This window comes from Beauveria bassiana (assembly GCF_000280675.1).
Source record: "Beauveria bassiana ARSEF 2860 unplaced genomic scaffold BBA_S00008, whole genome shotgun sequence".
Lineage (NCBI taxonomy): Eukaryota > Fungi > Ascomycota > Sordariomycetes > Hypocreales > Cordycipitaceae > Beauveria > Beauveria bassiana.
The window spans coordinates 775,644-831,818 of NW_007930843.1; the positions used below are offsets into that span (position 1 = coordinate 775,644).

General features: G+C 51.9%; 14 protein-coding genes across 14 annotated transcripts in view; 7 read left to right on the forward strand and 7 right to left on the reverse strand.

The window, feature by feature from the left end:
* BBA_03881 (Ubiquitin subgroup) overlaps positions 1 to 552 on the reverse strand; it is a gene marked incomplete at both ends in the record, with an annotated part of 896 nt that extends 344 nt beyond the window's left edge. The window contains 2 exons of the mRNA XM_008598978.1: positions 42 to 473; positions 531 to 552. Of these exons, the coding sequence (XP_008597200.1) occupies positions 42 to 473; positions 531 to 552 (454 nt within the window). The remainder of the gene's footprint in view (positions 1 to 41; positions 474 to 530) is intronic.
* Positions 553 to 2,575: 2,023 nt separating this feature from the next.
* BBA_03882 (C6 finger domain-containing protein) lies at positions 2,576 to 5,243 on the reverse strand (the record flags this gene model as incomplete). Its single annotated transcript, XM_008598979.1, has 2 exons — positions 2,576 to 2,679; positions 2,735 to 5,243. 2 exons carry the CDS (start codon positions 5,241 to 5,243, stop codon positions 2,576 to 2,578), a joined length of 2,613 nt encoding a protein of 870 aa, XP_008597201.1.
* Positions 5,244 to 11,818: 6,575 nt separating this feature from the next.
* On the forward strand, positions 11,819 to 13,499 carry BBA_03883 (phytase, putative; the record flags this gene model as incomplete). The annotated part of the gene is made up of 2 exons (XM_008598980.1): positions 11,819 to 11,998; positions 12,063 to 13,499. The coding sequence occupies 2 exons, from the start codon at positions 11,819 to 11,821 to the stop codon at positions 13,497 to 13,499; spliced, it is 1,617 nt and encodes a 538-aa protein (XP_008597202.1).
* A 745-nt stretch (positions 13,500 to 14,244) lies between these two features.
* Positions 14,245 to 16,055, forward strand: BBA_03884 (prenyltransferase and squalene oxidase; the record flags this gene model as incomplete). The annotated part of the gene is made up of 5 exons (XM_008598981.1): positions 14,245 to 14,927; positions 15,041 to 15,168; positions 15,234 to 15,351; positions 15,438 to 15,734; positions 15,803 to 16,055. 5 exons carry the CDS (start codon positions 14,245 to 14,247, stop codon positions 16,053 to 16,055), a joined length of 1,479 nt encoding a protein of 492 aa, XP_008597203.1.
* A 6,311-nt stretch (positions 16,056 to 22,366) lies between these two features.
* On the forward strand, positions 22,367 to 22,974 carry BBA_03885 (uncharacterized protein; the record flags this gene model as incomplete). Its single annotated transcript, XM_008598982.1, has 2 exons — positions 22,367 to 22,397; positions 22,616 to 22,974. The coding sequence occupies 2 exons, from the start codon at positions 22,367 to 22,369 to the stop codon at positions 22,972 to 22,974; spliced, it is 390 nt and encodes a 129-aa protein (XP_008597204.1).
* A 3,724-nt stretch (positions 22,975 to 26,698) lies between these two features.
* BBA_03886 (uncharacterized protein) lies at positions 26,699 to 27,646 on the forward strand (the record flags this gene model as incomplete). The annotated part of the gene is made up of 1 exon (XM_008598983.1): positions 26,699 to 27,646. One exon carries the CDS (start codon positions 26,699 to 26,701, stop codon positions 27,644 to 27,646), a length of 948 nt encoding a protein of 315 aa, XP_008597205.1.
* Positions 27,647 to 28,146: 500 nt separating this feature from the next.
* On the reverse strand, positions 28,147 to 28,963 carry BBA_03887 (phosphoglycerate mutase; the record flags this gene model as incomplete). The annotated part of the gene is made up of 2 exons (XM_008598984.1): positions 28,147 to 28,355; positions 28,417 to 28,963. 2 exons carry the CDS (start codon positions 28,961 to 28,963, stop codon positions 28,147 to 28,149), a joined length of 756 nt encoding a protein of 251 aa, XP_008597206.1.
* Positions 28,964 to 29,978: 1,015 nt separating this feature from the next.
* BBA_03888 (VHS domain-containing protein) lies at positions 29,979 to 32,210 on the reverse strand (the record flags this gene model as incomplete). Its single annotated transcript, XM_008598985.1, has 5 exons — positions 29,979 to 30,742; positions 30,794 to 31,553; positions 31,610 to 31,894; positions 31,954 to 32,086; positions 32,137 to 32,210. The coding sequence occupies 5 exons, from the start codon at positions 32,208 to 32,210 to the stop codon at positions 29,979 to 29,981; spliced, it is 2,016 nt and encodes a 671-aa protein (XP_008597207.1).
* A 1,060-nt stretch (positions 32,211 to 33,270) lies between these two features.
* BBA_03889 (ubiquitin carboxyl-terminal hydrolase) lies at positions 33,271 to 36,383 on the forward strand (the record flags this gene model as incomplete). Its single annotated transcript, XM_008598986.1, has 2 exons — positions 33,271 to 35,430; positions 35,490 to 36,383. The coding sequence occupies 2 exons, from the start codon at positions 33,271 to 33,273 to the stop codon at positions 36,381 to 36,383; spliced, it is 3,054 nt and encodes a 1,017-aa protein (XP_008597208.1).
* A 751-nt stretch (positions 36,384 to 37,134) lies between these two features.
* Positions 37,135 to 37,781, forward strand: BBA_03890 (uncharacterized protein; the record flags this gene model as incomplete). Its single annotated transcript, XM_008598987.1, has 2 exons — positions 37,135 to 37,300; positions 37,351 to 37,781. The coding sequence occupies 2 exons, from the start codon at positions 37,135 to 37,137 to the stop codon at positions 37,779 to 37,781; spliced, it is 597 nt and encodes a 198-aa protein (XP_008597209.1).
* A 532-nt stretch (positions 37,782 to 38,313) lies between these two features.
* BBA_03891 (uncharacterized protein) lies at positions 38,314 to 38,957 on the reverse strand (the record flags this gene model as incomplete). The annotated part of the gene is made up of 2 exons (XM_008598988.1): positions 38,314 to 38,479; positions 38,527 to 38,957. 2 exons carry the CDS (start codon positions 38,955 to 38,957, stop codon positions 38,314 to 38,316), a joined length of 597 nt encoding a protein of 198 aa, XP_008597210.1.
* A 4,486-nt stretch (positions 38,958 to 43,443) lies between these two features.
* On the forward strand, positions 43,444 to 44,451 carry BBA_03892 (heat labile enterotoxin type IIa A; the record flags this gene model as incomplete). The annotated part of the gene is made up of 1 exon (XM_008598989.1): positions 43,444 to 44,451. One exon carries the CDS (start codon positions 43,444 to 43,446, stop codon positions 44,449 to 44,451), a length of 1,008 nt encoding a protein of 335 aa, XP_008597211.1.
* Positions 44,452 to 46,699: 2,248 nt separating this feature from the next.
* BBA_03893 (uncharacterized protein) lies at positions 46,700 to 47,932 on the reverse strand (the record flags this gene model as incomplete). Its single annotated transcript, XM_008598990.1, has 2 exons — positions 46,700 to 46,801; positions 46,892 to 47,932. 2 exons carry the CDS (start codon positions 47,930 to 47,932, stop codon positions 46,700 to 46,702), a joined length of 1,143 nt encoding a protein of 380 aa, XP_008597212.1.
* Positions 47,933 to 49,284: 1,352 nt separating this feature from the next.
* Positions 49,285 to 51,482, reverse strand: BBA_03894 (long-chain-fatty-acid-CoA ligase; the record flags this gene model as incomplete). Its single annotated transcript, XM_008598991.1, has 3 exons — positions 49,285 to 49,374; positions 49,434 to 50,557; positions 50,618 to 51,482. 3 exons carry the CDS (start codon positions 51,480 to 51,482, stop codon positions 49,285 to 49,287), a joined length of 2,079 nt encoding a protein of 692 aa, XP_008597213.1.
* Between the last annotated feature and the right edge of the window lie 4,693 nt (positions 51,483 to 56,175).

A 56,175-nucleotide genomic window follows, 5' to 3' on the forward strand; every position in this document is an offset into this window, starting at 1 on the left:
AATGGTCTTGCCGGTAAGTGTCTTGACAAAAATTTGCATACCACCGCGAAGGCGGAGGACGAGGTGGAGAGTGGATTCCTTCTGAATATTGTAATCCGAGAGAGTGCGGCCGTCCTCGAGCTGCTTGCCAGCGAAAATGAGGCGCTGCTGGTCAGGAGGAATACCCTCCTTGTCCTGAATCTTGGACTTGACATTGTCGATGGTGTCAGAAGACTCGACCTCGAGGGTGATGGTCTTGCCGGTCAAAGTCTTGACGAAGATCTGCATACCACCGCGAAGGCGAAGGACGAGGTGGAGGGTGGACTCCTTCTGGATGTTGTAGTCGGACAGGGTACGGCCATCCTCAAGCTGCTTGCCGGCGAAAATCAGACGCTGCTGGTCGGGAGGAATACCCTCCTTGTCCTGAATCTTGGACTTCACATTGTCGATGGTATCGGACGACTCGACCTCAAGAGTAATGGTCTTGCCGGTAACTGGAAAGTGGCGTTAGTCGGACATTGCAAAGCAAACAGTGGCGGCGCAGAACTTACGGGTCTTGACAAAGATTTGCATGGTGACGACGTAAAAATCGATATCAAGCGGTGTGTTTGGTTCGTGTAGATGTTGAAAAGCCGAAGGCGAAAGACGCGATGTAAGAAAAGATGGTGATGGCAAAAGGGAAAAGTTTGATGTGAGAGGAGGAGAACGGTTTTAAATACGAGGGAGGGAGGAGGGATGGCACCCGGAGAGTGGCGGGGCGGGGCGACACAGCCTAGGATGACGAGACCGTCGGCACATGATTCATCAGCAACAGCGCGGCGACCTATCTTAGCACTGCTAAGATACCCAGGTAGGCAGGCGGTCACAGAAGGCTCCAGAACAGTGAGGCTGGCACGCTAGGTACCTAGGTACCTGTTAATCGTCCATTGTCGAGGTGACGTTTCCGGTACAAGCGCTTGTTAATGCAGGAGGTGAGACGGTAAGTACTAGTGACATGCGCAAACCCCGTTTTCAGTGGGTCTTTCCAATGCCGTTCACTTGCCACCACGTTTCAACAGAGAGCGTCCCGATGCCGTTGCCGGCGCAAATGAATAACTGATTTATACGGATAATCAAGGCGCGACAGGGTAGAAAACTTTTCAGAGACAAAGACTGTACGTAAAAATCCCTCGAGCATTAATTTGTTTGCTTTCAAAAGGCAGCAGCAGTCAGCCTGTCAGCTGCAGGTGGTTGGTCGCGATTCACGACGCAAACACACCGCGGTCGTCGATAGCGCTAGTGGGCTTGACTCACGCCTGCGCCACACGAGCACCACCCTCTCTGTTGGACAATGGTGCCTGGAATTCCAGTTGCGACAAGGCACTAAAACTCTGATTCGACCCCTCTCTTTCTTGCCACGTTGCACGACTAAACACTAACGGCTACTTCTTCTCGCCAATCCTTATTACACAAAGACCCTTATTTTGTAATTTCAGGACGCACGCGTAGGAGGCTGGCTAACGGAAAGAGGCAGAAGCAGAAGGCCAGTTGCGGGGTTCCCGGACAATAGCGCCGCGATCCCCCCTCTTTCCGAGCCAAAGCGTCTGGGCCAGAAAAGTGGCAACGTCATTTGATTCGGTATCCGAGACGGCGCCTGCAACGCAAGCCCAAGCCCCCAGCGTCAGTCGCCGGCAGCAAGGGCACGCTTCCTACAAATGCACTTCAGCCGGGGGACAAAACATTCGCTTCCTCGTGCGCCTTTACTGGTTTCAGACTTCGGTTGTGTAGACATGGTTGGTCAAAATGGCTCGGCATCGTAGAACGGGGCGATGGGAGGGAGAATTGAGCGGGGACCGATGCCGTCTATAAAGTGGGCATGTCAATGGGTCAGACGGTGATGACAGAACATTTCCAGCATTTCGACCATGAGGCAATATTCACGGACAGTGACCAGCGTTTCCCCAGACACTCTCAAAGCCCATTCACGCGGGGAAAGCCAAAGCGCACTCGTGAAGAACATTGCAATTGAGCTATCCATTGGCCATCAAAGGCTCTGAACTTACTATGCCTCTATTGCACGAATGATTGCAATCTGCATCAGGGACAAATACTAGTTGTATTCGAGACGCCAAGTCCCATGTCATATATCATCTAACATGTAATGTATTCGTTTCCGTCTCTCGTTCTGTAAATGCCTCAACATGCAAAAAATGGTCCCATCATCACAGCCGTAGCTGTTTGCAAATATTCGTGTCTCCAAAAAGCAAAAAAGTAATATGATGCAAAAAATAATAAGTGATGTCGTCTTCTTCAAGTCATACATTCGTAGAAAAGGTAAAAAATCGTGTCGAGGCCGTTGCGTCAACAAATCTGTTCATAAGGTCGGAGAAGAACGTCTTGCAGCTATAGCCGTCGTGACTGTCCCAGAGAAGAGAAGTAGACTAAGAGTGGAGCAAATATCAATACTGTCGGTTCTCAAGTAGTAGCCGCGCGTTAAGAAAGTAGTCATCAATCGCTTGGTTTGGAGAAAAAGCAACGCCATCGCTAGAGAGTTGTCAAAACAGAAAAACAAAAGAAAATTCGTAGCCACCGTGGGCAGCGGCAGATGCGCTGCCGTTTAGTTGGCCTTGATGACAAGCTTAGACAGAAATTTGTTCGACAGCGAGTCAAAGTCAGTCGGGTCGAAGCTAGCCTCTTCTTTGCGAGCCCGCAGGTACGCCTCTGTAAAAGTATTAGTAAATTCAAAGTTCATCACTTGAGCGCAGAGGAAACATACCGTGCTTGACCACAGACTCTCGGACCTCAGTCATGGCCTCACAGACAGACACATTGTTGTGAAGTAGCTGGCCGTGCTGGGCAGTATCCCATTCAGTGAAGGCGGGAAGCTTTTGAGAGATGGCGTGGAAGAGACCCACAATCACACCGACGGGAGTAGTCTCCATGTCCGTGCAGAACTTGTTCACCGCCGCCGGGTCAGGCACGCGGTAGTGGCAGTCAAACTGCATCTCCTCCCACACAGCAAGCAGAATTGAAGCAAGCATGAAGATTGTGGGCCAATTCTTCATCTTCTCGCCGCTGTAGACGCCGGAGTAGAGTGAAGAGAGCTCCTCCAGAATGTCCTTTTGCAGCTCGCGCCACATCTCAGCCAAGGCATACTTGATCTGGAAGTTGACCATGACAGGAGCGACAGTGCGCCCGTAGTATCTGGACTCGGCATTCTCGATCTGGCTGTCCAACTGAACCTCGGAGCCTTGATTCTCGACCATGGTGATGTGCATGGTGAGGTTGTAGGCGAGAACCAGCTTGAGAGCCTTGCCAATGACAGGCATCTTCTCCTTGGCGTAGTAGCGGTGGGCAGTCTTGAGAATCTCGGTAATGAACGGGGTTCCATCAAAGTGATCATCGATAAAGTCCTCGAAAGGACCCTCGATGTGCTTGTCAAGGTACTCTGACAAAGCAGCACTGTTGACACCCTCAGCGCCGACATCCAGCCTCTCACAGCGGATCTCAAAGTCATAGGAGCCTTCGTTGACGCTGGGAGCCTCACGCCACTCGACGGAAAGACTGCTGTCCTCGGTGACATAGACCTCGCGCACCATAATGGGCAGAGCAAAACCATAGCCATGAGTAATCCACATGAGGCTCTCTTTGGGAGCGAAGCCCTTGACACTGTATATGGAGAGACCACTAGTCATGTGGCTCTCATGGTCGGCCTTCCAGTCCTTCATGAAGTAGCCAATATCCTTGATATCAATACGAGTGCAAGGCACTTGCCACAGACGAGCATGCGAAGGCTGGCATCCACCACAAGGCTCCCCCTTGTCGCAGGTCTTCTTGAGAAATTTGCATCGCAGACAGGCACGAAGCTTTCTGATTTCGCTAGCTTGCTTGCGCTGATCAGGACGGAGGGGACCCTTTCTGCGACCGACCTTTTTCTCTCCAGTGCCGTCCTTTTTGCCGGTCGATATTCTGCGGACAACAGGCTTGGGAGCTTTGGCAATAGGGCTCTTGCGTGGCCCAGAGTTTCTGCGGGACGAAGAGGCGGAGGCGGATGGTGGTGTGGTGGCACCAGCTCCGCTGCCGGGGCTGTGACGAGTAGATGGCTCAGTCTTGACGACCACGGAAGGTTCAGTCTTGATAGGCGCGGCAGCCGTGACAGCCTTGGGGGAGACACTGCCATGAGAGTGTGTGTGATGGCTCTCGCTAGAAAAGCAGTTGCGATGGTGATGGGCATCGCCATGGCCATCAGACTCGGGGGAAACAGGAGAATAAGGGAAGGGATGGATCTCTTCAAAGCTGCTGAAGTCTAGCGAGTTGGCGCCATCGGATGAATTTGAGTCTGCACGAATGTGGAGAGTTTGTGATGGGTTGAAGATGGCAGTAGCATTCTGTGTTTGAGAAAACGGCTCGACATTGTGGTGTGCGTGTCCCCAATCAACCATGGCCCAGCCATCGCCAGCGGACGAAGGCAGAGAAAGAACTTCCAGGTATGTGCCAGTAGGTGAATTACTGCCGACACTGTCCATCCTTGCCAGGTTTTCCATTTGCAAGTTGTGTTGAAATTCTGACCAGTTCTCCATTCCTGTGCTACCCCAGTTCATGGCGTGTGTGGCGGCATCCATGGGCGGCATAGACTGGAAAGCAGATTCGAGGAGGCTCGCTTGTTGGATGGCGGCCTGTGTGGTGGCGGGCAAGTAGTCCATGGGATTGGTAGCAAAAGCCGGAGGAAGGCCAGTAAAGTTCATGAGCGAGGGATCCTGAATGAATTGGGAGAGATCGATCTGGGGGCCAAGATCGTGGTGATCGTGAGGGGCAGCAGCAGCAATCTGCTGTTGTTGTTGCTGCTGCTGGAGAGCCCAGTCGGTCAGAGGATTGATGGCGTGGTGAAAAGGCGGGCTCTGGATAGGCGAGTGGTGGCTGTTGGGACTCGAGGCGTAAGAGTGCGGCGAGTGAATGTGAGATTCCTCGGGCGAGCTGGAGGCGGCCCCAGGAGGGCTGCTAGAAGAGGCCATGTCGATTGGAATGGGCCAGATGCGAGGATGCTGGATGAAGGCAGCGGCGGCAGCGGCGGTTGACGCGGGAAGAGAACTCGAGGCTGTATATCCGTATATTTGAGCTGTTTGGTGTGGTTGGGCTTGTACGTGGGCGTGGGCGTGCGCTTGAAGCTGAGCGCGGTGCTGTCGCTGATGGTGTTGCTGACGGTGTTGCTGATTGTGGTTGTGAGGGTGAAAGTTCAAGGCGAGTAAGGCATCTCCCCCGCCATTTGAATTGAAGTCGAGGGTCATTGTGAAGGAAAAGAAAAAAACAGGAAGCCGCAGGAGCATATACTTGGGAGCAGCGACAAGAAACCAAGACCTAAGCGGTGTTGAAAGGTTGAGAGAACAGCAGCAGATGACACCGCTCTTTCGCCGACGATGACTTGTTGGGTATGGTGTAAGATAGAGATTTCTAGTTGCAGGGCCGGGGGGAGGGAAGAATAGACCAGGGCCGGGGATGAGAAGAGCGGTGCTGGTGGGTTTTGGCGACGAGGGTTTTGGTGGTGGCGGCGGCGGTGGGTTTTGAGTGAGAGCGAGAGGTAAAACCGGCAGCGGGGGTGAGGAGGAGGATGAGGAGGGGGGGGGGTTGCAAGTTTATTTCGTTACAGGGCAAATTTGGTGGGCAAGTGGGCTCCGTGTAACCAGTCGTGCTACGATAAAACGATGTTTATTGATAAAAAGTACGGGTCTGCATTTACGCGAGCAGACTAGTTTGTAAAATCTTGTTCGAATTCTTGGATTCTTGATATTGGAATCTCTAGACAAGAGCATAGGGGACAAAAGACACGCACTCTCAACGGGGCAAAGCAACGCCGAGTGCAATGGTCGACGAAGAAGCGGTGAGCTTCAACCAGCCCCGGCCGCGGGCTTGCCCGGAACCAATAGGGGCCGTCGAGCTGTGCCAGGTGCAGCTGCAGGCGGGTGGGCCGCTGAGGGATGCGGCTTGGCAGCGATCTAGGAAGAAGAGCGACTGGGGGCGGCCAATGTAGGTATCTCTTGGCTTAATCAATGGGAGAAGGTTACTTGTTGCTTTCTGTATTCTCTCTCTCTTTCTCTCTCTCCCTCTCGGCGTCTCTCTTGTTGCTCTCGACTGCTGTCCTCTGCTCTGCAAAAACTGCCCGCTGCCCGCTGCCTGCCGAGTGGGGGTGCCGCTCACTTTCGTTGGCGGAGTGGACACTTGACACCCACCGCCCGCTCTTTTCTACCTAACCATTTTCTCCTCACCACGACAGCACATGAGCCGATTATTGTACCATCTACATCATCACTGTCCTCTCGTATGCACTCATGACAGGTACAGCTACCTGTCCTCTACCCCTTCGGTTCCATCCCACCAGATTCTCGCAGCCAAAGCCACTCGACATCTAGATGCTACAGATCACATCCACCACCTCTCAGAAACTCTCCATCGCACTCCATACCGCGCACTACTGCTCTGGTCGGGCAATTGCGATAGGCTGTGTCCGCTCCATCCCGTCAATGCCTCGAAAAGCCTCGCTGCCACGACTCACGACTTGACTTGAGCCTCTGTTCGTTTGGTTACCAGCTGTTAAGTATGGATATCTGGTAAGCCATCTCGCCATCCTCAGCCCGGGCTCCGTTCGTACACGGCAACACTTGCGCTCTTGGCGAGCTTCCTTCTGATAGCTGGCATAAACCCAAACCCTGTCCTTTTTAGCCCCAAGTCCCATTCGTCACACCACCTGTCATGCCAGCGTCCATGTCACCGTGCAAAGAAAGAGTAGAACACCAGAGACCAGAAACATGCAGAAACGGGGCCACCCCAACTCAAAACGCTCATCCAAAAGCAACGAGCGCATTGTTACTGGTCAGTTGTCGATTCGCTTACCCAAGTGACGGGAATTGCTTTTGCCAATGACCTCGGAACAAAGCAATCCACAGAAACAGCTCGCATACAATCAAACTATCCAGAGACCACAGTAGCGAACCGAGATGCTCTCGTGCAATGCCACCTTTTCTTTTGCCCATCTTGTGGCCGCTGGCGGGGCTCTGTGCCGCAACAGGGCTCAGTTCTTACCATATTTTCACGAGTGTGACCGAGACGGCTGACACGGTGAATACCAGCAAAGTATCCAGATATCGTGTTGCAATCGTACTGGCCTGTGGATCCGGATCATCTGTCTGTTACGCAATACGGAGCATTTGTGGCCAACTGGCTTGATTAGCTTCTGGCCGAATTAAATTTACTTTCTCCGACCAGATGCCCAGATATAGCGCGGTCGGTGCTCTTCATTCTTCACCATATTATGGAGCAATCCGACGAAGAACTGGGCCGATTCGCTGGTCACCGCAACCCTTCGCCGCAGGTGAGCTTGAGCCCGGTTGTACAGAGATAATACGACAGGCAAGGGGGCCATAGTTAATACCGGCCACCACAACTTTTGCCGCCCAGCTACAGCATCGGCAACTTCGCTCACCTGCAGCAACTAGTCTTCCGATGATGCAGGAGACATTGTCGCCACGGCACGCCAGGAACAGCTAGACGCCGAGCAATCAATCATGAGACGGACTAATCACCCGTGTTCGACAATTGCTCACCAGCCGACGTTGTGGCGTTGTGGCGTTGCAGTGCTTGCACATCCACAACGGCTGCAAAAATAGCATCTTGTCATGGGTCTTTTTCTTGTGTGCGCTGGCAGTCTGGCCTCAACCAAGAATTTTTCGTAGCCCTGCTGGCTTGATTGGTGTTCAAGGCTGTGCGCACAGAACCCTGGTGTTGTACCGAGTAATGTAGTTGGGTAGCCTGGCCACCAGAGCCACCAAAGCCACCAAGGTCACCAAACAACGGCCAGCCACTTGATTTTTATCCTCTTTGGCCTCTCCAACCACGCAATCCTGTGGCACAGCCGTCGTCGCAAAGGGTCGAACTGCCGTGGCGTGCCCAGTCTACTGATAGTCGGCGATGCCAAAACACCCTCCCGCTCGGCTTCACTTCTGCCAAACCGCCTCGGCAGATTCATGGCGGTTCCAAAGCACTACTCACTGAGAGACATGCCCGACTATATACTCATCCACTTGGGCATTGACAGTTGCCACGCCTTCATCGACGAGAGGCTATTACACGTCGACTAGCGTACTCTTCTTGCCTGTCTTTGCCAGTCGCATCACGCCTTGCCAAGCCTATTCAGCCACCTGCCCACGACTAGTATTCCGTCAGCACCCAGCGCCCGCAGCCAAAAAGAAGCAAAACAATAATTACAATGGCTGAGACCTTTTCCGCCATGTCCTACATAATCTTTTGGCCAGTCGATCATATTGCGCCCGCCCCTCTGTTCAATGCATGAACCCTTGAACCAACCCTCTTGGATGCAGTACCAGTGCGTGCTTGACCATTAAGCCGTGGTCATCTCTCCTTCTTGGTGTTCCATCTCATCGTCTGTACTCCGTAATCAAGTGTGTTGCACATGCATGCCTTTTAACGGGTTCTATTGCGCCGCAAAGCATCTTGACTATCCCGTGCCTACAATACGGAATACATTCTCATGATTCCCCCGATGCTGACTACTGTCTCTGTTTGGTTGAAACAGCCCACCAAATGGCGGCTAGCAAACCGTCCCTGGTCCAAGGTGTTGAACCACGCACTTGGCTGGCCTTATGCCTTTGCTTTTGTTTGATATTTCCTTTTTACTGCAGCCATTCTTGTCGTTCACTTCCTCTTCTCCCGAGATCCCCTTTTCCCACGTGTTTTACGCTGTGCGCCATCGCACACCTGTATACGAATTGCTGTAACGGTTTTACGCGCTGTCTATTCACGAAACCTTGCTTGTTCTTTCCAGGGAGATATCATACACCTTGTCCTCTCGATACTGTATTCTTGTCTCCCCCTCTTTCATCCCGCGTGACCTGTGTGTCGCCGCTGGCCCACCTACTGATCGTAGGTTCGTTGCACAGAGATGAACACGGTTCGTAATTTTATGCACGCTCTCCAGACATTTGCCTCCGGAATGCAAGGTCATCTCCATGCAGTTTTCACGACGGTGGAGGAGCAGCATGACCTGCCACGCACAAAAGTCGTTCATCTTTCATTGTCCATCCCCAAGTCGGGCCGCGATGGTACGAAGCTACGAGTAAGCCGAAGACACGCATGCCCAATGTCAACGCCCATCGCTTGATTGTTCAGGCTTTGGTCACATTCACGCCAGCTCACCCTGCATTGCATGTATGCAAGGTGCAACTTCCTCCTCGCGCAGGTGTTCCGATGTTCCTATGTGCGTTTTCGATAAGCCCTTGCCAATTCTGTCTTGTTGAAGCTTTGCCTTTTACCGCTTTTGTTGACATGGCTTTTTCATGCGGAGCAAAATTGTTCTATTTCGACATCCAGCAGCAGCAACCGTCTGCACCGCCAATGGATAGCTGAAGCTGATCGAGGCTTGAAGTATGGCCAAGCCTCAGCGCCACCACAGCATTGGTAACGGGAACCGATCAAAAGAGGCATGAATGAGCTCCTGATTCGTCTCTTCCTCTTCCTTGACTTGTGGTCCTAGAAGCAGTGAGGCGTAAAAGGGTAGCCGCGTTGATGGTCTACCTTTGCCAACTGCGGGCGTCGTAATGTCCCGCATATCCGGGGCTGGTGAATCTGCAGGTAGCCCTGATCCGGTGCAGGGTAAAGCTAGATCTTTGACCGCTTTTGTTAAAGCACCTTTGTGCCGGGATGGGACGTGCATACAAGACGAGGTGAGAATCCGTCTTCATTATGAGTCTCGGTGCAAGATGTAGGTCTCACTTCGATCCTCCATCAACGAAGCAGCGTCCCGAGACAAAAGACGTCGTAATCGCGTAGGTACAGGCTGACAATGAGATTGTGGTGGAAACCACCAAATAACGAGTTGCACGGGAGCGCAACGACCATTGCGGCAAAAATGATTCGGAAACTTCAGAATCTTCGGTAACGCCGAAACCTTGTACATGCCGTCTTTGGACGAAATCTAATCGTCACATGCTACACTTCCGGGGGCATGCAGACCAGAATGTGTCTTGACGGCAACAGCGTGAGCAAGAAAGTTGCTGAGGGAGACGGCCGAATTGACGGTTATTGGCCCGAGAACTGTACCGCTTCAGATACAGAATCGTGAGGAGACATCTCACACCACAGACGCTGCATCCTCATATCGCCATACTCGATGCTGCAACGACTCCGGACACTCAGCACGCACGTCATGACGGCCGGTGTTGCATGAATGAAATTGTTCAACTCAAGATCTGTCATGCTGGTCGTGCATCTGACCGTGCTCATGGCCAGCCTCTACAAGGCATCTTGCAGCCAGCGACGCGGCATGACATCTTCCCACGAAGCGGGAAGCAAATCAACGACGCCCTTCTCCCGACCAGCTCGAGCTCGTTCTGCCATCACGTTTCGAAGTGGAGGGGATGCCTTTCGAGAGTCAGCAATCCTTTCCCAGTCACTCATTTTGGGATAGCCTGGGAATCTGATTTCTTTGCCCACAGCTGCCGAGTAGCGAGAAACTGCGCAACTTGGCTCGGCCGTCTTGTCACTTTGTTTGCACACGCCCCGCTCGTTGTGATGGAAATCGAGTTCCGCCGCACACCGCACCCTGCTGTTGAATCAGACCCAAACAAAAAAAAAAAAAGAAAGAAAGAAAGCTGATTCAGATGCCCTGCAGCCTTGCGGCACAGCTACGCTCCAGTTAGAGGGGTAACGTTGCGGTGATGCGACGTTGAGATGCCTCCCGACGGCCCGATGTCGCGACGCGCAGCGGGCGCGCTTATTGGTCTTCTGTCTTTTGATGAGCTGCTTTCTATCGGCGTTGTCCGGGATAGAGGAGTAAATGACGATGGAGCGATCAAGAAGTACATGAAGATGAAGCACTTCTTGTTGAATGGTGTGCAAAAGGATGTTTGGGTACTGGATTGTATGGGAATTCTAGGCGCCTTGGCGCAGATCGAACTGGTTTCTTGGCAAGTCTCGAGCGATCGCTGCCGCATTGGTAGGGAACTTCTTTGCGCTCGACATGAAGCTTGTTGGTCCGTGCCGGCACAGGAAACCGAGATACTTTTTCTATATCTTGTACTCCGCTGGTGGCCCAGTAGCTCTCACTGGGCGCTAGATTGCCAATTCTTCCGTCTATTTTTGAGTCACTTGCCCTCTTATGGAGAATCAAAGGTGCGTCTTCGTGCAGATACACTTGCTGCCCACTTACAGCGTTTTTGAGTGCGCCTTCGCCATGGATGCTTTGATTGGGAAGAGTCTTTCATCTGTTGAAGCTACTCGCACGTGGAGTGCAAAAAAGCAGAAACAACTCATGGCGTACTACAGACTACCTTGACAAAGTACCCTATTGACTCCCGGGTTCCCAATCTAGGTGAAGGGCCGTCTACGCGGGGAACTACATCCCATGCGCGAGCCTTGACGGTTCGGTATTGAATGCAATGCAATGCGTCGCCGAAAGCCACTCTGGACAGGAACATGCCCATAAAACGGTACAAGCTGCAGTGCATGCACTCAAAATGACTTTTCATTTGTCATTGGGACCGGCAAAGCGGCTTCGCAGCCTGGTCTGGTGGCTTTTCGTGCTTCGATAGCCTGCCTGATTGGACATTAGCGTCGTCCAATGGAGGAGTCGATCAGCATACGTTCGGCAGAAGGATTCCGAGATATGACGTTGCTCGCGCCGTTCGTCTTATTGTTGCAACAGGTACGACCCGCGCCGACTGTTTAAAAATCTCGTCGGTTCCCCCTAATAGTCCATGCGCGGGAAATTTTTGGGTAGCTTCCGCCGGCCATTGCAACTCAATTGTCTCGCAACAAGCCGGATCGACAGTGACGGGTCCCTTGGCATTCAATCATGCGCGCGCCTACCCTCTCAGTTGCCCTGCTGGCCGCGGCAGGTCGCATTACTTTGGCACATGTCCTGACCGATGCCAAGAGCGCGTCCACATCATGGGGTGAGCTCTCGGCTTACGCAGATAACAAGGAAGATGCCTTTGGTGTCGGCTACGTCGGTCTTCCCGATGGCTGCCAAGTTGTAAGTGGCCTCGGTCGAGTCAATGGGGCGTTGCAATGGCTGACCAAGTCTCCAAATTGACCAGGAATCAGTGAGCACGCTTCAGCGCCATGCTGAACGCTTCCCAGACTCCATAGACAATGCCACCACGGGGCGCTTCGCCCAGAAGCTTGCCAACTTTCAAGATGCCCACAAGGGCAAGGAGTTTACCGGCCCTCTCAAGTTCCTGAACAGCTACCACTACATCATCAACAGCACCGGCCTGCTCACTGGCATAGGCGCCAGCACCGAGTCTGGCAGGGGCGTTGCCTTTTGGACCAATTACGGGCGTACGCTATTCGATGCCGAGACGGGTCAGATCCGGTACAGCGGCCTCTTTGGCAACGGCACTGAACGTCCGAAGATCACGGTCCGCACCACGAGCCAGTCTCGCATCCAAAACTCGCAGATCAACTGGTCGCTCGGCTTCTTCGGCCCGTCGTACAACTCTACGCCTGAGCCCGACCTGCTGCACTGGCAGGCGCCGTTTAGCACCGTCATCATTCCCGAGGGCGGCACTGAGAACAATACACTTGCTTCCTATGATAGCTGCACAAACTCCAATAACAAGGACAATGGCGATGTTGCTGCCGTCAAACAAGAGCGATACAAGAAAATCTACACTCGCGCGGCCATAAAGCGCTTTGAGAGTTATGCTCCTTCTGGCTTCAACTTTACTCACGACGACATCTACGGCATGCAGATGACGTGTGCCTACGAGTACGGCTATATTGGCCAGTCTGACTTTTGCCAAATCTTCACCGCCAACGAGTGGGCTGGATTTGAAAATGTCCTGGACCAGCAGTACTACTATCTATACAGCTACGGCAACCCTACCGGTCGCGCCCAGGGTGTCGGCTATGTCCAAGAGCTGATTGCCCGTCTAAACCACCAGTACATTACCGTCTCCAACTCATCCGTCAACTCCACCTTTGACAACAACGGCAAGACTTTTCCACTCGGCCAACAGGTTTACGCTGACTTTTCTCACGATGACATTATCATCTCCGTCCTGACCGCCCTGTCCGTGGACTACATCAAGAAGCCGCCCACGCTAGACGAGTACCCTCCCAGCTCCAACACCCACGTCACTCTGTCGCACCTCACTCCGTTTGGCGCCAACCTCATCACCGAGCAGATTGGCTGCTCGTCTGGCAGCCCGGAGCCTGTCGAGAACCGTCGCGTGCAGTACACGCCGGGCCAGTACGGCTACAAGCCTAAGAATGCCACCCACAAGTTTATCCGCATGCGCTTGAACAATGCAATTCTGCCGCTCAATACGATTCGTGGTGGAAAATGCGGCAATAGCACCACGGGCCGTCTCGATGGCTTGTGTGAGCTTTCCGCGTTTCTTGAGAGCCAGGCCAACGCTTTCAAGGATAGCAATTACCAGTACGCATGCTTTGGCAATTATACGCTCAAGAACTCGACTACCCATGTTGACTATGACGGTACCATTTTTGCTGGCAAAATCTACAACTAAAAGAGCTTATAAATTCCATGAGCAGCCCTGTTTTATGTGAGTTGGGCTGCTTAACGATCTACGATCGACGCCTGGTTCTTTTGCCGATCGGCGCAGGGATATAGGAACCGTTCCAGGTACATTGCTAGCGCGATGTGTGACGAAGTTCAGTGTCTGGTTCAACAAAGATTAGAGTAATAATAAGGTTGATGCGTAACAATAAAACGATGCAAGTACGAAAAGTTTAATATTTTGCCATCATCAGCAGGCCAATGTTTGTTGCCCAAGCTGCTCCGCGCATTACGCCATGAACGTAAATGTCATTACGCAGCATGGTGCAGGGTACCTGCGTCAGCGCAGTTGCGCCAAACGCTGCGATGAGTGACTTAGGGTGACACAAACGACTGACACGAGTATCTCAGATTAACAAGGATAAAATACGCTGTCGATCTTCTTTTCAGTTGCAGGTGGTCCAAATCCACACGCATTCGTCTCTCGAAAGGTGGTGGCGGTTTGCTGAGCTGGGCCACAAATTGGTACCCGACCAATTCCCGAGAACAATAGCAAGAGTTAGTGGAGTGGCGCCAAGGCCAAACATCACAACTGCAATACCATCAAGAGAGAGCAAACAAATAACGTCACAGGTGCGGCAACCAGTGGAAGAACCACGAGGAGACCTACCGCATGTCTAGCAATATATAAAGCGACATTGCGAGCGAGCAGACTATACCCCCTTGAAAGAGATGAGACAGCCGCGCACTACGTAATGAGCTTTCGCCCTCGTCGCAACAAAACGCAACCCAGAGTTCTGTTTCGACATCAAATCAAGGCCATGGCTGCAGCTGCAGACTCACATCCCGTGCGGAGCCAGTCTGACCATGGGCCATCTCCAGGCAATATGACTGAAACCGCGATCCCGGACCTCTTCGCCTCGCAGCCTCCGGTTGTTGACATGCTCCAGACACAATCGTCACAGCTTCAGCAGGACACCATCGACGAGTGTCTGCCTTTTCTGAGCGGAGAAGAACATGCAGGCAAATGTAATCAGTACGGCGTCCCCCGCCTAGACAAACAGCGCCACGTCAAGTTTCTGCACAAGATGCTTGGCAGCCTTCCACCGCAGTTTACGGCTGCAGATCCCAGCCGGCCGTGGTTCTTTTACTGGTGTCTCTCAGCGCTGACGTTGCTGGGAGAGGACGTCAGTGTCTATCGCGAGAGTCTAGTCAAAACTGTCCGCCCCATCCAGAATGCCAGCGGCGGCTTTGGGGGAGGCGTCGGCCAGGATTCTCACTTGGCGACCACTTATGCCACCGTGTTGGCACTGATGCTCGTGGGTGGAGAAGAGGCGTATAAAGTAATAGACAGGCGTGCAATGTGGAAATGGCTCTCCTCGCTGAAGCAGGCTGATGGAGGCTTTCAGATGGTCGTAGGAGGCGAAGAGGATGTACGGTACGTACAACGCACACCTGCCCTTTCGGACTCTTGCTGTCAAGCTTCCGGCGGAGAGATGCCGAGAGGCTAGGATAATCGACTAATAGAGGGTTTTTTCTTTGTTTTTGCAGAGGCGCATACTGCGCATCAGTTATCATTTCTCTGCTCGGGATTCCCCTCGAGACATCAGCCGACTCGCCTGCTTTCGCCGCCGGACACAAAACCCTCTTCAGCGGTCTCGGAGAGTGGATAGGCAGATGTGAGTACCCTGAGACCTGAATGATTTCTGGTTGGCCACTGACGCACGCTCGCTACTCTTGCCAGGCCAGACATATGAAGGTGGCGTGGCTGCAATCCCGGGGATCGAGGCACACGGGGCGTATGCCTTCTGTGCCCTCGCGTGCCTGTCCATACTGGATTCTCCGCATCGTTCCATACCAAAGTGAGTGATCAAGATGCCCTTCTGGTCGTGGTCACACTCGGCGTTGCGTGATTGGGCGAACAACTGACCAATTTTGACTCGGACAGATACATGAACATGCCACGACTGATTGCATGGCTGTCTTCTCGCCAGTACGCACCAGAAGGCGGCTTCTCTGGACGCACAAACAAGCTCGTAGACGGCTGTTACAGCCACTGGGTTGGGGGATGCTGGCCGCTCATCCAGGCCGCCTTGAGCGGGCCACGCAGTGGTGAGGCCAGATCCGCAGACCAGCAGGCCGCAGATACTGGCAGCCTATTCAGTCGTAACGGGCTGATCCGTTACATTTTATGCTGCTGCCAGGATCAGACCCCTCGCGGTGGCTTGAGGGATAAGCCAAGCAAGTAGGTTACCTCGATGACGTTCGCTTATGCTGGTTCGTGATGCATTAACAATTTTCGTTGCTTGATAGATACTCAGATGCCTACCACACATGCTATGTGCTAGCTGGCCTAAGCTCCGCACAGCATAAGTGGACTGTACAGACTGCACGGCCAACTGGTTCTGCCGGCGGCGCTGACGAGTGGGAGGCTCTGCCATATATCGAGGACGAGCAAGTATTCGATGAAAATGACCGAATTGGAACGACACATCCCGTATACGTAATACCTCAGCACAAGGTCGAAGCTGCGTGGGAGTATTATGCTTCCAACATGAGTATCTGAGGTCACACAGGCGATGGATGCTGGGTCCTGCGCGCCGGTGCTTGAACCTGTATGCGGAATATTCGGCACGACTGCGAGCCAAGGATACGTTGAAGAATTCGGAGCTACTAAAATACGAAAGTCCTTATGTCTCCCGACAGCTGTAACCAAGGCTGCATTGATGAACCGGTGGTAATGTGGAATCTGGCAATACAGCCCCTGCTTCGAATATTCCATCAATTCATGATACCATTCGCGGGAAGACAGCTCACTTGCATGGACGCATCTGGGTGGGCGGCTTGCCTTAGCTACATATGGCCAGCGCATCAAAACATTGGGGCAGGCTAAATTGTTCTAAGAAAGGGCGCGGGAGGAGAAGCGGCCGGAGATGGACTCTGAAAGCCACAGAACACGGCGTACAACTACGTGGCCAACTCGAAAGAAAGGACAGGAAGAGGCAGGAAAAGCAAATGGCAAATGTTGACATGCATTGGAGGGAGTTCACTCCGCACAAAATGACAAGTGATGGACCCGGGCTGACAAAGTAAACAGAGTGCGCAAGCAAGTGACTTTTGACCCCCTTGTTGTGAATCAAAAGATGGGATATGCAAAGCGAAGACATTGGCCTGCAAGGAAGGCAAATAATTCTTCCATGCCAAGGGGCGTGTATCATCCGCCGTGCAGTTGTGGCGGGCTTTGAGTCAGGATCTGCAGGCTGTCGAGAAGCTGGAGCTGGCGAACTAATAAACATGTCAAATGCATGATGCGGCGCGAGCCCCACTGTGTAAAGGCAAAAGGGAATTATCAGAGAAGAAACTCAAAAAGGCAAAAGAAAACCCTGCAAAGAGCCATGCCGCACTATCGCCAGCCTGCTCGCCGCCCCCGCGACTCTCCGGGGGGTGCAGAGGGTGTGCGAATGGAAGCCGGCTGGCTGTATTTGGAGTCTCATTTTGCACACCTTATTAGCCAGAAAATATTCATCGACAATTTCTGGCACTCGTACTGGTCGACTCTGGTCATGGCGCAGGCTGGAAGGTGGGTGTTTTTTTGGGCTGCAAGCACGACGAATGATGTAGCTGCCAGGCAGGACGGGGTCCAGACACTGCATCTATTAGTGCGGCGAGGCCGAGTCTTTTCATTTTTTGCTGGGTTGATGCGTTGGCAGTTATGAGATGGTCTTCAGAAGCGGTCTTTGTGCAGCTCGATGGCTTGTTGCCATCCTGGCAAGACTTCAGTTGGTTTGTGCATCTCGAAACTACAATGGCGACAATGCTTGGTTGACGATCCAATGCTGCTCCTGCCCCCAAATCGCAGAGATAATACAGAAGTTGAATAACAAACGCTGGCATAGAGATGCATATGTTTATCTCAGAATTGTGCAAGTGGACCAGCATAAGGTTTAGTTACTTCTATGGAAGAGTGTCGATTATCGACTTGCAGCAGGGCAATTGCGGCGGGCCGGGCTGGCTGGCGGGTGGCGTGGCATTCGAAGCCCATCTGCCGACATGGGCGGCTCAGGTTTTTGGGGGCACCACGGTACGTTGATTTCATCGGCAAACATGCTCGAAATGTTGTCAAGAAGTAGATAGTTGATGACGGCAGTATGCATTTGGTGCGACGACGATACGTTGCCATTGCATCGAAACTGGTCGCATACAAACCGGGGAGAAAGGGGGGGGGGGGAGGGGGGCAAATAGGTGGGCAAATAGGTGGGCGGCGTTTCTTGCTAGTGTCGACGTGGTGATTGTTACTGCGGGCACCCTCGTCGTTTATTAGATGGTGTTTATTATTATTCTTGATAATTGTCTTCCTCATATTCGGAGCATGAACCCTGTATTGCAATGGAGACACAACTGGAGATCTTTGGTGGGCGCGAGATGCTTGGCCTGGCCTGCTTTCGCGTGCAAATCACTCGCAGTGTGCCACCGGGGTTTGGCCGGACGGTTGATCTTGACGGTCATGGCATGGCGCAAGTTATCGCGGATGCCATTGACGAGGCCATGGCGGTAAAACCGGCGTCTGATAAAGTTTGAAAGGGTGCGTGGTCTATGAGGAGGAGCGTTGAGCCTCGTGAGAATACTCAGACCGAAAGCCGATGACTCGAGGCGTGGCTTGATTCTTGTTGAATTTGCTGGATGGCTGGTTTCTTGCCCCTCCAGCAGCTGCCCCTCTTGGTGACGAGGAGACAAGCAACGAAAGCAGGTGCCCCTCTTGTTGTTACTTTTGGTGGTGCAGACTGGGCGAGATGTACCCCTCGACGCAGATGTAACTGTATTTCGCGTGAGAAGCGGACGTAAGGTACCTTTTTTGGCAGGTAGGGACCTCGTCTGTTTTCACAGTGCAAGGTGCATTTACTCCGTAAATAGAGACTTTCCCACCAAAAGCCAGCCCCTCACCTGCAGCAACCATCGACAGGCTGGTTAATAAATTAGCTTCTTTCCATCTGCAAACGCACACGCCCTTGCATCAGTCGCACGCCCTCAAGGCCTTTACCCTAGTCGGCGTTTTCTCTTGACTATTCTATTTGTTGTGTGTGTTTTTTTTTTTTTTTTGCCTTTTCCGCCAATGCCTCGCCAAGCTTCCAATTCTTCGTTATCCACTGACGGGTGCACTACACAGAGGCTCGGAGCCATTGCTGATGGAACCACGACACTGGGTAACGAACCAAACGTCATCAATTGGCGCCTCATGGAGCACCCAAGAACAAGACAGGCCAATACCGATCATCTAGAACACTCGGATTATTCTTAACATTTTCGCAAGCGTGGGGTTGACGGCTTGACGGGCGCCTAGTTGGAACACATCGAGCAGAGCCCATTGTCGATAACTCAGCGCTATACCGATAGTCAATAGTCAATGCACAAACGGCCCCGTGCAGGCGGCTATACTGGATCTCGCCTGGCACAGAACCGAGAAACGACACCGCATGCATATAATACTTACAGAAGAACAAAGTGACAAGGCATTGGTATACGAATTGAATGGCGCCAAAGAATACCGAAAGAGGCATGCGAGCCCACCGCCCATTCGGAAGCCCCCGCCATGGAATCCCCTGCTGTGCATGATTCGCTTCAAGGCCAGCCGCCATATTTCATAACACCGACGCGTATTTGTTGCGCGCGCCCACTTCGCCGTGGACCAACCGCCTCGGCACTAATAATACTGGTCTCCTCTAGGCCCGCGTCGTCGACCAATGTGCCATCGGTCGAGGACTCATCAGCCCGGGACTTACACAAATGTAACAGCAACTAATAGCTAGAATTTCACGTCTGCGCGGAGCCGAATCTTCGAGCTCTATCGCAGCCTGCTCGCACCTAGTGGTATGGTCAAGTAGCTGTGCCAGCTGGTGCTTGGAGTAACAAATGTGCTAATACCGAAATTGGCTATAACTAGCGCATCCAAATTACATGCCCTCGCTGCTTCAAGCTGCGCGTTATTCCTCGAACAAGAGAGCGGCAACCGGACAGTCCAACAAACAGTCAATTTGAAGAAAGAGACTTCTACTTGGATTGCAAACGGTTTCGAGTAGAATAACAGTCTATGAACTGCAATTGAGTCTCTAAACTCAAGGCAGCATATCTAACTATCGTTGCATCACGCACATATTACCTTACACCAAGCGTGTAATCCGTGATCGTGGCATATACAGTGCATGTGCATAAATCACCGCACTTGGTTTGCACATACTTGCACATATATTGGTGCCAGGCTCATGGGACATGACGATCAGCGCTGACAGCGACGCCGACGTCCAAGCGGCCTTTCGCTGGTTTGCGAACTTGCTGACAATCAACCCCGCGCGCCACACGACACCTTCATTCTATTGGCACATGGTGAAGTTGCAGCGCCATAAGACGTGCCTGCACGCATTCGCCTGCTTGCTATTATACCCAGCGGCGCTGCCAACACATCATTGCATCTGGGCGGGGGTTGAGGGCTCAGACAACAGGCAGGGCCATTAACAAGGCGCCGCACGACACCCCTCCATTGACAAGGCAGCCAATCATATGTGCCTTGCTCACCGGTTTCTTCCATCGGAAATGGCGAGAGGCGGCCATGCGCTTTGCCGCCACCACAGGTCCGTCTGCTGCTGTATCACGACATAGCCTCATCTCCAACCTCAGGTCAGTGAGGCGGGCCCTTTTGCATGTAAGCAAAAGACGTGGGCTGATGGCACACAGTATCAAAACAAAAACAAGCCAAAGGGTCCAATCGCACGGCAGCAGGCCCAGCACAGAGCTGAGCGGCGCCGGTGCCAGCACCAGTGTCAAGCTAGCGGTCCACCTGAATCCACCTCCCAGCCACTTTCCACAGGCTGTTCATGCACAAGTTTTTGGTTAATGGGGAGAATAGAGGGCCTGCCTGCGCTGCTCACCGACCTCGACCAGTTCGTGTGTTTATTATGTACGCTCCAGGCCCATGTGCATACGCTGGCTAGACCCGGCCACCGCAGACATGGGTATACATTGCGCATCAACCCCGACCCTCGGCAAGCAATGTTTGGCCAGCGGTGCGGAGCTGAAGCCCTCCATCGATTTGGCGTGTTCCTCTGGTATTGCAACGCCTGCAATAACTCACCAGTGCCACCACTTTGTTCGGAACTGTCTGGAGTTCTGCAGTCCTACCAGGGTCGCCAAACTTAGTACTGCCAGCCCCCTGTCGGTGTTCCCCTCCCCGCTAGATTTACACAGGATCTCTGGCGATACGCCAGTCCCAGGAATCCGGCCAGTCGGAAGTGCTAACTGAGCAAGCACTGATGGGATCATTCTAGTGCCGGACAAGGTGTCATATCTTGTCAATTGGCGCCTATACATGTAGTATTACTCGATCCCAGCGGTGAGAGCGGCGAGCAATACTGACTGGATAGGCATACGCCATCTTGCTCGCAGCAAAACATGCCGGCAACGATACATGCAGAGTAGCGCATTTTCGTGGAGAAAAGGCCCGGCGCAGTCCATGTACCCTGCGATGCCGACAGGCGGCGACTGCACAGAGATCTCTTGGGGTCGGCCTTGCAGAGGCCTAGTAACCAGGAACTATATTCCCGTCTAACTAAAGCAAGTTTCTTGCAGAAATCATCCCAGAACGTCCGGAATAGCATGCAAGCTGGGCCACTTAGTCGGCCTTGAGTGGTTCCAAGTCGCCACCACCGCACCGCGAAGCACCACAACAGACCGTGTTACAGATGGCTTTCCCTGGCAGCTGCATAGGAAGCCGTATTGGGAGTGGCTATTGCCAACCCGCCGGAACCACTCAAGGCACCCTACCAACGGCCAAACGGCCCCATTGAAGTGGTGGGCTTTTGGCTCTGCTTGGTCTGCAAACTGGATACAGACGAGCTACCGAGTCTTTGCCAAAGAGAAGGGCGGAATCTATGCAGAGCCAGATGGGGGACTTTGAACCAAAGAGGGTATATCATACGAATTGCAAAGAAGGCGCGTCGCAACACAGGCATTCCCATTCGTCCTTTTCAAGCTGACAGCAATCGCAGTATTACAGACTACTGTAAGATGAGTGCAATGCTCATTCCGATTGAAACTCTCATCTTCTTTGCCTCGCCGGCGCGACCTGCCCTTACTATGCGCCGTGGTGGAGCGTCCCAGGCCCAAGTGGCCGTGTATCAACTGGCAACTAGCTACGCCAACACATCAAGATGGGTCACACTCCAGTCGAGAGCCGCAGTTGTCTGCTCACCATTTTTCTGGCCGGCCTCGTTCTTGCTGGACTGGCTGCATCTGCGGCGCTGCTCTGTCATACTTGCCACACCCCCTTTGGATTACCCCCCCGTGCGCGCTAATAGACTCATGATGATAATGGTGCACCGATTTGCAAATTAATAGCCCCGCGCTACTGCACATACCGTTGGTTTGTGTGTGCTGTACTTTTCCTCCTCGCCAGAACCCTGAATCGCTTACATATATACACCTTCTTCCCCCGATCTTCCGCCACCAAGACCGGACGCACATCAAACAACTCTTTCCATCTTCACTTCTCCTACTGCCAGTCTCGTCACTCGGTTTTGCTTCATCTCATCCTTTCTTTCCCTCTTGTACATCCATTGATAATTGGGTGCCCGCCTTGCATCAACACCACAACTCTACCAGCGCAACTCTTGCCCCCGATTGGTGGAGCAGAAACTGCTAGGAACTAAACACGCCCACGCCCACGCCCACCACGCACACACACACGGTCCCCTCCACCCCGAGGCTGGCCAAGTACACCGGCCTCTGAGGCAACGCTGAGAAATTCTCTGCGGCCGCCTTTGTTTCTTGCGGCATTTCATTCTTTTCTTTTACGTTTGCAAAAGGCCATTGTGCAAAGCCCGCCTCACAATGAGTGGTTTTTACATGCAGTACCTGGAAAGTAAGTCACCAATGGCAACTGTTACACTTGACTACCATGGCCGGTTCTTGCTCCGCTACACGGATCTAACAGTTCCTCGTTCGGAGGCGCCCGCGTGTTGATATAAACAACAGAGGGCGACTTGGCCGCCTTTCTTGTTGATGTACCCATGTCAATGTTCAAGTTGAGCACCAAAAAAAAAAAAAAGAATACTAACCGAGGTTTTCTGCTTTGAACAGGTCTCTGCCGACGACGTGGTTGGATTGACCCCTCGTACGAATGCTACCGCGACCCCAACGGCTTTACATGCCTCGTTCTTGTTAATGGTCGCGCATACCAGACGGATTTGGCGTACGCATCCGACTCGCTAGCACAGGAAAACGCCGCCATGCGCGCCTTTATGGTCTGCCGCAACTTCTCCGTCAACGGAGGCATGCTGGCGCGCAACGGCATTGTCCAAGGCCTTCCCGCCGCACCGGAGAGCAGTCGTCGACGAAAGAGCCGCCACAGCTCAGCGCGAGAGAGCCCCGATCACAACAGCGGAGGCCGACGATCGGGCCACCACTCGAGCAGCAGCTCGACCGCCTCGTTTGACTAAACGACACAAGGCATGTTTGCCTCCCTGGGCAGCGCGCATTGTCCTGTTTACACGCTGCGGGGGGTGGGCGCGAGGGTATTCTGGCCAGTGGATACTGAACCTTGTCGTCCTGGGGGGGGGGGGCGTCGAGTAAACGCCGACCACCAAATCTCTCTGCGATTCGGGTCTTGGTGTGACGCGAGATGAGCATTAAATCTCTACGAAAGAAGAAAGAACAAGGGCAAAGTCTTACACGCGGTTGAAAGACTTCACAGCGTTCCAGTATCCTGGAATACCCGTGGCTTTGCTAACCTGGGAGCGCCTTGTCAACGACTGCGGACCCCAAAAAAGGAACGGATATATGAAATCTTTGGATGAAGATGCGACGAAATAAAGAAAAGCAACGAGCGATCCGATTGATGTTATGCCATCTACGACTTTATGACGAAACGAAACGAATACCTTTAGACATGTTTTCACTTTTTCTACTTCTTCTTCTTCTTTCTTTAGTCTTTTTATGATTCTCATGACGGGGGATGCTCTTCATGCCCCTGAATGAAATCGTATTGTTGCCTGGCCCAGAATTGAATGAAACGGCCGCTGTTTTTTCTTTACCTTTTTCTTTTCGCATTGCTGATGTTGTCAGTCTTCTCTTTGCCGTTTTTGCTTTGCTAGTCTCGGAAGTCGGGTCGTAACTGATGGAGGGGGGGTTTGCTGTCACCATTTTGGGACGAGACTTGCACCGGGACTCGCTTATTTTTTCCTCATGGACGCACAAGCCCAAAGAAAGCTTGCATGACTACTTATGACTATCATGATTACGACGGAGGAGACAAGAATAAAATTGTCATTGTTTTCTTTTTTCTTATTACTACGTCGGCATTTTTATGATTTGCCGTGCCTGACCATGATTAAAAGCGCTGCCATGTCCAATGTGTGCGACGGCCGCTTCTGGTCCTCTCCTCTTGCGCATATTTCTTTGTCTTTAATCGTGCTGGTCCCATGTCAAGGCTCCAGCTTCGGGGACCTTGCGTCACGCCACCTCGCGCATGAGCGGAAGAGGAGGTCTCATCCCAAGGCCCTGCTTGTCTCACAGGGCACACACACACACACCTGCATGCTAGCGTTACTGTGAGCGCCCCAGCTGCTCGGTTTTTTTGGCTGCGGCCTTGGGATCATGGGCCCCGGGGGTGTGCGGCCCAACGTCTGGGGAAGGTGGGCTTGCGCTGGTGTGGTGACACGAGGGGATAGCGCGGCTAAAGATGTGCATCCCAAACTACACCATATCGATCTGCATCGTACATCATACATTGATTGCATGTAGCTTGAGATGACAGGTTTAATGCCGAGAGATTGATTCCCTTGATGAGAAAATTCTAAGCGCGAATATTGGAAATAAATGGAAAAAGAAACATCTACTCAATACCTGTCAGAAATCGAAAGAGTGACAAGCATCGACGGGTCTCGGATTTGTGAATGATATTTTGAACATCTGGTGTATAGTTTCGTCGCATTATAGCGAGTGTAACACATTGGTTCCACACTTGGCTCAATCATCCGGCCGAAAGAAGCAAGAAACAAGAGCTGTGAGTCGACATCAACGTTACCAGAGAGACTGGCTTTTTCTTGCACCATCAATCCAAGTTCTGACGCTGCGCCTGGCCATTCTAGCTCCGGCACACGCGAGGAACAACACGCGAGGAACAACACGCGGCGAACAACTCATGACGGAGCCGGCAAGATCCATAAATGACGGATTGACAGATCGCCCAGCTGGATATTATCCATCATTTGCAGTAGTGCTGCGCTGTGTGGGAGCAACGTACGCCCGAAAATTGCCGGACAAGTCGACATATCATTCTGCGAGCCGTATCATGCTGTCACTGCAGTGTGGCATCGTCTACTCTGGCAGCGAGCCTTGGTTGGTGGGTGTCGATGTGTGCGCTGTGTTGGTGTAAGTGGGCTGAGGAATCTGCGTGGCCTATGACAAGGAGGATGATGGCGTGAAAGAGAGACAACGGGAAGGGGGGGCCAGTACAAAGCGAGATGTGATTTGCGCACTAGCGCAGCGTGTACGCCAGTGACGAAAGCAGGCGCTGCTCGAATGTGCAAAATACATTGTACTTTGACACCTGTCTGTACATGCAGCTCTTTCCCGTTCGCACGCTCTATGTTTTTATCGCTGACATCTTTCAACTCTCTTCTTTGTTACGAAGTATACTCATAGTCATTTTGATTGATGGCTAATGACCTCTCTTTTACCTTTCTCCTCGCATGGTGACGACCCATGATAGTGGTGGTGTGGACGAGGTGGATTGATTGGTGGCAATCGTGCAGACCATGGATGCAAGGGAGGTTTGGGGGCAAGAGTGGCTGCGCAAGTTGGAGGGGTGCCCACGCGAGGGCAAGTTATAATTTTCCAACGTCCCGGTAGGTTGGGAAAGCACGTCTTCTTCGAGGCCGCTCGGAATGCCAGCGAGTCGCCGGTCTTGTTACGGCGACGAGCTTCGACTCCGCTTGGTCTCGGCAGCACTGCCATTTCGAGTTGCGGAGTGCAGAAGACTGCCGCTCATGCATGTGCCCGTCGATGTGCAGGGCGCACGTTCATCTTGCATTGCTTGTCGCTCGCTTGACAAGGCCATCACGGTGTGGTGCATAAACATAGGTTTCGATGCTCCATCGGTCGTGGCGGGTGGTTCTCGACAACACACGTCATGCAGAGCTTACGATGAGTCGCCTTCATACGCCCCCAGCAAGTGGGAACGGGTGACAGAGCAATTAATTCCACGCCTAGCCTTGGCGTCGAAACGAGACGTGGCCAGGCTGGACTGTGTAGGACACAAAAACAAGGCAAAACGTCATCCGTCGGCCAGTTTGGTGCGACAGCCAATGGTGAAGACTTAGTTAGATGGCGTGAGGGGAGGGTGCGTGTATTCATTTGCCAGACAGCTACCTACCCATCTCTTTGACGTCCGCGGCGGTACGGGTGATGACTGATGACTGATGAGCAGAGTGCTCGGTACTTTTGTTGGCGGGGCCGAGTCACGACACACGCCCTGAATCAGCCTCGAGGCTGCTCTGAACTCGTTTCCGTTTGCCGTTTGGGTCTGCGATGACGACTTTGACAGAACAAGCCCATGACTTCACACTGCCCAAAGCAAATCTCTGACGGCAGAAGCAGTCCGCCTAATACAGATGACTGCGCCAAGGCCAATGGCTGCAGGCAATGTGCTTAGAGTGAGTGACGGGAGGCACGATAAGCAGCAGCCTGATCCCTGTCCAGAGTTGCGTGGATGAGACAGATCCGACATCTCATCTCTGACCGCCTAGTAACCTGTCACATTGCAGAACCAGTGTCTAATCCTGGCCATTGCTAGTGTTGGCTTGCGCAGGCATGATGAGAACGCTCGAGGGTCATCATTGCTTTGTACGACATGCTGGAAAACAAGTACATTTTTGCTAAGAGACAAAGTATCAAATGCCCGAGCTATGGGCTAATAATAAATGACGATGAAGAAAGTGAGTGGATGCTTCCCGCGATATTCTGCACCTTCCTTGCTAGACCATGTCAACGATGTGGCCAATGCGCTCGCCTACTGGACGAATCAGGAACGTGGACTGTTTCGGTGCGAATGCTTTCTTATCTATGGTGTAAAATGAGAATGTCAAGCGCAGCTGTCTTCAAAGCCCACCCCAGAAAAATCATACTTAAATTCTCTGGCAAGCATAATATTTCGTTGCCGATATGGAAGTCCCAGACGCAAGCCGCCAGGGGCAAGGTGGGCTTGCAAACGAAGCAACAGATACGTTGGAATCTTCTTGCCACTTGGACCAAGGAAAACGACAGCTGTCTGCAAACGATGACCAATCTCAGGAGATGCGACACAATAAGCGAAGTAACGTCCGTATTGACGCTCAATTTGATCCCCCAGCCGCAGGGCCCAATTCCTCCAATGCTCCAGCAACCGGCACCTTGCTCGCGGCAAATGGCAATGACAAATGGACATTTCCGGACCTGTACGATTTCGCGGACGGCGAGCTTGACAATGCAGACTTTGAATTGAATCTATTCGCTGTCAACAACTCGGCTGCAACGCCAAAGTCACCCGAAGCGCAAACGTCCGACGATATCTGGCAATTCTTAAGCTTACCGCCCTCTCCAGACGATGACAAGCCGCCGCCGAGTGTTTTGCGCGAGTTTGACAATGTTTCGACCTCGACAAGCGCACCGAAATTTGACCCTACCCTTCAATATTCCACTCCGAACTCTGCTTCTCCGGCTGTGGACGACGGCATTGGCAGCGGCAGCGATGTTGGCGAAAGCATGAGCTGGGACTATATCAACTGTCAGCTGCACCAGACCTACGCTAATCAGGTTTTGAGTTTTTCCAAGGAGAGCAATGATAGCATCAAGGCTGCCCGATCGCATGTTGCCGAGCCAGTGACACCACCGTCAACGGCCGTTTCCGCCCCGACTGGGATGCTTCTTCGGCCTTGTAAAGTGTGGTTTCATCTGCAGGAAATGCTTCAAGCAAAAGAATCAATGTACAGAAATCAACTGGAAGTCAAATTTGAACTTTTTGCCCGTGTCGTCCATACACGTCGAGAGAACTTGCAGAAGAAGCAACTGTTCCTGCTGCGCGACCTGTTCAAGATAAAGCTGCCTTTAATATCTGGAGTTTTACTCAATTAGGAACATGGAGACTCTGTCGATATTGGAGCCAGAGAAATTTTGAAGAGCAACGATCCTGCGCTGAAATGCTACTGCCAATGCACCTTGCGGAAAGACGCTCGCGCAGAGCTCGGATACGCGCTCATCTTACACTGTATACGCGAAATCAAGTGGAAAGAAATTATGGCGGCCATGGATTTTCTGGGAAGAAAGGACTTGGACGACCCTGGAATGTGTTCCCCATATTGACGTGATTTATGAACAAGGATGTACGCTGCATTGCTCTATTGCGTTTTTGCTCGGCTTTAGCCTGTCCACTCGAAAAGCTCGATAGCTTCAAATAGGAAAAACGTCTATAATCTCGAATAGCAAAACTCTATAATCCCTATTCATGAAATTATCTATAACCTCCAATGCCGAAGTTTTCTAACCTCTAATGAGAAAAACTCTTCAATGTCTAATGGTCGAATGCCCAGATTTGATGCGCGCGCATTTTGTCCCGCCACCATTTATTTGTCTGCTTACAAGCGCGCGCTGGACTTGAGATGAGGCACAATGCGGCCTTGAGAAACCACGCGCAACTCATCCAGGTCGTGCTGGGACAGGCGAGGCTTGTCGCCACGGCGACGGTGCCAGCTCTCGTCCGTCTCGATAATGGCGGCGCCGTCGTCGGCGCCCGTGGCGTCGACAAACTGATACGAGCGGTACTCGCAGTTTTTCCAACTCGTAGCTTGAAAAGGATGCAAGTCAGCTACAATTTTTTTTTTTTTTTTTGGCAAATTTCAACATACCGTTTCCGCTGGGAATATCCTGATACTCATCCGTCAAAAAGTGCAGAAACGCGCCGTGCGACACCACCACAATATGCTTATCCGTCTGCAAGCCGGCAATATCGCGCAGCGTCCGTCTCGCCTCGCGCGCTCGCGCCTCAATCTTGTCCTTTGTCGGCTCAAACGGCGTGTCGCCGAGCTTATCCGTCCACAGCCCGTCACGGACCCGCGACAGATCCACCTTGCTCCCAAACTCGCCCGCCAGCGCCGCGACCGGAGAGCCCGTGTCCGAGGGCATGTCCGACAGCTCCTGCAAAGTGTCGAGCGCAATGATGGGGTACGGCGCCGCCGGCCCGTCGCCAAAGGCGCGGATGCAGGTCCAGAGCGTGCGGCGCATGGGAGAGGCGACGAGGTGCGCGACGAGGGCGTGATGCGGAAATTCGGAGCGCAGGTCCAGGCACTGCTGCTCGCCGAGGGGCGTGAGGTCCGGGTCGTGCATGGTTTCGTTTTCGACGCTGAGGTTGTGGAAGCCCTGAGCATGGCGGACGAGGTGAATGGTGGGGGCCATGATGGGTGATGATGGATGGGTGTTAAGTTTTTTTGGTGTTCTTGGTGAGGAGAGCGTTGTGGCGGTGATGGGTTGAATGAATGCCTTATTCTTGTTTCAGGATTTGATGATCTTCAAAGGAAAGAACAAGGTCTAGAGAAGGGAGATGAAAGGCGCTTATAAAGTCCAAGAGTTTGCAGGTTTCAAGTCGTAAACTGAAACAAATAAACTGAGTGAATAGAGAAGAAGCATAAGAGACAAACGAATGAACGGCATATGAAAGAAGAAAAAGTGACTCTTCGTCACCGATCTAGCACCAACTCAATTTTAATGCGGGTCAAGCTGGGGACAATGCCGCTTCGTCTTTCGCGTTGAATCAACTAGCAAGCACACAAAGCGCAGCCGAACACGGCCGCGTTTCGGTGACCCTTGCTCCGATCAAGCGAAACGCGACGCTTTGCCCGCCAATAGAGAGTTCTCGGAACAATGTGTTGGGTCCAAACGACGTTTGCCTGCCGCGATGATGAGGGAACACAGCATTGACAACATGCGAGTTGGCGTCTTAATTGCTCTCGGGAGCGGCGGCTTGCCACGGGAGGGGCCCAATGGATTCCCTAGACCTGTCAAACGGCCCACGTTGGCAACGAAGCCAGTCTAGTACAGTCATGCTATTAGTAGGCGACAGTAGGGAATGAAGCCATCATCTGTAAATGCAAAAGACAATCTTAACAAAAACGTTCATCATCAGTCAACTTTCGAGGCTTCCAGATGTGGTATATTGAGACAGCCTATTGAACATGCATGTTGCAGTTATTCCACCTCTATCCCACACGCACACAGCGAGACACGCTGCTCAAACATCTCCTTCTCAAAATCCTAGTGTAAGCAGTATTAGAGAAACGCTTCCTTACAAACGCCGTCGATACTCTCCGCCATATCCCATTGGACCTTTCTGATTCTATACACCTCAGCATGCCGGCATGGTAGTCTGCGAGATCGCAGAGCAGCCCCAAGAAACCTCCTCAGCCGGCTCATCCTACAGCTCAATAAGCGCTTCCTCTTGTGCCGGCTGTTTCACCGGCTCGTGCTGCGGGACAGAGGGAAGCTGTCCAGCATATCCCCAAGTCTGAGGAGCTTGCTGCGATGGAGCGGACGCTTGGGTCTGCTGCCAATACGGTTGCTGATGTGTTCTGGGAACAGCTTGCTGAGGAGGTTGCGCATGGGGTGGGGAGTGGACCGGTTGCGTTTGCGCTGGCACTGGCGTGCCCTGTGTCTGAGATGACACTGATCCGCGGTGGTACTGCACTTGTTGGAGGTTCGGGTATGGTGACTGTGCGGCATCTGGTGCGGGTCCGGGCGCCGACGGGCCGGAAGGAGACGGCACTGGTGGCGGGGCACTGGGGTTGGCATAATATGCCATATTTGGATCGGCAGACGGCGAGATCATAGGCTGCTGCGGCACATGCATATGTGATGAGTCTGTTTGCTGTGGCATTGAAGGGTACTGGTCAGGGACGGCGGCGTAGGATGCAAACTGGGGCTGGCTTGGCTGCGCCTGCTGCAAGTGCGGGCTTCGCATGGACGGGTACCCTAGCTGCTGCCCGGTGTAGAAAGACTCTCCGTGCGCGTTACCTGTGTTTTGCGCCGAAATGGATGGGTACGGACCAGCATGTTGGCGGAGAGGAGCCGGGCTGAAACCGAGATGCTGTTGACTGTACGCCTTTGAGAGTCGTTCCTCTAGCATACGGTCATAGTATCGGACGACAGTTGACAACTTCGCATGCAAATCTAGTAATGTGTCTGTGATGGCATATTAGGTCATATTTTAGATCAGCCAGTAACCGCACGTACCATGCTTGCTCATAGTCTCGCCATAGGTGCGGGCCAGCTTCGGCCGCAGCGTGCCAATACTGTCGTACAATTCTTGAATTTGGGGCTCTCGAAGAATCGTCCCCGGAGGTTGGGTTTGAAGACGATCGACCAAGGTGGCGAAAAGGTTAATATTTTCAGCTTCGACGGGAGTCAATTCATAATCGTTTTTGGGCATGGCGAATGTGTTGGCTACGCTTCCCGATGGTATTGCGGTCTGCTCCTTAAGCGCGGCACTGTGCTTTTGTTTCAGCTCTTCCACATCGGCTAATGATGCAGCGATGGCAGCGCGCAGGTCAGCATCTTCCTCTTCGGCTTGCTTTGCGGCGGCTGAGTCGCTGGCTCTATGACCGTTGACTGGAGACGCAACCTTGCCCTTGGTGGAGCTGTTGACCTCTTCCAAGCTCATAGCCAAAGCCTTTTTGATGTCTTCGTCAAAGTCGTCCTCGACACGAGCATTACGCGGCTGCATAGCTGTGGTGCTCTTGGTCTTGTGTGGGTAGGTAGGAGAGCGATCTTGAAGAGGACCTAGATCCTTGTAACCCTTGCCAGTGATTTTGGCGTAGCAACCGTCATCGACCCGTACTGGTGTGTGTATTCCGAGATGTGGGAGTGCGACAGTCTTGGTAGAGCACTGTTGGTCGAAGCAGTTCCCACAGTTGCGACAATGGTGCTTTCGGTTCGTAAAGGTAAAGACGGTGCGACATCGCATGCAAACGTCAGAGTCGGCCCATTCGGGGGGCTGTTCAGATGTCAGAATCAGTAGACTTGGGACAAACTTCGAAGCAGATGGCCTACCGCATTACTGTCGATCATGCTGCTAGCAACTGCAACCTTGGGAGGGAAATGATAGCCGTCGCGCTGTAGTGTTCGATACACTTCTCCAATATAGGAGAGCTCGTATCGGCCTTCTGTGGCGCCAGCCCAAGACTGAACCAGTTCGAGAATCTTTGATTTGACTTCGCCATTGACTGCGCCTCCGCCAACGGCTTGAAGAAGCGACACCATATTGTCCATGAATTCGCGTGAGGCAATCTCGGCCAGGAAATGCGAGCCGCCATTCTTGACACAGGTATCGGTGAGCTACAGTGCAGTTTAGCAGACAAGCCATCACATGTATCGGAATACTGTCCCTCTCTTACATTGAGAGCGCTGATTTGCGTATTAGGGTTTTTGTTGCCTATGCGACGTTTGAGGCTGCGCATGGCCTCTTTGGGAGCGACTGTCTTTGAACGGATGACATCGGAGATTTCGAGGTTGAGAGCAATATCCTCTCTGCGGCCAAGTTAGCGCATGATTTCGAGGATGTGGTAGAAGCAACGTACAGGCTGCTACTGGTAGCCTTTTCAATCTGTTCGTCCAGAGCCGTGTTGGCCGAGGACGACCACCAGGACATCATATTGAAAAGAGAAAGCGGGCGGCTCACGCGGAACCGCAGAGAATTGCAGAGCTGTGTTGGTCGGAGACGGAGGGGAATTAGAACAAAAGTCGATGTAAAGTCAGCGCTGGTGATGGGAAATGCAGGACAAGGTCGAGGGTTTGCAGAGGCGACGACGATGGACTTGAGTCAAGGCCAATGTTCCAAGTCTAGGCAGACTAGTTGTCAAGTTAGCTTGCCTCCGCGCGGTGACGACGTAGGTATTGCGGCGAGACCCACAAGAGGTGGCGCTGTGTCAGAAGGCAGAAGTAAAGCATCTATTTAGGCGGGCCCAGCCTCGCAAGGGACCTTTTCAGGTACTACCTACCTAGGTACGTGAGACGAAGCGCCTGAGGCAGGCGGCCGAAAGGGAGTATGTGTCGCTGTAACCTGCGAGTTGGCATGTGGCGTTTAACTTGATTCAATTATGATGAACTAAATCAATTTTCATCCTAATCCTATTCTTTTGAGAATAGTATTACTTGCCAGTGACCTGGATATTCCCCGTCTGTTCACTGCGTAGAGCGCTCAACAACGCGCCCCAGCTGTCAAGGTACCTCCTCAACGCTGCACCAGCCTCATTGGCCACGCGTACCTCCTCTATCTGGCTCGCTCCTGCTATTTACCTACTGAGCTTCTCACTCCCAAAAGTTACCCCACACTGCCGGCGTCAGCTCGTTATTATTACCTCCAAGTGGCCGTACCACATGTTTGTTCATGGCCTTTGCATCTTTTTGTTGTATGTCAAGCATAGCAGGAGCGCTCATTTATTCCTCTCGATTTTATCTCATACTATACAGCAAGCAACTTCTCTGGCTTCTACCGAACCTCTCATTCTACTCTGCGTATTCATCCGCCCGCCACCCAGTTGCGCGACACTGACGACTCCCCATCCTCGACACCTTGAACCAAGCTTCGCCGTGAGCGACACCTATAGGCCGAGGCTGCGATGACTATAGCTCATTCTACACTGTATCCGAAATACTAGACTCGCACGTCCCCCTCGACACATTGCGGTCGTTGGCAAGGGGACAGCCTGTCCATGGCTGCCAACGCCAGATACAGCCTTCCACCAGGCTACAACAACCATGCCGCCAACGGCGCTGGCGGCAAACCCGCCCTACCTCATATCGACGATGTGGTTGCATTGCCAACCGACGTCGACATCAAAAAGCCACTCAAGTCGTTGCTTGAACAGGCCGAAATGTCACTGCGCCAGTCCGAAATGAGCCGTGACTTCAACAGACCAGCACTAGCCTTGAAGGACTTTATCCGCGCGTCTGTTATCACGGTCCAGCTAGTATATCATCATAAAGATTATTTATTGCTGAAAGAGGGCCGCGGAGACCTGGCAATGAGACACAACTCGCTCATGACACGGATCAAACAGCAGAGCGACACGTACGACCAGATCAAGAAGGACATAATAGCCGACAATAAAAGAACTGGTGTGCTGCCCAGATCACAAAAATCGGGACAGTTGCAACTGAATGGGAATCATTCCTCTGCAACACCAACCCCCGCCACCACCACAAGCAATGGTCACGCGGTGACGGCCTCTGGCAAGGTCAAGCCCAAGGTGCAGCCAAAGCCACAATCCCTCCAAGGAAATGCCGTCCCCGGCCATGGAAGGACTTCTTCGAGCAATAATGCCAATTTTGACTTGGCAGCACGCTTTGCGAATCTTCGAGGGCCGCAGACGACTCCCGGCCAAGACCCGCGCATCAAGACTCATCCGATTCTGCCGTTAAAACCTGCCGGCCCCCGAGACATGCCTCCGTCGCCGCAGAGGTCAGAGCCGAGCGCAGTGAATGAAGTGCCATCACTACCAAAAATGCCGGATGCTATATATCACCCAGCCCGTGGTAGCGTCTCCAGCGACGCTGGACGTCCGCCAGCCACCACACCACGAGGCTCATTCAGTCGCGCAACCCCCACCTCCTCGCTCAATAATATGCCGAGCCCGGTATCTGCGAGGCAGAGCATGGAATACTTTCCGCCTGTGCCTAGCAACACTACTGGCAGTAAACTATCGCCACAGAAGCCCGCTGCCAACGACGAGACTGACACAATCGCGGCCGAAGAACTTTTCCAAGCAATGAAACAAAGCGGCTCTGTACTAATAATAGATGTTCGCTCTCGCGCTGAATTTGACGAAGGGCACATTATGTCTTCTTCAACAATCTGCGTGGAGGCTAGTATCCTACTTCGAGACAATATATCAGCCGCAGAAATTACCGAGAGCTTGGTCCTGTCGCCCAACCAGGAACAGTCGCAATTCAATCGACGCAACGAGTACGAGCTTGTTGTTTTCTATGATCAAGACTCCGAAGAAATCCCTCGTTCTCCTCGCAGCTCTGATGATATGGTAATTGTATCTTTGCATCGCGCACTGGTACACCTAAACTACGGCCGCGACCTTAAGCGCCCCCCGAGAATCCTCAAAGGTGGCTTAGATGCGTGGGTTGATTTGATGGGCTCCGCTTCATTACAGACTACAAGCCTCAACAGCAGTTCCCACGTTCCGACCTCACGAGCTCGAAGTGGGACTTTTCAGCGCAGGAGATCAAAGTACATTCGGCCTCTACGCGCGGACGAAGTCAAAGTTTGGCAGCAGACTCTAGAAAACGAAGATATTAGTGCAAACCAACCTCCTGAGTATCATCGCTCGACCGAATCTTTCCTACGCCGCTTTCCTCCAGTCTTGACAGAGCAGGAGTCGATGACGTCCTCTCCGGCAACCGAACCGCCGCCACGATACAGTTCCCTGAACAGCATTGATCCCTATACCGATCTTCCTTCGCCTCCAACCCGGCCTGCGCCTTCAGTTCCTCGACTCAGTTATGGCAGCTTGTCGCATACCTCAGATGAGGCTGACCGCTTCGAGGAACCTGTAGCACCCCGCCAAAGCGTCCGTGTAAAGAAGGTCCCGGAGCAGATGACGGGAGACGGCTACAGATTATACACAGGCCTCAACAATCCACACAACTGGTGCTATGCAAACAGTACTTTGCAGTCGCTCCTTGCGTCCCCAGACTTTGGAAAGGAGCTGTCCGATTCGACATGGAGCACGGAATATCGAGCACCAAAGAAGGACACTGAAAAGATAGAACATGCTCAGCTAATGATTCGCATCGTATCTAATCTGTTTCACTGGATGAGTACTGGCAATCTCGAAGTTATGAAGGCTCAAACTCTCATGGTCAGTGAAACCTTCTTGCCTCCTCAGCACCGGATTATAAGTAAACTGACACTTGACAGGACTACTCCCAACATATATGCAAAAAGAGCCGCTCCAACGCCCAATTTGGAGGAACACAGCAACAAGATGCGCAAGAGTTCATGTCTTTTCTCATGGAGCATTTACATGACGAGACCAACTCCCGTCGAAATCGAAAGGGCAACGCGATGCAGCCAAACACCAAGTCGCAGCCGCTCCTCTACGCCGCGGTCCAGTACTGGTACAATCACCTCCAGTACAACGAGTCCATTGTCGATAAGTACTGGCGAGGGCTGGAGCTTTCGACGGTCAAGTGTCTCGACTGCCACACAAAGACGTATACTTTCTCCCCCTTTGAGTGGATTCCGGCGCCAGTCGCGCTCGGAAGCACGCGGCAGACGCTGGAGCAGTCCCTGCACCAGCACATTGCCAACAACACGCTCGACGACTTTTCCTGCGACAAGTGCCGCCGCAACACGCGCGCCATGCAGTCCATTTCATTTGCGCGTCTACCTCCGCTGCTCTGCGTCTGCTTCCGTCGCTTCAACTACAATCAGGCCACTGGTGACATCAAAAAGTCGACGGCGCCCGTGACCTGGGACTTCAACGACTTTGACTTCTCGCCGTACTTTTTCGAAAATGGCAACGGCCGCCCGCCGCCCGGCACGGGCGATCAGCACGCGTACGAGGGCCCGTTCCGGTACGAGTGCTACGCCGTCATTGTTCACGCCGGCAGCAGGACGGATAACGGGCACTACTTTGCATACGTGCGGGACCAGAGCACGCATGATCCATATGCGTGGCTTTGCTGCAATGATAGCAGGGTGACGAGAGTCCGCATCGGTAGCGGAGATCGCGATGATATCCAAAACGAGGTCTTCAAGTCGGGACAGGACAGAGTCCCGTATCTGGTGTTTTTCCGACGCAAGGGATGAGACGAAGCGGCTTGTTTGGCTTCCTGTTGTAAATATTTCCAGATTTTCTCGAGTCATGGCTTCTTGCGTTTGTCTTGTTATTTTCTTTCCATTTTGCACTTTGCTTGCATAGCCAATTATCTTATGTCTCTGTCAGGCGAAACAAACACAAATTATTATTGGTATTTATAGAATGGCGCAATAGTGGCCGGAGCCATCTTATACAGAGGCACACCGTGAGCGGTGACCACATGTCCCAAGAATGGCCCAAGTTACCCGCTTTGTCCAGTTTTGCAATGGTGTGACCGCAACGTATTGTGCATCAAAAGTAAGCCTTGGAAGGGAAAGATGCAAGCGCAGCAAGACAAATCTTAGTTTAAACCATGATCAATGCCGAGTAAACTTGGATACGACCGGGTGACACTACTTTCAAACTATGATGTACACACTGGGTCATCACTTACAACGATATCGGATAAATGCAGCGCCCCACCTTGATGCCCACGAAGACCTACAGTGGGTGTGACGACTCGAAATTGTACAACCAACAAACGCTCAAGCTCCTGGACACACCATTCCTCAACTCTTGAGCACCTACTTTGACACTTTACCTCCAGAGTCGTCTGATATTAAAAGCTTCATGCCAGAAATGGCTAAACTATATATACCCTCACGTGAAGTCGTCGAAGCTCTTTGCATAGTGAAGGATCCTTATACCTACCACCTGGATTATAGCGACCGAATTTGGGTAAAGTACGGTACAACAGTCAGGATGGCAGAAGCCGCGATGCAACGATACGTATACGAGCATGCCGATCCTCGCATAGTCCGCATTCCCCAAGTTTTTGATGCCTTTACAATAACTGAGCCGGACGGTGCATCTGTGACATATATTGTCATGGAAATGTCGAGGGCGGCCATTTTGGAGCATACAGCAAGTGGGATCCGCAGGAAGCGGAACAGGCAATAGAGCGAATTGCAAATGCAGTCCGTCATGTTTGGGACCTTCCGCTGCCACCCAATGCAGCAATCGGGCCGTTGGGACACGAGAGACCTGTGGACAGTTTCTTCTCGGATATTGGGTCGGACCGCGCTTTCAACAATGCCATAGAGCTGCAAGATTGGATCAACAACAAGTTGAACGATGCGGGTCGCTCTGATCGTGTTATACTGGAGGGAGAGCGACTCTCCATATGCCATTGCGATCTTACCCCGTTCAACGTCAAGATGTGTGAGCCAATCGCTATTATTGACTGGGGCTTCGCCGGCATCTATCCTCGCGCTTTTGAAGAATTCGCTATTCTTAACCAAGGCATGGCATTCGCGAATACCTTGTGCAGACAACTTTTTGGACCAAAGCCGTCTAAACATATGCGCGCAATGGCTCTTGCGGCAAGATTTCATATGTTCGGCTGCTAGTGAGTGCTGCAATCTAGCCTCTCCATATCCAAAAACTGGAATCCATTTACTTTGATAATGGCAATAAATGTTGAAAATAGGTTGAGCATCATGTAAGTGTCGACGCGGGTGGGAACGCTTATTCAATGTTGTTACAGTGAAGCGCCAACGCTATTTACAAGAGGCAATCACCTTGTACTAACTAATAAGGTAGCTCCACCAGTCAAGTATGGCCACCGACAATATTCGACAATGTAAAAGAAAGATCACAGCCGGACCCCTAGCTAGAATCAAACATAGCTCAGAGGCAATTCTCTATTGGCTATGACACTTCTCTAGATTTACTGTGGTACTACGAGCGGAATTTTTGAATCCCCACTGTACTCCTTGCGCAGTAAGTGCCAGGCAGGGCAGGCACGACACAGGGCACGTATAGGCACGCTTCAGTGGGCACCCACTCTTCCACATCACAACATCATCTCTCTCTCTCTCCGTGACCATAAGGCAACATTCACCCCTCTCCACCAGCTCCGTCTCTAGTTTCTTCAAGCTGTCAGAGAAAGCTGCCGATATCAATAGGCCTCTTTTCGATGGATAGCTTTCTAGAGTCGTCTGTATACCTTGTATACACAAAAGGCAGGAATTCCTCGACACTTTTGCTAGTATCGGATCGACTCTCAATCCAATTCCGAGACTGGAATCCGGCCAACATGGTTTGACTAGCAGAATCAGAAACTGAGCATTACACCGCGTATGCTTGACATACGTGTGATGGCGACATCCTTTCTTCGCTCCGTTGCTAGTCGTCAACATCTTATATTTGTGCCAGCCTTGTGCAAAGACAAGGTCAAGGATATCTTGGACCTTGACAGTAGAACCTTTTCTTGAGAAGGTTTGTCGGTGGAAGACGTTGCGTGATATGCCAAAGTAGGCCAGTACTTTTAGCACGAGTACTCCGTGCTTACCTGTCCTCTCGTTCAGGCGACTTTCCATACTAAGGCGAATGTTTTCTCGAGGAGTATCAAGAATGATAGCCCAGTGAATCTTACTGGTATTAGGCTTGTCCTCATCCATGCTGGGTCCAAGTGTGAAACCGTCAGCATGGGACTTGATTACTTCCTTTTGCAGGAAGGGTGCATTCGCAGCGATGTTGTTTGCGGTAACATCATCTTTGATCAGTTCATACTCAATAGACATAGTGTACCGACGTGACGCGTGTCGAGAACGGATTCGAGTTTTGCGATATGTGCAGGCCGGTATTACTTGGACGGTAAGTGAAGATGAATTACAAACCTGCAATGAGAGCGATGCCGCCTCTTATACCTTCCAAGCGAGAGTCACGGCGGAAGCGACAGCGAGAAGCGGTAACTGCTGCTTATGCTTCAAAAGTAGAAAATAATGACGGATCATCTGATACATCATCTTTCATTCGAGTACTTTATACACCGGTGATCCTCTGTCGCCAGATGTCAAGCCACAAAAGGTCTGCCTAATTTCATGGTGGCATAGCAAACAGTCCATTGGCCGGTTAATCATTCAATCCACCGCAAGGAACGTACCTGTCTCGCCACGGCTTACGAAAAGGCCGTGTTGTGTTGGCAGTGACCAGCGTGGCACCAGACTTGGCACAGGTTCATCTCATATCCTTACTACTCCACTCGTGACTACTTGGCTGCGATTGTGACGAGTTCGTTTCTTCTTGAGCCAAGAGATGAATGAGTAGTAGTAGTGGTGTATGTCCCGTTTCAGCGGTCAGAGCTCACTCAGGTCCCCTCATCAAGAAAAAGAGTCCAGCACCTGTCCCTAGATGCACCGTGGCGCCGCAGCTAGTCGACTATGACTCTCCACAGCGCCGCACGTCGTGACGCCCAGGCTTTTCTCAAGTTGGGAGGTTGAATTCTTCGCACTACAACCTTACTGGTTGATATATCTATCCTGTCTGCCGCAGTTGTAGCGACCAGCTGGTATTGCCATTGCTGCATTGCGGTAGAATGATGCTCAGAGCAGCCAACGTCCGCAGAGCTATATCAGACTGTTCGCGGAGGCAAGCATCGTCGTAGCGAAGTGCGAGGGGTGCTTGGAGCGCTACATAGCCGCAGCTGCCTAGGTGAGAGGAGATCTAATAGATTAACCAGTGAATATTGCTGCGTGGCTAGTGACGTTGTCACCCTAAGCATTGTCACACATGCGGAACTCTACCTGAAACCTACTTTCCAGCCACGTCTTGACCAAGGGCTTTGAACCTGGCGTTTGGCAGGGAGTTTGCTGGCAGGGTCCCGGATCGGTGACCTCAAGCGTTGAAGCCTAAATTTTGTTCGTCAACATGTGAAAATGGTCGCCAGATATCTTAGGCCCCAGGCCACCCAACAACAGACAACAGGGCTTGTCCCGTGACGGTGCCAGCGATGTGCCAGTGATGTGACACCACTATGGGCCAGATTTTCAATAGCAACACCGCCTTTTTCCAAATGAGCCCGCGACCCAGGCCTGGCGCGCCAGGCGGCAAAGACCGGGAGTGGTAGGCGCCCCCCCGACATGGCTGGTGACATTACCCGCGCTTAAAGATAGGCCAATAAGCGCCGTGTACAGCTTCACTTTACGGACGCTACCAGCGCTCAGGTCTAGTAGCTAAAGGTGCCAAGTAAAAGGACTCGAGGATTCGAGTGTGAGGTTATGCCACGTAACGGCCTATCAGACATATTAGAAAAATGGCTATAAAAATAACAGATTTGGTCATTTCAACGAGTACTTCCTTTATAGGACGTTTCAGAGGCTGGGACATTGGCAGGTGAGTCATTACCAGTATATAAGTTCTTAGCGGATCCCTATGTTCCTAGCCACTTTTCAGGTCTGATAAGCGTCCACTCCAGCAGCTTAACCGCGCGTTCGGTTCATCCCGCATCATCCACAATCTCGAGCCCCAACATACTCCATAAAATAAAGTTTCGCACTGCTATTCTTCATACTGTTTGTATTGCTAGAGTTTAGACACCATCTGTAGGTATGTATAGGATGTATGTGTGTGTGTACGCATTACTTGAATGGAGAAGCCACGACCCGACACTGAAGCCTCTATTGCCGTCTCCAAGGCTCCGGCAACCATTGACAAGGCTGTCGCTGACGGAGCTCATGTCGACTCTGCCTAAATGAGGGGTTGTCATGATGCATAGTACATATCGGCATTTTCCTTTTCTAGCCGCAGAGTTACAGCTGCTATGCATTCTACGGATCCTCGACATCCTAGTTATCGAAACGGCCCTGTGCAACATATAGGTCAGTAGCAACAGTACTTACAGTCGCCAGGTTGAAATGCATTCACTGTTTTGTATTTCTTCTTTTCAGCTTTCCACGCGTAACTGTGGAGACGATACCGACTACTGTGTACAAAAGGGCGTCAACTCCTGCAGTAGTGAATGTGAAACCAGATTCTTTAGGCATATAAGCAAGAATACCAGAGCCTGCTTTAGAGTTGCGGGACGCCGCTTTTCTAAGCTGATAAACGGGCGTGTGTGCATTGAATGAGTTGCGGGTAACCGGCACAAGGTCAAGACCCCAAGGGATGAGAACGTGGACTGATGTGCATGCAGTTCGAAGTCAGGCGAGGAAAGGGCTATAAGACGAGGTTAGACTTTGCATAGGTGAGCTGTCAAGACACCTAGTGAGCACATTCTTTCATAACTAGCTTGAAAAAAGAGCGACACAATGCAGAGCAGGCATGTTCGCCTATGCTCGACTACCTAGCCTGACTGATGCTGTTAGATAAGAGGTAGTCAATAACTCAATCTACCATCGGACAAGACCGACAAATGAGCGCGTGACGCAGAGGTCTAGGTATAACATAACAGGTATTCTATATCGATACGGTTATAATTCCATCTGGCTTGGCTCGGATAAGCCGAAATTGAAGCAGCTTGCTTCAAAGACCACATGGCTAGACCGCGTACTTTTTTGATCAATTCAAAGGCTACTAATTTTTATGCCCCACGCGTTCCACGGGCTTTTTCTCGTATCTGTCGGCGATCTAACGGTTCACCGCCTTGGCATGCTGCCTGATCAGCCAACACATGGACGACGACCCGCTTAACTCTAAAAGAAAACCGTATTCCTGATGGGGCTTCTGACTTGTCCCATGACCACCTCAAATACCATGTCTTCAAGAGCGCGGTTAGATAGGCCGCCTCCGTAGAGTGTGTCTCGGGACAGGGCAATCAACCGCCACGGTAAAGGAACTTTGCTGGCACGCATCGCAACTACATCATCTTCTCACAACCCATTCATCAAGCTTCAGAAACATTTCTTAGACCTTTACACAAATGTGCAGTCTCGTGTCCCGCGGGTCCGGCACCCCCTCATAATGGCTGGCTGCCGGCGATGGACCGAACATCAAAGTTCCGCTTTTCGCCTTTTTCATAATCAACTAGTGCTCCAGTTATACCCTCATACGATGCCCTGAAAATGTGGGCGCCTGCTATGGATAACCAAGAAGCGAGGTAATCATCAATTCCATCCCACGCCATCTCCATTAACAGCCCTGTCTACCAGGGTGAAGAAGGCTCGGCAAGCAAGCACACGAGCCTGAAACTAATAACCGCCGTCAAGATACTAGCATTAGCGGAAGATTAAATTACCGTCAATGGGCATATCTTTCCTTCATGATTGCTATATTAGACTCGATTTATTTATCACCATGCATGTCCAGCTTCTTTGACTCTAGCCAAAGGGCTGGCCGTTTCATCAGCTGGCGGACCAGCCAAGCCAAAGGAAAATCTGATCGGTAGTGGAAACCATACAGACGTGTACATGATATGCTCGTAAACAGCAAAAGGGCATATCATTAGCCGCGAGCGCAAGGCCACTATAATACGCACATTAGACCTTACACAGGCTGAGGAATAGTAGTGGCGTATATATACTAAGAGGCATATTCCGGGCATCGTGTGACTCAGAGGCAAGCTCACGACAGCCCAGGACAGCCCAGGTTAGAGAAGTAGCAGCTCAGGAACCTGTTTCGAAAAGAAACTAGGGCAGTCAGTTCTCAGGTCTTGTTTGGGTGCAAATGAGAAGGCCAAGCAAGACCAATACAGTAGCGTTGTCTTGGTATCAGGCGGCTTCGCTTGGCTTGCAATGCTTTCCTCTTCTTTAACTAGATAAAAGACTTTCATCTTTATTAATAAAACTCTTTCGGGTATAATATACATGTTCTAATATAGGAACTTGATGGCATGTGGTTTTTTAACCTAGTTGCCTTAATAGTAACTAATAAGGAGTGATAACTTCGAGCCGCTGAACACATCGACTCAGTAACGAGAGCAACAATAGCGACAATAACTGCAATTAAAACCTCGCTCTATGGACTATAGCTTATACCCATGGAATATAGGCAATTTGTCTATTGGTGCGTTATCCGCGTTATACAGACCAAGTTGGACCATGTTTGCATTTGTGAATTGCTCATCAGGTGCTGAGATGCGTCTTCGGGCCAGTTTCCTTCTTCGAGATGTCTCAGTACAAGTATATAAACCGGTATTGCTACCATTTTCTTCAGAGATGTTTTAGACTTGCATACTATGCCAATTGGTTTTACTTGGCGCGCCTATCTGAGAAGCCCGCCTTACCTGAGCAGTTCTTACGTCCTTTATTTGTCCAAAAATCCTCGCTGCCTAAAAAGGTGTTACTACCAAAGATGGTATGGCTGCCTTGGTCCCCTCTTGGATGCGTGGCGGCATTCTTCGCCGTCCTAGACGTATGCCAGGCGCACAATCCAAAGGACAACCCTGAGTACTACGTTTTCCGTGGAGATAGCAGAATTCCAGAAGAGATTCGGGACGCAGGCGGCTTTCTCCCCGACCCGGACGCCACGAGCTACACTCAGCTTACCACGTTCAGTCTCGACAATCATGTCAATGGAAGAACGGGTTCAACAGCTTACGTGTCGACATCAGCAGAGTTTGGACAAGCGGCAAGAAACTTTGCCGGCCCGGGAAACTTTGTTTATCGAATTCACGTTACTCCTAATATGATCAATGTCAACGAGGCTCTTCCTCGTAGCAATCCATATCCAAGACAGGAGGAGGCCAGCGCCTTGGGCGGCATTCCATGGACTGCAGTCGAGGGCTGGCTCCTGCTGGAAGAGGACCCTGAATTCGAAACCAGCAGCAACTACCTGGACGATGCCTCTGCAGACAGATTTACAGCTAGATATGCGGCCGAGTTTGCCGATCAGTTCGAGCCTAACCGGGCATATGACGACAGCGGACTGGGAGGACCTGCTCGGCAAACTCGAGCTGATCCGCAAGTCGCTTTGCTAGCAGCTCAGCCTCCTGACGAAGCGCAACTCATTGGAGCTGCGACTACGTTTATGAACAATCATGCCTTGGCTGTCGGGTGGACGGAGAACCAGGCGTTCCCCTATACCCCCCCGACGCCGCCGGCGAACACCGAACCGGTAGCAATGGAGAGTTTTGACGTTGCAAATATCTCTGGTGGTGAAATGGAGGATTTGGAAGCGGGCCGGTTCAATAATCTCGACTGCCCGGGACTCAGATCAAGCCTCACCTTTTTCGATTACAAGATGCTCCCACAGAGACACATGCCACGTGCTGCAAGCATTGCGTTGAAGTCTAGAGATGACAAGAAGGGTATTTGCCTGAACTATTCTGATCAACTGTCATTTCTTGTCCTTTTCTGCTAACAGTCCGCCCTCGGCATATCAGCGCAATGTGAACAGCTCCGAGATGTTATTCGTCGGGTGACGCCGAAGCGACCAGAGCCAAAAGGCAAGTGAGAAACAACCGGGGAGCAGGAATGAGCTTCCAGGCACAAGAATATCTTGGTTAACTGTCAAAGGCCCAAAAACTACTGTTGATATTTGCAAAAATGATCCTCTCAACCCACCTTGTACTACGGTTGAAGCCCCTCGGCGCCGTTGCGGTAGGTTTTGACCAACTGCCCGAGTTTCTATTGACTGACTAATGCGCTGGTCTTCAGTCGCCGTGCCGCAGGAGTACAAGGACGTGGTATCTGGCGTCAGGACGCATGAGGCTGATAGTATTTGCCGCTTTTACTTGTAAGCGCTGGTTTCTGCTACTTTGGCTACACGGAGAACTGACATGGTCGAAAACATTGCAGAGAGCCAAACTGCAAAGGCGAGTACTTTGAAGCTGGTGCTAAAACTGTTGACATCTACACGACGCGTTCCAAGTTTAATGACAAGGTCGCTTCCCTTGTTTGCGACACGGCGAAACCAAGAGCGGCACCTACGCATTGGGAATGGACGTCACAGAGCCAGAAGCGGTTGTGCAGTCGTTTAGACAAGCTGTCTCTGGAATTCAAGTTGGCCAATGATCAAGGATCTGGGACCTACGACAAGATCAAATTAAGATTCGAGGACGCCGGACAAAAGGTTCACGTCATCACAGAAGGCCCTTCCGCTGGCTACGAGACTTTGCAGGATATCAATATACAGGACGTGTTTGGGCTGGATACCGTCGCTCTGGACCAGATCAAAAGAGTCGGCCTCCTCGATGAGCTGACGGACTGGAACTTTGGGGGAGACGCGTGGAACATTATTGGTAAAACATGACCCGACACTGTCTTGTTCTTTCCACATTGAAAGCTAATTCCAGTCTAGGTTTTACGCTCAGAGGACGATGTGCCGGCTCGGGTATCAACATCGTGCTTGACAAATTCTCCTCCCTCAACAAGGAACTGCAGGCCCATCCCGACGAGCCAGGACGCTTCCAGTACAACCGCGACTGGGAAGTCTGGGCCGACAATGTCAGCCCCCACGACTGGGTTGCGAAGCCTCTATGCAGCCACTTCCAAAGCATGAGCGTCAATCTGTACATTGCCGATGCAAACTGGGCCGGAACCGACGACAGCCTGTACGCCAAGGTGGGCAAGGGCCGCTTTTTAATCACCCGCCATCCTTCTCGCCGCGAGGTCTTCACCACCGACATCAGCGTCCCCAAGGCCTACGAGACCAAGCACGTTGCCGTCACCGACGTTGCGTCTGTCGGGATTGCGAGTGAAGGAGGCCATGACGCGGCGTTGCCTAAAGGTATGAAAAAAAAAAAAAAAAAAGAAAGCCACTGTCTTGCTTGTTTGGGGAGGAGATATTTTTTATTTCTTTTTTTCTGGTTTGAAACAAAGTAGCAAAACTGACACATTTTCTTTTATAAGAGGTGACGGTATATGGATTCTGCTCTGGCACTTATACGGCACTCTCTGTGAAGCAGGAAATCAAGGATTGGCTCTATGACGGTCAGACGTTGAATATTGCGCTAGCTCCTGATAAATGGGTCAAGGTCTAAAGATATTTTGTGACGGCGGGCAGTTGCTGCTGTGAGGCTGTCAATGATCCGACCAGAAGCAAGTTCTGTTGAAGAATATGGGGGTCACTTCAACGGGAGGTCCTCGATTTCAAGAGTACATACAAGGGAGTGCTACAGATTTCAAGCAAATATACACTTCTACTGGTCATTCAACTTCAAATCTGTGGTTGATCACGCTACATTGACAGTCGACATACTTTCCAGCCCACTGCGTCTGCCATGATGAATCGTGATGCTTGTGTTTTTGGCGTATACTCGCCTTTGCAGTCTTTGAGCAGCATATGTTGGAAAACGACGTAGCATTACTACCACCACCCGAGATATCTTCCCAAGAATGGGCAGCGAAACATCAGTCGCGGTACTGTGGACGTTGATGAGGCGCTCAACGACATTAGTGGTAGTTGCCGGATTATACAATCGCATAGCGCATCCTCCCTTTCCGATTACCCTAGATTAATAAATACTGTATTTTTTGCCCAAGCATTTCTCGGCTGCGAAATAGCCTAACTCAAAGTATATCATCTTGTTGGTACATTTTTGCTCCGGCCGGTTCCTCCGCCCTCGGGCACCAGCACCGGCACCGGCACAGAAGCACTATTCTCAAAATTATTGCCGATTGCCAGGTCTAGGCCGTTTGCTTATTTGTGCGGCAGTCCGACACATCATCACACAGGAGCCGGTAGGTGGTGACATATACCAGGGAGGGCACTATACTTGCAGTCAGCTTCATTCACTTGATCTCATGAAATAGCAATAGCAGAGCAATCTCTCTGGCCAGTAAGTAATTCACCAACGTACCTTGCATCCCGATGATATAACCTTTCGGGCCCAATAAGGCGGGAGTTTTGCAGCCAGTTCCACCTGGTATATCTCTTCTTGTAACGCGGTGCAGCGCGTTTCCAATTTTGCTTGCAAATCTTGGTTCTGCGTAGAGCCGTCTCCAAGGTTAGAGCAAGCATCCAAGAGCCCGTCGAGGCCCATCTGCCATATCCTCTCTGCATATTCGTCAGTTCGACGAAGAGCCGCACAGCGCCTCTTGAACCACTCCCAAACGTGCGGGTCACCTCCCTTATATGTCTCATCCTTGCACATGTCAATGAGCTCGTCAAGCCTTCCCGCTTTAAAATCGCTCTCGAGATCTTCCTTGAACTCATCAGCCATGGGTATGCAGATGTTGTTTTTGCGCCCTGCAATAATATCCTCCGCCTCTCCCCCTTTTAATGCACAAATCAACTTTGCTTTCAGGTCGTTTCCGTCAATGTCATACCGCTGCGGGCCTCCAATTGCCTCTTGAAGAGCGGCTATCGCTTCGTCCAACCACTTGACAGCGTAACCAATAGGATTATCCCACTGCTTGATCTCTTCGAGCAAGTTTCTCGCATGCGGCACTAAAAGAGAAAAGGCTGCTGCCCTGGCCACTGCCCTGGTCACCCGGATTCTCGCCATGCGGTGAACCGGACGCCCATTGTTACTCTTGAGGATCTCCTTGGTCGGGGCGCCACCACAACAGAGCTGCCTCTTCCTGTTGCATGGCCTGCACTTCTGTGGTCCAAGGGGCTGACCCGGCACTCGCGTCACTCCAGTCTTGACAGACGGATCAGGTTTCGATTTGGGCTGAGGCACGCCTAGGCCTAGTGGCATATTCGTCAAGGGGGGGTTGACGGTCGCAGGAGGCTTCAGCGCATCGTTCAGGCCCCATTTCATCATGCCGCGGCACAATGCGTTACAGATCTGTTTTCCCGGAGGTTCTGAATTTTGTATAGGTGGTGGTGCTTGACGAGTTCCTAGATTGGCACTGGCCAGTGCAATGGCGACAATGGAGAATAATGTGATCCTCATTCTGACGATGTATGTTGCTGAGAAGTATACAAGAGAAGAGGTGAGGTTGGAAAGATTTTAGATGGTGTGTCCTTATTCAATTATTAGTAGGGAAGCTCAGATTACTTGAATAGTACTCCGTAGAGACAAAAATAGTAGATTATTAGTCCTTCACCTATAATATGTTTACATCCGATAAACGCTTTACGTGGTAACTCGAACACGGCAAATATATCACCGAGTGCACTGCCATGCGGCGCAAATACGGGGAAGACATGCCATGTTCATATCAAATATTCGGTAATGTCCATTGGCGCATCGCAGAATCTTATTATACGCACTGACTAAAATAAGAGCGCAAGAGACTTGAAAGCCACGGCAGAGCGCGCAGGAAATGGAGTCTGAAAGGCGGCCCAGAATTACCTTGTCTTGGTCGGCTCATCTATTCAGAGATAACTGTAAGAAGCTATCCCCCGGGCAAATTCATTGCAGGCAACTATGTAGCCGCGGTTTACGGATATGACCGTCGTCATGAGTCAGCTGTTTAGGCGCGATATTACTTCGTTTCGTACGGTGGGCAGGGAAAACCGGGCCATCGCTGACCTGACTCGCTGATCACACCAGGTTTTTGCCGCGGACAGTCAAAAGGCTTCGCATTGCGACCCTTGTTGACTAAAATTACATCTTTATTAAAGTCGCGCGCAGGCACTGCATTATCACGGCAGCTAGACAAGGCTCAGTCTGTGACAGTAAATTTCTTCACAGGAGAGAGCTCAGATCAAGTATTTCTTTGCTATTAAGTAGGCGCTTTTTTGCTCTTTTCCTTCACTTTTTTGGTGCTAGCCACGCCATTCTCACCACCGAACCACAGCACGAGCCGCTGGTCAAATAAGCGCAGTGCCAGGAATTGCTAATAGAACGACAGCAAGTTTTCTAATTCTTTTTTTTTCCCCTTTTTGCTCTCCTTTGCTTTGGATGTTTGTTTGTTGGGTCATTGTGCAGAAAAGGGCAACCGGCAATCATGCAAGAGCTCAATTGATAAATCACCACGGAGAAATTAAACTCAATCGTCAACTGCACATGTTCATACATTGCTCCCGCTTTGCATAGGAGCGAGTTAGCCGAGGGCAGAAATAACCTACAATACAAACATCAAGCTACGCAAAATTTCCCAGCCTTGCAAGGCAAAAGACTCGAATCGCGTAAATAAATCAGGCAAAGAAAGCAAAAACACGTTGCTGGCTTCATGCAACGGGCGGTATCATCGTCCCCTCTTCATCCGTATAAACCATTCCCTAGACTCCTGTGGAATTCTGCATGCGATTTCCCAATAATCTTGCCGTCGTCTCGTTGGATAGTTGTCATGTCGTCATTTAGATGTTCTTGACACACTCGGAAATCTCCTTTTCGTAGCGTTCGCGAATGACCTTGCGGTTGAGCTTTTGGGTAGCGGTCACAAGACCCTGGGGAAAACTGTTAGTACTCGGTGCACAGCACGTCGCATATCTCGGACAAAACTCACAGTGGGGGGTAGCCATTCTTCCTCAGTAATGACAACGCCGGCAACAATCTCCATGCCGCTTAGACCACCGCGGCGACCAGTAGTTTGCAGGTCCTTGAGCACCAGGGCATTGACCTTGGGGTCGGTGTGCATGTGGTGCTCGTCGACGCCGAGGTCCTTGGCCTTTTGGACGAGAACGGCGTGATTGGCCATGACAACGGCGATGGGGCGGTTCTTCTCGGGATCCGCGTGGATCATGAGGTTGGCGACGGTCTGGGTGCCGCGGTAGACGGACTCGACCTTTTCCAAAGCAATGTATTCACCGCCAGCCATCTTGACGAGGTTCTTGACGCGGTCGATGACCTTGAGATGACCGTTCTCGTCAAACTCACCAATGTCACCGCTCTTGAACCAGCCATCCTCGGTGATGGCCTTGGCGGTTTCCTCGGGGTTGTTGAAGTACTCCTTCATAACGGGGAGACCACGAATCCAGATCTCACCCTGGGGGACCTTGGCGTCGGCATCGTAGCCAATTTCGGGGATAGAAACGAGCTTGATCTCGATGGAAGCAGGCATGGGGCCAATGGCAAAAGGCGAGTACTCAAGGGGGCAACCAAGAGCGCCATTGGCACAAGTCTCGGTGAGACCATAGCCAGCCAGCATGGGGCCAAGGATGAGAGAAAGGAAGTGCTTGGTGCCCTCAGAAATACCGCTGGCACCGTTCATGGTGAAGCGTAGACGACCACCAGTGAGAGTGCGGACCTTGGAGAAGACGATGCCATCAAAGATGCTGGCAAAGGGCAGCTTATTTCTAGTCATGAAGGTCTTGTAGTTGAAGGCGCCCCAGAAAAGGCTCTGCTGAATGGCGCTAGCGCTCTCGAGCTTGGCCATAACGCCCTTCTTAACAGTCTCCCAAACCTGGGGAACACCCACCATGACGGTGGGTCTGAGTTCACGCATATCACCAGCGCAATTCTTGACCGAGGTGTCAGAGAGGGTGCGGGGGTTGCCGTAGCCGATGGTTCCGCCAATGAACATGAGCAGGTTCTCGAGGGCCATTTCGAAGATGTGGGCGAGGGGGAGGTAGGCGAGGACGACTTCTCTATCACTGACGCATTCGTCGACGCAGGTGAGGAGACCGGTGACTGGGGGAGAAGTGGGTTAGATGGCGAAGTGAACAAGATGGACTAGATGCGCAAACTTACTGCCAGAGACGAGAGACTCGTGGGTGATGCAAGCACCCTTGGGCAGACCGGTGGAGCCAGAGGTGTACATGATGCAAAATAGGTCCTTGTCCTTGGCGGGGTTGGGCTCGACCATGTTGTTCTTGCCAGCCTCGCGGAGCTGCTGGTAGGAGACGACGGTGAGATCAGGGTTGTCAGCCCGGAAAGCCTCGACCTCGCCGCCCTCGGCAAAGATGCACTCCTCGTTAATGATGACGAGCTTGACCTTGGAGTCTTTGATGGGTTTGGCGGCGGTCTTGAGCAGGTGGGGGTCGACAAACATGGCCTTGGCATCGGTCTGAAGGAGAGAGTGGGCGACGCCGCTCTCGCCCAGGGTGTCGTATGCGGTGACAATAGAAATGGACTGGGAAGCGCAGGCGTGGGCAATAGAGGACCAGCCGGCGCTGGTGGTAGCAAAGAGATGCAGCTTGTCCTCGGAGCCAAGGCCATAGTGCCGCAGACCAGAGGCGATTTCGAGGACGAGCTCCTCGTACTGCTTGTAGTTGATAAATGAGAAGGGAGAGAGCTCGAAGAATTGCCACTCCTTGTCAACCTCGCGGACCTCGCCATCGATGTTCTTCTTGACCTTTTTGGTCTCCTTGTGAAGCTTGACAAGTTTGCGGGTACCGACAGCGTTGTTGTTGGGGTAGACGCGGGCGCTGCGACGGACGATGTCGAAGACTGTGTGGACGTCCTTGGCTGGGCGGTTGAGGAGGCCGTTCTTTGCGCGAGGATGGCGGCGAGGAATGGTCTCGCCGGGAATCTTTTCGACGCCAGGTGCCTGGACGGTAAAGGGAGGGCGATGGACCTGAGTCAGGGGCATGATGCCCGAGGTGTAGTCGGTCATGTTGGAAGGAGGATGGAGGACGGTCGGCTGTCCTGATCGGCTGTCTGGTATAGAGCTATGAGAGGTTGTGGTGGGAGGGAGAGAACGGGTAGAGACAGCAATAACAGAGGCAGAAGAGGAGAAGGGTGACGATGGGGCCGGCGATGACGCTGCTAAAAAAGAAATTGGAGAGGCGAGTGGACAGGGACGGGGTTAGGCGAGCCGGCGCGGGATCGATGGAGGGAAGAAAAGGCAGCGAGAGGCAGAGGCGACGAGGAAAACAATGAGGGAGCGGCAGCAGCAAGAACTTTTGGGTGGAGAGGCCGCGAGAGAAGCCAAGCAACCAAGGTCCAAGGCCAGGCGGGCGGCAGGCCCAGGCAAGTGGAGAGCGGAGAGCAGGCTGAAGTTGGCGTGGCTGGAGCTGCCTGCGATTGCTGTTGAGGTGGGATAGGTAGGTACATGAGTGCTTGGTGGTGGTTGGCTACAAGAGCTGGTACTGGGTACGGCGTTGCCCAAGGGCCAAGCTATGGGGGGCTTTCAGTGCTGTGCTGGGGAAAGGCTAGTGGCTGATGCTAACTGCAATACCTGCAAGTGCCTGCTTTTTAGTCGCAGTTAGAGTGGAATAAGTCGACTTGGCCGCTTGTCATCTGTGTCTGTCTGGGGGAAAAGGGACGCTAGTGTAGCTGTGGTGGAGGCAGTGCGGGGGTGAGCTTTGCAGCTTGCAGACAATGGCTCAGTGCCAAGTGGCCAGCGCCTGCATCTTCAGTCACAGGGCTCAAATGCGGCTTGCAGAGGACTTGGGGGCTTGCAAAGCACCTCTAACTAACCTACCTAGCCACTGGCTGACAAGTCTGTACTCTGTACGGATACCCGGCTTGTCTCATCATTTACAGGGCATCGTTTGACGTTAAAACACTCTTTGCCGCGCTCGGTCGCTTAATGTAAAAGCGACAGGAATGCCTAATGTTTCTAGTGGTCTGTTCAATTCTCTGTTTAGTCAAGATTGTTTCCTTCCTGTCCATTCGAAACTATCAAACCCGGTCCCTCCCACCCCTCTCTCAGCCCCAACAAGCTTTGTCCAGCACCGCACCATCAGTCCACCACATCTTCCGGGATCGACGGAGGGTTCAGCGATGGCACTCATGCAACTCCTCCCCTGTCCGAGGCAAATTCGGTTGGCGGCTCAAACAATGCGCATATCGTATGTTGTTTTTCTCCGTCTTCCGTTGGGTGGCGATGCTTTTTTTGCTCTTTGCAAATAGTCACCTCACCCAGGCGATGATAGGTACTCGTGAGCACGAAGTAATGGCCCCTTCCGCTTGGTCTCCCCAACGAAAATGTCCATATAACCGAACCCTGGTCGGCTTCCCCACGCCTCACGGCCTCTCGGCTTCAACAAAAAATTCCGCCTCCCAAGCTCTCTACCCGCACAGCCCTCACTCACTCACTAACTACCTACATTTTTCCATCCGCAACTTGGAGGCCGCATTATCACCGCCATAACCGGCATGCCGAGTATGATTTTTTAGCAATTCTTACAGGCAAGGCATCAGACATCAGACTTAGCTCCTACCAAGGGACCCTGTGCACTAAATTCACTGTCCATCTGCGCCACTAGCAGGCTAACCGCAGCTCCACCCCTATTCGTGCTGGTCTTTAGGTCCTCACGGTAGTTTAACTAGTTCAAGCCTATGATGGATTGGAGAATAGTCTTCCTACCATTGTCAATAACTAACATGTGCTATTCATAATTAGATACAAGTTCGTTCCCCGAGGTCCACGTTGCCACTCGCGACCAGCTTCAAGCCTCTTATCACCAATTACTTTTTATCCGCTCTCGCCGAGCCACCGATATGTCGTCTGCCAGTAGAACCGGAAGTAGAATCCTGCCGCCCTTCCCGACGTCATCATATCGTACATCGGGCCACGTTCCTGACTGGGTAACCATCCGCTCTGCCCGTATCGGATATTCCTTGTTATCAAGCTCTGTCCTACCCAGCAATAATGTCTTGCGCGCATCCCGGACTGGTGTGGAAACATTGTTGAATGCAGCGATCAGTTCTTTCGACTACACAGCGCCGCACTCGCTGTCGCCAAGCTGGCTGGACCTGCCCTTCCAGAGATGGCTGACGCTCTGCACAGCTCGTCTGTTACAATTGCTGCTACCAAGACCAGGTGGCGCAAGCCCTCGTCTTCGTACCCGACTACGTGACCTGCACACCTGCACTTAGTCTGCCTAATTTGCCCAGACATCCCTTCAATAGTGTACGTGGGTGGTGGGCAAGGGCTTGTGGCGCGCCGCCGAAAAAAAGCGCATAGCTGTGGCCTGCCAAACGAAACTATTTACAGCCCGCATTTGCTCAAATGGCCAGAAACTTTTCAAGCTGCAGTCTCCCGGTTCGTATAGTCGGTCCCGAAGGCATGCCTGCCTAAGCGCTTGGACTCACGCCCATCATGTTGCCGCGAATCCACCACGCATCACCACCTTGTCCTTGTATCATTTGACCAATAGCTGTTGGTCTAACACTTCTCCAGATTCTAATAGAGGCCTCTCATTCGCCCCGGCAGCCTCCGCACACATGGCCCAAGGATCAGAGAGAATGTCCCCTTACCCTCCTCCTCAGGGTACCTGCGGCCTTTGATCCCCTTTGGTTACTCGATGCTATTCCCTCATCACGGGTGAATAGCTGGAGGCTCCAATTCCGCTGCAGGCTGTAGCTTGCCTGCACCTGTAGTGTTGGCTCGCAACCCCGTCGGTGTTTTTCACATGCCACCCTCTCATCCAAAGGATACCGACCATTTCAATTTGCGCCGACCAGCCCACACATGTAATAGCAGATTACGATGCTGCATATAGTACGGGTCTCCTGCATATAGCCGTCTTAAGCCGCGGCATAATTACCTGCAATCTCCAGTGGATATCGCGCATTGCTGGCTCTTCACGATCTCCAATCCACTCTGTTCGCATGAGGCTCAAAGTCCGTCTCCTGCAGCCGACCTGCAGCCGACGAGGTGGACCGCGACGCAGGGCCGGCGGCGTCTCGACAGGGGCTTAGTAACGTAAAGGAGAAACACTAGCTCAGGTTGTCAGATCGTTTTGGATACTCTTCCGAAGAGTTGATATTTTCTTGGTCCACAGCGCGTCATCGCCGAGGCTCACAAGAGTTCATCTGCGCATCACATTCCCAGCATTCCTCGGCCATGCAGCCGGATCCCCACGCTCTGGCCGACGGCGTTTATGACACGGATTCTTCATTGGCAAGCCAAGTCGAGCCTCTGGAAAGGATTTGATCTTGATTGCAGCTGGCAAGTGGGCGAGCCCCTGGACTGACTTGGCATCCCTTCTCTGGCCCTCCCCACCAGATAGGCTCAGGAACGCCTCGGTCACGGAGTGACCCGTCTCAGCCATTGTGCCCCAGTCAGAAATTAATCTGTGCTGTTGGGCAAACGGCCCTGCATTGTGGGTATTGCATGTGTATTTTTCGGCCGAGACACTTGGCCTAGTTGTCCTCACCACTTAGAGCAGCAGCAGCTGCTGGGTTTGGCACATGTATCTAGCGACTTCATTGACATATGGGCAGTTCATGTTTATATGAGTACTCTGGCTTGTCGCCTGTTCTGCCCCTCGTACTCGTACTTTACGGTTCTTATCCCATCTCATCACTGAGAGAATCCTTGACCGTATCACACTATAGCGTTGGTGCTAACTCGTACGAAAACAATGCAGCAGCATATCTTGAACCCAGCGAAGTTGTGGCGCAGCAACAGCGTGCCAGCCACCTCGGATGAGTTTTTGCAAACTGGTCGCGAAATAAATCAGAATCTGTCCTCTCGTATCAACCAGAAGCTCGACCATATCGAGTGGCGTCGATTCGCGGTCCGAAGAGAAGCCTCGTCTCGACGTACGCCACAAGCAAGACGCTCAGGACCACCAGAATGACAGAACACGTAAAACCTGGTGACAAAAGGTCCAACCAATTACAGAATCTGGAACAGAACAATGAGACTTGTCCTTGTTGAGCCGCAGTATGGGACCAACTTCGACGCAATCGTAAATCAGACAGTCAAGGCGGCGAGGTAGCCTGACCAGAGTAGAACTTATCAAAGCAACAGCCCGGCAGTTGGCCTGCGACGGCTCCTCCTACGCTGCTCATGATGGCCTGTAGATGAGTCACATCACTAATTTGGAACATGAAAAGCTGGACAAGACATCTTGCCAGGCTGACTGGGCTTTGTAACATGGCCACAACCAACAAGGTATCACTCATACACCAGCAAACGAACTAGTCTCGGGCTCCTTTTTACTTTGTGATATCAATTTATTCCATGGAGAGTTTGTCTCTTCTTTCTCTTCTCGAGTCTATTCTATAATTGTCCCGTAGCAAGTGTCGACGTAGCAAGATGTTTCCTCTTATGCGCAATTCCTACTGCCAAGGTCCTATGCTGAACCGCCCGTACAACAATCCTCCGATGCCGCTTTGCTTGATTGCACAAAGCTACTGCCCTAATAGTAACAGTCGGTTCGATCTGTCTAGATGTCAAATGTACATGATGTGGACCTGTATTTTACATCAAAGGAAACGTTTCTCTCTAATGACTAGAGAAAACAATTGTCAATGTATAAATCATCTTTATACACAGTTGGCATGCGTCTGTAGTATCACTCGGCCCAATGCTCAATACCAATATAAGTAGAAGTTGTTCTTTGTCTGGT